General features: G+C 48.4%; 2 protein-coding genes across 2 annotated transcripts; one reads left to right on the top strand and one right to left on the bottom strand.

Annotated features, from left to right (window-relative positions):
- The first annotated feature begins 7,128 nt into the window (after nucleotides 1-7,128).
- LOC144671708 (galactose-3-O-sulfotransferase 2-like) lies at nucleotides 7,129-19,314 on the top strand. The gene is made up of 4 exons (XM_078533722.1): nucleotides 7,129-7,164; nucleotides 11,527-11,597; nucleotides 15,793-16,051; nucleotides 18,526-19,314. Exons 1-4 carry the CDS (start codon nucleotides 7,129-7,131, stop codon nucleotides 19,312-19,314), a joined length of 1,155 nt encoding a protein of 384 aa, XP_078389848.1.
- Nucleotides 19,315-29,136: 9,822 nt separating this feature from the next.
- Nucleotides 29,137-65,160, bottom strand: LOC144671757 (retinal guanylyl cyclase 1-like). Its single transcript, XM_078533774.1, has 14 exons — nucleotides 65,030-65,160; nucleotides 62,853-62,933; nucleotides 59,366-59,542; nucleotides 53,414-53,570; nucleotides 51,436-51,585; nucleotides 46,834-46,982; nucleotides 45,295-45,458; nucleotides 43,395-43,587; nucleotides 40,607-40,781; nucleotides 38,183-38,281; nucleotides 36,800-36,894; nucleotides 35,365-35,450; nucleotides 31,477-31,558; nucleotides 29,137-29,293 (listed from the first exon to the last, which is right to left on the bottom strand). The coding sequence occupies exons 1-13, from the start codon at nucleotides 65,087-65,089 to the stop codon at nucleotides 31,477-31,479; spliced, it is 1,668 nt and encodes a 555-aa protein (XP_078389900.1). The 5' UTR covers nucleotides 65,090-65,160; the 3' UTR covers nucleotides 29,137-29,293.
- Nucleotides 65,161-71,218: the final 6,058 nt, after the last annotated feature.

The raw sequence follows: 71,218 nt of genomic DNA, 5'->3' as shown, positions 1-71,218 counted from the left end.
TTTATTGTCCATCCCTAGTTGCCCCTTGAGAAGGCGGTGGTGGTGAGCTGCTGCCTTCTTGAACCGCTGCAGTCCCTATGGAGTAGGTACACCCACAGTGCTGTTAGGGAGGGAGTTCCAGGATTTTGACCCAGCGACAGTGAAGGAACGGCCGATATATTTCCAAGTCAGGGCGGTGAGTGGCTCGGAGGGGAACTTGCAGGTGGTGGTGTTCCCCATGTGTCTGCTGCCCTTGTCCTTCTAGATGGTAGCACGATCAGGGCAGCAGACGCATGGGAACCACAACCACCACCACATTCAATGTTAACATTTCCTGTTGTTTATTTGCGCTTTTGAGTTTTACCTGTGTAGCTGTTTTAATCTGTACGATAAAGCTGGGCCAAGAAACATATCCCATAGGACCGTGGAAATTTTATGGATTGGAGGCGAATGATGAACGAGGGAAGAGAAACAGGATGAACTCAAAGGATAAATGAATCTTACTTCAGGGTGTAAGGGATTAATTTTGTTACCCATTGTGTTCAGCAAGAATAGACGTCATGATTTCCAGAGAGGCGACATATCTGCCGGTGATGTACGTGTAAGGCTTACTCCTCACCAAAGCTGCTCGGAGACAAGCCACGGGCGATGATGAGCAGCGAGGCTGGGGGCCTGCAAGTTGCTCCCTTAAAGCAAGTGAGCTCACCTCGCTTGGTAAAGGGGACTGGGGCAGGCATCGCCAGCTTTGGCTCACTCTCCCCCGGCCCCACCTCCCAGGCAGAAGACCAGTCGCACTCCTGAGCCCCAATGTGACCACCAACCCGACGCTCCCAGCATGTAGGATACCTTAGCAGGGCGGCAAACCGGCACAGGACCTCGTCTTACGGCTTTAGCGCTGCGTCTGAAGCGCTTTTGAGGTGCGGGAAACGTGGCAGCCAATTTGCGCACAGCAAGCTCCCACAAACAGCAACCTGATCATGGCCAGGTTGACTTTTTCAGCAACGTTAGTTGAGGGATGAATATTGGCCCGGGACCCTCACCCCCCCATCCCCCTGGGAGAGCTCTCCCCACTCTCCTTCAGAATAGTGGCCCGGGGGGAATCTTTTACGGTCCACCCGAGAGGGCGAAGGTGACCTCGATTTGACGTCTCGCCTGAAAAATGGCACCCCTGGCAGTGTAGCACTCCCCTCGGTGCTGCACCGGGGCCGTCAACCAGATCCTGTGCGCAAGCCTTCGGTTAGGGGCTGACATACAAAAATAGGAGCAGAAGGAGGCCATTCGGCCCCTCGAGCCTGCTCTGCCATTCAATAAGATCAGGGCTGATTTGCTTGTGCTGCGAATTCCACGTTCCCATCCATCCCAGATGGCCTTCGGTTCCCTTGCCTAACGAGAGTCTATCTACCCCCTCGCCTTAAAAGTATTCAGTGACCCCCCGCCTTCGGAGGCAGAGAGTTCCAAAGTCGCAAAACCCCCTGAGGGAAAAAAAATTCTCCTCACCTCTGTCCTAAGTGTGGACCTCCCAACTCAGGGACGAGAGAGAGGGTGCTTCCCAGTGAGCCAAAGCTGACAGGTAGATGTGACAATATGCTCTTTTTCCCCACCTTTTTAACCTTGATGAAATAGTGGCTGTGTTGGCTGCCTGATACAAGGGACGTCTTTCCTCGGGTTTCTGCCCAGAAAGAGAATCGGTCTCCACCGACGACGGTTAAAGAACCCATGGTGCCTTTCGGAGCGGAGCAGGTTAAATTCTCACCGGAGCAAAAACAAGGCAGATACTTGAAATCTGAAACTTAGAATTAAACACTGAAAACACTGAGGTCAAATCAGTCAGAGAAACTAGTCATGTCTTGTGTGGTGGCCGAGTTGGTCCTATAGATAGAGTTATTCAGCATCACTTCTTAGGTGGAAATTTTAAGTTTATTTACAAAGTCCTCAGCAGCAACTACATACGTGCTTTCAACTCAAACTCTATTTCTATCTCTACACAACCAGCTACTAACAACCAACTACTAACAACCAACAACCAGCTACTAACTGCTAACTACTAACAACCAACAACCAACAACCAGCTACTAACAACCAACAACCAGCTACCAACTACTAACAACCAACAACCAACAACCAGCTACTAACAACCAACAACCAGCTACCAGCTACTAACAACCAACAACCAGCTACCAACTACTAACAACCAACAACCAGCTACCAACTACTAACAACCAACAACTAACTATTAACAACCCGCTACCAACAACCAGCTACCAACAACCAACTATTAACAACCAACAACCAGCTACCAATACTAGCTACTGATTACTGAAGTAGCCCACGCTGCTCTCTTATTGGGTATTAAAGATCATGTGATCTTCCATAACAAGCACTATTCTTAAGGGGATATACACACTAAATAAATCCATAATTACCACACGTCTCTTACCAAACCCTCTACCATCTAGAAGGACAAGGGCAGCAGATAGATAGGAACACCACCACCTGGAAGTTCCCCTCCAAGTCACTCCCCATCCTGACTTGGAAATATATCGGCCGTTCCTTCACTGTCACTGGGTCAAAATCCTGGAACTCCCTCCCTAACAGCGCTGTGGGTGTACCTACACCACACGGACTGCAGCGGCTCAAGAAGGCAGCTCACCACCACCTTCTCAGGGGGCAATTAGAGATGGGCTAAATGTAAAGGAGAAATATTATTAAGCACATTCTGAACGTTATCTCCTTAACAGGTACAAGCTTCATTAAATTCACTGTTCAAATCAGATGAAGTAAGTGAGTAAGGACGTGAAGCACCCATCACTTATTTATCACTGTTTACTCAGATAACAAAGGAACATTCAACCCCTCGAGCCTGTCCCATCCCCATTCAATGAGGTCAAGGCTGGTCTGCAAGCTAACTCCGGATACTTCCCTCTGCCCCATATTCCTTAATACCTCTGGATTTAAAAAAATGGTCAATCTCCGATTTAAAAAATGAACAATTGATCCAGCATCAATTGGAGTTCCGAACTTCTCCCACCCTTTGCGTGTAGAGATGTTTCCTCATTTCACTCCTGTAAGGTCCAACTTTAATTTATACACTCCGTCCTCCTCACCCTTAGCTCCCCAACCAACAGAAACAGCTTCTTTCCATCGACTCTACCTGTTCCCTTTAATAGGTTGAAAAATTTGATCACATCCTTAACCTTCGAAATTCCAGGGAATACAGCCAAGTTTGTGACCCTCTCTTTGTAATTTAACCCTTTGGGGTCCAGGTGTCATTTTGGTCAGTCCACAATGCAACTCCCTTCCTTGGTCAATGTAACTTCCTAAGTTGTGGTGCCCAGGACTGAACACAGTAATTCCAGATGTGGTATAACCATGGCTTAAGTTGAAACAAGATTGCACAGGAGACACCGACACAGAAACAGGCCATTCAGCCCAACCAGTCCACGCTGGCTGTTTTTGCTCCTCTCGAGCCTCCTCCCATCTTTCCTCATCCAAATCTATCAATGTAACCCTTGATTCCCTTCTCCCTCATTCGCTTGTCTACCTTCCCCTTAAATGCACCTGCACTATTCACCCCAGCCACTGCCTGTGGGAGCGAGTTCCACATTCTCACCACTCTCCGGGTAAAAGAGGTTTCTCCTGAATCCCCAATTGGATTTCTCGGTGATTATCTTATATTGACGGCCTCGAATTCTGCTCTTCCCCCACAAGAGGGAACATTCTCCCTGTATCCACTCGTTCAAAACCTCAAGACTTCTGCTCCCTTGTATTCTGGTCCTCCACAAATAAAGGCAAGGCCCTGGGGCGCCATGGGTAGTGTCCCTACCTTTAAGCCAGAGGTTGCAGGCCCAAGCCCCACCTGAGGGTTTGGTGAAATGAGGAGAGTGTGGTCACCACATGCCAGAACCAGTTGACTATCAAAGCAGAAAATGCTGGATAAACTCAGCAGGTCTGGCAGTATCTGTGGAGAGAGAAACAGAGTTAGCGTTGTGTCTGGTATGGCTGCTCTTTGGAGCAATAAGCCACAAAGCCTTCCAACATACATGGTAGGTGGTAAGAGTGGGTGAGATTGTGATGGACAGGAAATTGGAGTCTCTTACATCACTCCCCCTAGCTCCAAACTATAATGCGTGTGTAAAAGTGCAAGTTCCCACAGCAACTCGGACTCCCTGAGTGAACTATAACAAATAAAGGGCCAGCGTTCTATTTGCTGGAGGTGCTTGTGTTATTTTAATGATCTGTATACCTGGACCACCCTCTCCCCTTCCCCCCCCCCCCCAACAAAACCCCTCGAGTCTAGGTGGGCCGTCACTGTTTTTAGCCTCTCACTATTTAGAAAGTCACCTGTTCTGTCTTTTTTAACATCCAAAGTGGGTGACCTTACGTTTGCCAACACCGAGTTTGAACGGTGACGGTGTCCAGATTCGATTCATCAAAAAACAGTGAAACTTCTAACTCTGTACCAGGTCGCCCACAAAAGCTATCGAAAAGACTGAATTGAGTAGAGAACTCATTGACCCTTTTGGGACACCTCGAACGGTCAGAAAGGAACAACGCCCATTTAATAATTGCATTTAAATCGAGCCATTGCTTTGAGTGATGGTGTCGGGTAAGGTTTAGCGCAACTGAGAAAGGACTTGCATTTCCCTAGCGCCTGTCGTAGCCTCAGGACGTCCCAGAGCACTTCATAGCCAATGAAGCGCTTCCTGAGTGTAGTCACTGTTGTAACGTCGGGAACGCGGCAGCCAATTTGCGCACAGCAAGCTCCCATAAACGGTAATGTGAGAATGAGCAGGTGGTCTGGGTTTTTTTTTGTGTGTGCGATGTTGCTTGAGGGTTAAATATTGGCCAGGACGCCGGGACCCCCTCCGCCGCTCTTCTCCAAAATAGTGCCGTGGGATCTTTCACACCCGCCCGAGAGGGCAGACGGGGTTTGGACCAGGTGCACGATCCTGGATGGGACGGTAAAGACGGATTGGTACGCAGTTCTCCATCAAGATTCACTGCCCAAATTGTGCTGCATCAAACGACAACAACTTTCATTTATGTAGCGTCTTTAACAAAGCAAAACGTCCCAAGGTGCTTCACAGGAGCCTAATCAGACAAAATTTGACACGGAGCTACTTAAGGAGATATTGGGGACAAGTGACCAAAAGCCTGGCCAAATAGGTAGGTTTTAAGGAGCATCTCTTAAAGGAGGAGAGAGAGAGGCGGAGAGGTTTAGGGAGGGAATTCCAGAGTTTGGGCCCAGGCAGCTGAAGGCATGGCCGCCAACGATGGAGCGATTGAAACCTGGGATGCGCACGCGGCCAGAGAAGGAAGAGCTCAGGGATCTCAGAGGGTGGTGCGGACTAGAGGAGGTTGCAGAGATAGGGTAGGGGTGACGACTATGGAGGGATTTGGAAGCAGGGGTGTGAATCTTAAAACGGAGGCGTTGCTTAACTGGGGAGCCAGCATAGGCCGACATTCTGGGGGTGGGGGCGCTGTGACGCAAATTAAGAGACGCGGGCGGAATGGGTTTTGATGACCAAGAGATAATGGAGGGTGGATAGTGGGAGGCCAGCCAGGGGAACATTGGTATTGTCTAGTCTTGAGGGAACAGAAACGTGGACAAGAGTTTCGGCGGCAGGGGTAGGGACGGGTGACGCTACGGTGATGGGAACGGACGATGGAGAAGATGTGAGGTCGGAAGCTCAGTTGAGGAGGTTGCTGGAAATCTGATGCAGCTCAGGTAGGGGCCAGGGTGCAGTCAGTGGCTGGGGATGAGAGGCACTCGGCTAATAAAATAGCTGGCAAGGTCCCTTGTCTTCGGAACAATTGGTAAGTCAAGGGTTGTGCTTCTGAACCCTTGCTACGTTTCTACTGCTATTTATGATCACAGGTTGAAATACAGCAGAATGATGTTCACAACCTGCGAGAGTGGGAAGGAAATTCTGAAGGGGAGGCTTCACATGGCCCTTAGAAGAAGGCCATTCAGCCCATTGTGCCTGTGCCAGCTCTTTGAAAGCTCTATCCAATTAGTCCCACTCCCTCACCCACCCCCCCGCACATTTTCCCTCCCCAAGTATCAATCCAACTCCCCTTTTGAAAGCTCCCATTGAATCTGCTTCCGCCGCCCTTTCGGGCAGCGCCTTCCAGATCACAACAACTCGCTGCATTTGCTTTAATTATCTATTTATTCTGTCACGGGATGTGGGTGTCGCTGGCAGGGCCAGCGTTTGTTGCCCGCCCCTAACTGCCCTCGAACAGTGTGTGCTTGCCAGACCATTTCAGGGGGCAGTTATTGCCGTGGGTCAGGAGTCGCGTGTAGGCCGATTGCCTTCCCTAAAGGGCATAAGTGAACCAGATGGGGATTTTTTTTTTTAGAGAAACAACCTGCTTTGCAATTCCAGATTGCTTATTCACAATGTCACCACCAGGAGGGGCTGTTCATGCCCCACCCAACAAATAACTGAACAAAGAAAATGCAAGGTTTCCCATGGTAATTTTAACCCCTCTGTAAACCTGATCTTGGATGTCATATTACTGGGATGTTGAGGGCCAAGTCTGAATTGTGAAAAGTCTGAAAATAGGATCGCACGGGAACATTGGGAAGGAAGATGCGATGAAGCGCTTTGGGACGTTCTAATAATATCGAGGGATATGGGGGTAGTGCGGGACAGTGGCATTGAGTTGGACAGTCAGCCACGATTTAGATGGATAAGCGGGTCAGGCTCGAGGGGGGGTGGGTGAGGGGCCATTCCTGCTCCTATGTTACCGTGTTTTCCCTTTGGGACAAAAAAATTCTTTAGTAGCCAGGGCCAGAAGTAGAGGAAGACAATAACTGAGGGGGAAAGGGTGCTCTTGGAGGGGGGGGGGGTCTCACGTTGAGCTCTCCCTGGTACAGGCTCCACGTTGACATTCCTAAGCCCACAAGACAGGGGGCGGTAGCGGCCGGGTGAAAACGACGCTTTAGCCGCCGGCCGGGATGGCGGGTTTTCACGCCGCGTCATTCCCCGAATCTGCCTCGTTATTTAAGCATTCCCGGGGAAACACGCCGCTCCCATGGCGGGCGGGTAAACGTTCGCCTGCCCGCCAGGCGCCATATTTGAATTCCAGCCGCGCGTAGACGTCTCGGCGATTCCAGACCACCCACCGCTGCACACGGAAGACATGGCCCTGAACTGGAAGAAGACGGCAGGCCCCCAGGTTCAGCGACGCGCCCCCTGGAATGCCTTTTGGATGCCGTGGAGTCCCGCTGGGATGTCCTTTACCACCCCGCCCCCGCCCCCCCCGCTCTAGCCACAGGATGGGCAGCAACATGACCAACCAGGCTTGGGAGGTGGTGGTCAACGCCAACGCCCTTCAGAAGAGAACAGCCACCCAGTGCCGCAAGAGGATGAATGATCTCCTCCGTTCCACCAGGGTAAGTCACTCAACTCATCACTCTCAACTCACACACTCACAAACCCATCGCACACCCACAGGGCCCTCACTCACCGTCATTGTCCTCATCCCTGTCCATGGGACCACTCACCACCCACACAGGCCGGGCATACTTATCATCTGGCCCTGCAGGTGTCCTGTTTACACCTTCTCCATATGTATCCATGCAGGACAAACTGGCTCACAACAAAAGGGAGAGGTCACAGACCGGTGGCAAAATGCCCGAAATCAAGCTCCTCACGCACTTTGGAAACAGAGCCATCCAGCTGGCCGGCGAGGATCTGGAGCGTTCCTGTGCTGACGGTGAGGTCAGTGCTGCTCTACCAAGTGAGGATCCAGTAGTGCAACATCCATCAGACAACCGTGCTGTGAGTGATGTGTCCTCGTTCACAGGCCACTGCCATACTCTCCTTATCTCTCCTCTCTTCCGCAGGCACATCTAGGAAACAGCCGACAGAGTCCATGACCCAGGGACTCCAATCAAGCCCCGAAGAAACCTCTGGAGTGGAATCTGGAGGCACCCTCCCTGAAGTCCCATCACAGTGTTCACCCACACCCTCCACCAGCGCAGAGACACACACCTCGGTGGGACCTGGCTTTGGAGTAGCTCCTGGTGAGCACAATCTGCTGAGCACATCGCACTTTCCAATCCACAGCAGACAGAGGCAGGGACTTCCCAGGTCCCCGGCATTGGGAGGGTTGCTGGAGGCCAGAACGTTGCTGAGTCCAAGCCAGATGAGGAGCCTCTGGACTCTGTCATGTCTCCGTTGCTGGACCTGCAAAGGCAAGCTGGGGAACATCAGGAAGGGATGTCCGCTGCACTCCTCAGATTGCAAGGCACGATGGAGGAGTCTCCGTCTTCAGGCTGAGGTGATAGCGTCGGCATTGCCAACGCACCAAGGTCAACACTGGCAGGATGGTAGCCGCCATGGAGACCTTGGTCCAGGACATCCCTCCTGCACTGCTGCGCGGGCTGAACTCCATCACTGATGCCATTGTTGGCCTCCAACAGTGTGTACGTGAGAGGGGTGCCGGGCAGCTCGATCTCACTCCAGCCACCCCTGCTCCACATGGAGTCAGCCTGGGGCCCTTGGGCACCCACAGGGAGGAGGATCAGCAGGTACACACTCCGAGCCCATCCACCCAGGGGTCTCCGGGAGTGTCCGGCCCATCGACCGCCTGTTCCTGTGACCTCCGCAGCTCCAGCTCCACAGGCCGAGGAGGGACTCACTGCCACACAGCAGGACCCCGAAAGCAGGCCGGGGCCCTCCAAGTCTCAGCCCTCCAGAGGACTCCCGCCAAAGGTCATCACAGACAGGGCTTCACAGTCAGCAGGCTGTCCCCACCTCCACTGTGGATGTCCGGGGAGCACCAAGACGTAGCGGCAGGGTTAGGAAGGTTAAGGGGAATTAGTTACACAGCCTGGGCACGGGTGTTAATCACTTGTACATAATGTTCACTATTGTCAATAAACTCCCAAGAATGTCTCCCTGCCTATGGCTCCTTGTTCTGATGAGCAGTGTTCTTGTCACCCAGTTGTGAAACCTTTCTGCACAAGATAAAGGCAGGTGTCTCAGTCCAGGGCCTCTTCCCTGTGTCTATGCAGCCTTCAGACCAAAGTGATGGTCCGGCCTCACACTCCCTGGACATATTACTGATGCCTGCACCTCGGCGGTGCTGGTCATTGCTGCCAGAATGTAGTGGGCAGGCGCTACAGAGTTTCTCCCATCCTCTCGATATGCTCTCAGTGCCTGTAAAGTGAGGCTGGACCCATCTCTTCAGCATCTGCGACCACTGAGGCTGTTCTCCAGCTCCTGAAGGGCTCAGGTGCTGAAGGCGGACAAAGCATCAGTTGATTTTTTTTCCAATAATTTATATAGATTTTTCTTTTCCCACCTATTTCCATTATTTTTAAATGTATTTCCATCCATTGTTTTATCTCTACCTTTTAGCCTATTTCGATCCCTTCACCCCACCCCACCCCACCCCCACTAGGGCTATCTGTACCTCGTCCTGCTTTCTACCCTTAATTAGCACACTTCTTAGATAATATCACCACCTTCAACACCTCTTTGTCCTTTTGTCTGTGACATCTTTTGGTTATCTCCACCTATCCCTCTATCCAGCTCTACTTGTCCCACCCCCCCTTAAACCAGCTTATATTTCACCTCTCTTCTATTTTTCCTTAGTTCTGTTGAAGGGTCATTCGGACTCGAAACGTTAACTGTGTTCCTCTCCGCAGATGCTGCTAGACCTGCTGAGTTTTTCCAGGTGTTTTTGTTTTTGTTTTGGATTCCCAGCATTCGCAGTTTTTTGCTTTTATCCGCACATATCAATGTGGCTGCGCCTGGACTGTCCACGCTGGAGAGGAATGGTCACTTTATACAGGTTTCACTAAGGTGTGGCCGCTTCCCTCGCCCACCCTTACCCTCCACCCCGAATCCTTGTGCGCTATATTCAACAGCCAGGCAGCCCTTGCTCCCACCCCCTCCCCCCCAAGGCTTTTTTCTTTAAATATACTTTATTCATAAAATATCTGGACGAACGTTACAAAACATTTCAAAATCACCATCACAAAAAGTACAATCGGATTCAACTTTTACACATGGATCACGAGGTGTTCAATACAATCAATGAATATTACAGTCATTTCAATATGGTCATTACAGACAGTCAGACAGTGCAATGGGATTGGAGTTATCAACATACATCATGATGCACTCTGAGATGCTTCAGTACAATTATTATAAAATTAGTATTCAATGCAGACATTCATTGTGAGTCGTACAGCCCGAGGGGTCTATACAGTTCCCAGCCTCTCGGTGCATTGTGCCTGAAAGGTCTTAGACAGCGACCTTTCCCCATTGGGCCTTTGCAGTGGCTGCCCCAAGCTTTAGTGCATCCCTCAGCACCTAGTCCTGGACTTTGGAATTTGCCAGTCTGCAACACCCAGTCGGGGACAACTCTTTGCGCTGGAAGACCAACAAGTTTCGGGCAGACCAAAGAGCGTCTGTCACCGAGTTGATGATCCTCCAGCTGCAGTTGATGTTTGTCTCGGTGTGTGTCCCTGAGAACAGCCCGTAGAGCTCAGAGTCCTGTTGTCACAGAACTGCTCGGGATGAAGCTCGACAGAAACCGCTGCATCTCTCTCTCCAGGCCTCCTTTGCAAAGGTACAATCCACAAGGAGGTGAACAAGGGTCTCGTCTCCCACCCCCTCCAAGTCGCCTCAACCGCAAGGCTGCCCTTAAACCGACCCCCCACCCCCCCACCCCGACGCTTGAACCCCAACAGGCGACCCTGGCGAGCGCTGCACAATGTCACTGTGCGCTCACCTCCGAGTCCCCCTCAAACTGCCGGCCGCCAAGCGCGCGCCTTTGATGTGCTGTTGTGAAACACGTCGGCGTGCTCCCCCACCGACCGTGGACGGACACCCCAGCGGTGTGGGGAGGGGACGATTCCGGCGGGCTAGCCTGGTAACAATATGCAGACGCATTACAGTGAGGCCCTGGAGAATGTGACAGGGAGTGGCAGAGGTTCTAACTGTCAGGACTGTTTGACTGGGGATGGGGCAGGGTGGCGGAGGGGGAGTGGTGCACTGGGGGCAGTGGGGGGGATGGGGGTGTGTGGCGGGTTTAGTGGGGTGGGGTGGGGGGGGGATCTGATGTCCAGCTAGGAATGAAGTGGAAGACCGAGGTGGCCAATGGTCTGATTCAGCCTCAGTAATGGGCAAGGAGAGGGATGGAGTCACTTGACTGGGCAACACTGGTCGTAGGGAGTGATGCAGTCAGTTCTCCCCATTCGCATTCGGCTGACACAGATTCAAAGGCTTTTCGAAATGAATGACCTGCTTAAGTAACTGGCCACTCCCTCAGATGGGGTGAATCATGTTGCACTTGAGTTGGCATCAAATCAAAAACCTTTTATGATCAGCATCGATTCTAAGGTCTTTCCTGCCAAAGGAATTGCTCCCTCCACGTTTCTCTCCATAAAGCGGCCTTTGTTCTCCGCACAGAGGGAGGATACTAGCTCCAAACTTGATAAATCAGTTGCTATCCTCCGGAACTTGTCAAAGGCTTGTGCACTCTCTAAGCCTCGTGGAGGCGTTTGTTGTCCATAATTGACAGAACCGAAGTGAAGGACCAAGAGCTTTGTCGGAGGTGGTTAAACTCAAGAACGGGAGGAGGCAAGAGACAAGGTGAGTCCAACAAGTGTTTCGACAATGACTTGTTTGTGACTTGAGGGGCCGTGGAGAGGAACAGGTGAGGTCAGTTGATTTAGGAAATAACCTGTCATCGTCTATATCTCCGCGAGCACAATGCTACTCAGGCAATTGTTATTTTGCGCAGCTACGGGATATAATTATTTATTTAAATTATTGAATCTTACAGCAAAGGAGGAGGACATTCGGCACATTCTGCCCGTGCTGCCTCTTTTGAAGGAGTTATCCAATCAACCCCCCTCTCCTGCTCTTTCTCGATGACTCTGCACGTCTTTTCTTTTCCCCGCCTCTCAGCTCTATTTCCATTTCCTCTTTTCAACGTTGAATCTGTGTCACTTGCCCTTTCAGGCAGCGCATTCCAAATCATAACAACTCACTGCATGGAAGAAACACTACCCCCACCCAGCCACCCCCTCCCAACCACCACCCCCCTTCTCCCCCCACCCCCAACTCAGTCCTTTAGCCGATTATCTTCAATTTGTGTCCTCTGGTTACCGACCCTCCTGTCGCTGGAAACAGTTTAATCAGAGTCGGCTTGCCAACCAATCAGCACCCTTTCTCCTGCAGTATAATTGTTGTGACCCTTTGAAATTTGGCATTCTTGCATTTGTCCCGATGAGTGAAGGCCAAAAAGTTTCAACAACATGACACTCTTAGCAATATTCTCCCCTGATTACTGTTATGGCACAGCCGATGGTAAATGTGGAGTTGTTCAAATCCCAAAGGGAAACTTGAAACAACTGCCACAACTTGTTTAGCAATTTGTATAAATTTCGAGATGCATGTCTTAAATTCAGTAGTAATAAGACCACCAAGTCTTATAGCTTTTCACAAAACTAGATTAAACATTTATTAACAAGAAAGATGATTTTTAAGCACACACATATGCCTACAAATTACTACTATAATAACTCCTAAATCCCCCAATTGATTTAACTCCCAATTACACTTTCGTTAAGGCAACAGTAAGACACATAGATTTTAAGAGACCCAGGCAAAGAAACATGATACCCTGAACCAGCTGGATTCAAGGTGAGTTTTCTTAACTTCAGTTCTTGGTAAACAGCATCTTGAGGCGTAGATGCTGAAGGCTTTTCATACTTGTTAGATCTTAAAAATGCCTACCCTTACACACAGCCTTCACTCCTTTATACATATTTTCCCCTTTGAATGCAAATTCCCATTGTTTCACTATGTCTTTGGACTTTTCCCTACTAATAATACAAATCTCTCCTAGTACTAAATTTTACCAGTAATCTTTCGGAAAAATAAACACACTGTTTCTAAACTTCACGTGGCCAAGTGACACATTTCACCCCTCCTTTGAAAACAATCTAGTCTTGTTTATTTAAAAATGCAAATTTTACACTTGATATTCTAAAGTTCCCCCATGTTTACCATGTTTGCATCAGAGCCTTCAGACCAGCTGCCTTTAATCCAATTAATCTCTCCCTCACAATCTCTCTCTCTCTCACACACAGACGTGCACACACACGCAGTTATGTCACAGCAGCTGGTAAAGGCTGAGTTGTTAAATCCCAGAGGGAATTGAACAACTGTCATAACTTATATTTTCAATTGGTACGTTTGAGATGCAGCTCTGAATTCAGGAATAAGACCACCAAGCCTCAAGAGGTATTTTTATATAAACTAAATTAAACATTTATTAATTTTACAAGAAATTAAACACATGCACATGTCTACAAATTACTACCATAATAACTTTTAAACAAATCCCCAAATTAATCACTCCCAGGTAAATCTTCACCAAGGCAACAATAACCCATAGACTGTAAACAGGCACCAGGCAAAGCACATTTGACCTTACGGATTCAAAAAGAGGTCCCTTGCAATTTGATTCCTTTGCAGAAACAGTTGTGGGGCTTACAGGCTGCTTAGATCTTAAATGCCTCTGGTCTGCCCATACAAAACTACTTGAATGCAAATTCTCATTGTATCACTAGGTCTTTGATCTCCACCTCTTCTAACAATAAAACCCCTTTCATGGCACCAATTTTATTAGTAATATAAACACATTGCTCGGTGTCTCCTAGTTAGGTGTAAGATTTTACTCCCTTCTTTTGAATGGTTTATTCAACAAATGCAAATGTACTCCTTACCTTCTAGGCTTTTGTTTATCTAAGTAACATCTCAAACTACTGTACATCAAAGTACCCAGACTACCTGGCTTTAATCCAGTTAAGACACACGCAGATACAATGATAGACACACACATAGACACAGACACTACTACAATTCCAATTTAAAAATAATTTCCAATAACATTATACACATTAATACCTCTTCATCACACACACACACACACACACACACACACACATCCCACTATTACTCTATTTTACAATAAATTCCAATAACATTTTGGAAATTATTATATCTTCCTGACATTGCTCAATCCAAATACCACGCGGGCTGTGGCCATCTCCGCTCAGCCCTCGCCTCACCACTTAATGTGTGGCTCGGCATGCGGTGCACAGCAAGATCCCATGATTGCGCTGCCTCCTTGTGGCGTTGGAAGGCAAATGTTAGCTCAGACGGCAGGAGGCATAACTCACCAGCACCTCCCGTCAGTCCCACCCTTGGGCCACACAGGTTAAAAGGTGCCGTTCTTGATCATCGCAACGCCGAGTGTCATGGTCAAGGCTGGAGACACTTAAGGCTCAGTTTGTCTTCCTTTAATCTAGGGGAAATCAGGATGTTCTGCCAGTCGGAGACACGGACCTCACAGCTATCACTGCTCTTCATAGTTATAATCAGTTTCAGCTTCACTATTCGAACAGTTTACTATTTTGCAAATCAAAGGTATGTTGAAATGGCCGCTATAAACCTGTTTTACAGCGCACTGTCCGAGATAATGTCAACGTGGAAATAATAACTTCTTCTTCTGCCTAACCTCTGTCATCAATATTGGAAAACACTCAACTACGCAGAATTAAGGCGCAGAACAGGCCACTCAACCCAACAGGCCCAAGGTTTCTTTTATTCATTCAGGAGATGTGGGACTTGCTGGCAAGTCTAGCTGTAATAACGGGTGGAGGCCATTCAGCCCCTCAGACCTGTTCTGCCATTCAGGGAGATCACGGCTGATCTGCGGCCTAAGTCCACATGCCCAGCTTTGCCCCACGTCCCTCGATGCCCTTGGTTAAGAGAAATCTATCAATCTCAGATTTGAATTAAAAATTGATCCAGCAACAATTGCCGTTTGTGGAGGAGAGTTCTGGGCTTTTACCACCTTTTGTGTGGAGAAATGTTTCCTTATTTCAACCCTGAAAAGTCTGTCTCTGATTTTTAAACTCTGCCCCCTAATCTTAGACTCCGCAGGCAGAGTGAGTAGTTTCTATCAACCCTATTTGTTCCCTTTAATACCTTGAAAACTTTGATCAAACTGCTCTTTAATCTTCGAAATTCCAAGGAATGCAAACTCTAGTTTGTTTATTCTGTCCTCGTACCTTAACCCTCAGAGTCCAATTATCCTGTTGACAAAGCTATGTTGCATTTCCTCTTATCAGCCAACCCTAATTGTCCCTTGAGAAGATAGTGGTGAGCCACATTCTTGAATCTTTGGCAGCACCTTCCTAACTCGTGACCTCTACCACCTAGAAGGACAAGGGCAATAGACACACGGGAAGTTCCCCTCCAAGTCACTCACCATCCTGACTTGGAAATATATCGGCCGTTCCTTCACTGTCGCTGGGTCAAAATCCTCAAACTCCCTCCCTAACGGCGCTGTGGGTGTAGCTACACCACAGGGGCTGCAGCGGTTCAAGAAGGCGGCTCAACACCACCTTCCCAAGGGCAACTAAGCACGGGCAGCAGAGGTTGGCCCAGCCAGCAAAGCCCACATCCCATGAAATAATTAAAAGAAGATGGGAGGTGGACCAGGCGATCATTGATATAGTCGAGTCTAGAGGTAATAAGGGTACGGTTGAGGGTTTCAGCAGTTGAGCTGAGGCTGAGGTGAAGACTTCTCCTTTAAGCTGCTCCTTAAAACCCACCTCTTGGACCAGGCTCGCCCGAATGCCCCCTCCTGGGCGACACTCCCGCGAAGCGCCTCGGAACGTCTCGCTGCACCGAAGGCGCTATATAAACGCAAGTTGTTGTTGCATGCAATAACCTTCCTGTGACTCAATCTTTGGCTGTCGGACGGCAGGGATGGAGGCTCGCCGGAGCCTAGCTGCACTCCCAGGAAGCACGTGGCGTTCCTGAAGACGCACAAGACCGCGAGCAGCACCATCCTTAACATCCTGTATCGATACGGGGAGCTCTGGAACCTCAAGTTTGCCTTGCCGTTTGTGGACCATTTGGGCTACCCTAAACGATTCAGGGCTGAGTTCGTCAAGGGCTTTGCTAAGAGCCGTGTCAAAGAGTATGACATCATCTGCAATCACATGAGATTCTATTTACCTGAGGTAATTAGATATTAGCGTATTGCTGAAAAAAAGATACATTGTCAAAGCTTTTCATCTTGCACTCATCAGGACAGAATACCAAATCGCATTGGAGTACTGGACTCCCAAGTGACTCGATTTTAATGTATCGTCAATAAATAATTAAAAGCTTGTCATACAGTCCCGGGCGTTGCACTTCAGGAAGGATATATTTGTCCTCGGTGGGATTGTAGCACAGATTCACCGGAGTGACGCCTAAAAGAATTCAATTACGAGGCCAAGTTGCACAAACTAGTGCTCGGCTGAGTTTCAAAGGTCAAGGATTTGTTCTCATTGAAGTGATTAAGATGATTGAAGGGTTCGGATAGAGAGAAATTATTTCCTCTGGTGGGGGCAGTGTGGGGGGAGTCCAGAACATGAGGGGAGGGTGGGGGGCCGGAACCTTTAAATTCGAGCCAGGCCCGCACACGGGTGATATCCAGGAATCACTCCTTCACACAGAAGGGAGCGGGAATCTGGAACTCTCTCCCCCCCAAAAAAAAGCTTTGGTCGCTGGGAGACAATTTAATTCTTCAAAACTGTTGGTCGATAGGTTTTTGTCGGGTAAGGGAATTAAGGGTTATAGAACCTCGGCGGGTAGATGGAGTTAATGTAGGGATCAGCAGCGATCTAAATGAATGGTAGAACAGGATTGTGGGGCTGAATGGCCTCCTCCTGTTCCACTGCCCTTCTACTTGCCACTAACTGCACTTGCCCTTAAAATCTTTGACCTGTAAAGTTCCTGGAGTGCACTTCCTGAGAGTGTGGTGGAGGCAGATTCACTCAAGGCTTTAAAAGCAGAATTGGGAATTTATCTCAAGAAACAAGATTTACAGGGCTATGGGGAAAAGGCAGGAGAGTGGGACTAGCTGCGTTGCTCTTGCAGAGAGTCAGCATGAATATGACGGCATGAATGGCCTCCTTCTGCACTGTAACTGTTCTATGATTCTAGATAGCCAGCGGGCTAGTGCATTCAGCTGCTGAAACATGTAGGCAGGAGGGTCCTAGGGTTAGGGTTAGGGTTGTCAAGGAGAGAATGCTCCTGATCTCGGTAGAAGCTGGCTCAATTCACTTAGCCTCACATTCCCTGGGATAAATAGCTTCGGGATTCCCATTCGATCCCGCAAACTCTGTTAGCATCAGATGAGACTGGGAACAGGTATTCACATATGACCCTGCATGGAGGACCCAGCTGGCTGGACATGTTCAGAAAGTAAAACAGATAACCAGTAAAATTCGCAACCCTTTAACATAAAAAAAAACAGGCTGCCTGTGTCAGCGAGAGTTGAAAAAATACTATTCTAGCAGTTACAAAAGCTATTTGTTAACATTTCCCCAGGGCTATCATTATATCATTATGAATGCTTGGCTGATTTCCATAGGCTTTAATTATCTAAGCAGGGCATCCTACATTCACAGTTTGATTGACAGTTCAAAGGGTTAGCTATCTTTGATGTGGGGCTATAAATAAAATGTGTTTGTTTTTATAAGAGATGAAGCACTTGAGGAGATTTGAATGGGCTTTCATGAATGGGAGTGATTTTTTTGATATAATGAAGACTATAATAAGTATTTAGATCTTTGTTTTATTTATCTCAACACAGCTCCTGTTGTCTGCCTATGCTGGACACTGGATGAGTTGGCAAGGAAGGTGTAAGGATCAAGCCTGGTGGGTGGGAGGGCTTGAGTTGGCACTAAGTTGACATGGGAACTATAAGGGGTCACGGGGATGGGTAAAGCACATGATCTGGCAAGAAGAACAATGAGGGACCATTGGTGGTGGCATGGGGATTGGATGGGAGGGTGATGTGCTGAGGGGTGAGGGCTAGGGGACTTAAAATTTAACAAAACAACTGGGACAAAATTCCAGAGAACTGAGACTGGCCTTTTAACCACATGTAACCAGCCTGCCTTGATATTCGTTAAGCACCACCCCCACCGACCCACCCCACAACCACTTCGCCCAACCCCACACACACACACACCCCTGTCACTGCCACTGATCTGCTCTCTCGGGGGCGGGGGGGGTGGGGGCAGTGGGCCCAAAACCAACCCACCTCCGCACTCCCCGGAGCGAAAGCTGGGCCCTGATGGGGGCACATTCTGCTGAGGTGGGTTTGCCAAGTCGGGAAATTTCCCGACCCCCCCGCTACCCACCCCGGTAGCGAAAATCTGGCCCGATGGATTATTTCAAAAGGGGAACTGGATGGGCACTTGTGGGTAAAAACAAAAAACCTAGCAGGGCTACAGAGCTAGAGCGGGGGGGAGGGGAGGGGAGGGGGCGGGGTGCAGTGGGAATAATTGGATCGCTCTCTTCCGGAGGGGGGGGGGGGGGTGCTGGCATGGCTGCGACGGGCCGAATGGCCTCCTTTTGGACCGTAACAATTCTGTGACGCGCCAGCCTCGATGGGCTGTCATTCTTTGCCGAAAGTAAGCGTATTTCTGACTCCCTACAGGTGATGAAGGTGATGCCGATTGGTTCGTTCTATTTCTCCATCGTCAGAGATCCCGTCCAATTGGCTGAGTCCGCGTTTGCGTACTATCACAACGAGTCGCCGGCCTTCAAGAGAGCAGCGAGTCTGGTTGAGTTCGTGCGGCACGCCGACACCTATTACAACAGCTCAGAGCCGAACAGTCACTACGCTCGGAATCTCATGTGGTTCGACTTCGGCCATGACAACAACATGGCCGACACCCCCGTCTACGTCCGCGCCGTCCTCGGCGTGCTGGAGAGGACTTTTGACCTCATCCTGGTGGCCGAGTACTTTGACGAGTCGCTGGTCCTGCTCAAGGAGGCCCTCTGCTGGGAGATAAAGGACGTGGCGCACTTCAAGCTCAACGCCCGCTCCAGTGACTCCGTCAGCCCGCTCAACGCCACCACGGCCGAGATGGTCAAGGCCTGGAACGGACTGGACTGGAAGCTCTACCGTCATTTCAACGCATCCTTCTGGCAGCGAGTCGCCAACTACGGCCATGAGAGGATGCAGCAGGACGTCGCTCGCCTGCGGGCGCTGCGCCAACGCCTGAGCGCCGTCTGCCTCCAGGGCGGCGCTCCCGTGGCAAGCGAGCAGGTCGAGGTGGCGAAGCTCAGGCCCAGAAACTTTGGGAAGGCTAAAATCCTGGGCTACACCCTCAAGGCCGGCCTGAGTGGCCACACGCTGGTGCTTTGCCAGCGGATGGTGGTCCCGGAACAGTATCACCTGGACCACCTGCAGAAGATGCAGTCTCTGCCACCGCTGGCCTGAGAGACATGCCGGGCAATGAGCAATATGGCGCCGGAAATGGTGGTCTCGTCGAGAACAAGGGGACTTTGTTGGGGGGCGGGTAAGGGAGCGGAGGGGGAGCATTTTGACGTAAATAGGGACGGCAGCTGTCATGTGATTGCGCGGTAAAATTTAGTGAGCATTTAGAAAGGACCCCGGGGCAGGCTCCTTAAAGGCAAGCTGCGCCCGAAGAGTTTGATTGGCGCATTTCGGGAAACTGTCGATCGGATGGCCGAGGGAAAGGTGATGGATGATGCTTGGTCACAAATATGCCTCAGAAAGCATTGCACGTGCCTTTCCCCTCTGTGAACTCACTGGTTTCTCCCGCCAACAGTTCCAAACGTGCCCGAATAGCAACTTTTCAGATGCAGATATGGAACCCGACCCACAGGGGAGTAGCTGTAGACGCAATTAAGGGGAAGCTGGATAAACCCATGAGAGAGAAAGGAAGAGAAATTTACACTGATGGGTTGAGATGAAGCAGGGGTGGGAGAGGGCTGGTGGGGGACATAAATGGGCCAGTTGGGCTGAATGGTCCATTTCTGTGCTGTAAACTCACTCTAATTTTTCCACGGGCAGTTGAAGGAGAGGGGGGGACAACGATAGGTCAGTGGTGGACTCCAGGGGTGATGGTATATGAAGGGGAAAATTGGCCATTGCTGGAGATTCTCTGGTTACATCAGATAGGTAAGAGTGGAACCTTGTGTACAGCCCTACTGAGCTGGACAATGGGAACGAGACACCTACCTTCACCTAAAAGAGTATTTAAAACTAAGGGTTACAAGAGTAGTGAAAATTTCATTGCCTGCCAAGTGCTTTGGGATGTCATGAGGGTATTGAAAGCTGCTATAGAAAATCACATTCTTTTTAATATTATATTCCATTTGTTACAGCACTGTATTTGCCTTCTACTGCTGCTCTGGTAAATCATTTGATTTTTAAATAAATTTGAATCGCCATTTTAACCTGCACCAAGGTGGTTTTAATGTGTGACCATTTCACAGAAACTGTATGCGAATTCTAATTTTGCAAGATTTCTATTTTTATATTTATCGAACTTTAGCAACAGGTGGAGGGGGTAGATCTGGATTTATGGCAATAGTTTAAAAACAAGAGATAGGGTATTGTAGCCCTTTCAATCTCCCCCAGGTTGTTACATTCAATGACTTATGTGGTGAAGGTATAAATCGGGATGCCCTGACTCTACCATCAATATAATCTTTAGATCTTATAAACTTGCCCATTTCTCTCCTGGAGGAGGGCGCTAGCTATTTTTAAAGCCATATATATATGTGCGTTCTAAATGTTTGAATCAGTTATATTCCACCATCTTAAACATATTGTCACTTCATTGTTCACTCGTGGGATGTGGGCGTCGCTGGCTGGGCCCAGCATTTGTTGCCCACCCCTAATTGCCCCTTGAGAAGGTGGTGGTGAGCCGCCTTCTTGAGCCGCTGCAGTCCACGTGGTGTAGGTACACCCACAGCGCTGTTAGGGAGGGAGTTCCAGGAGTTTGACCCAACGACAGTGAAGGAACAGCGATACAGTTTCAAGCACGTGGCTTGGAGGAGAACTTGCGTGTGCCTGTTACCCTGGTCTTTCTAGGTGGTAGAGGCCGTGGGTTGAGAAGGCGCAGTTGAAGGAGACGTGGTGAACGTTGCAGTGCATCTTATAGATGGTACATGCTGCAGCCACTGTGCATCGGTGGTGGAGGGAGTGGATGTTTAAGGTGGTGGATGGGGGTGCCAATCGAGCAGGGTTGCTTTGCCCTGGATGGCATCCAGCTTCTTGAGTGTTGTTGGAGCCATACTCACAAAGCAAGTGGGGAGTATTCCATCACACCCCTGACTTGAGCCTTGTAGATGACCGACAGGCTTTGGGGGGGGAGTCAGGAGGTGAGTTACTCTCCGCAGAATTCCCAGCCTCTGACTTGCTCTTGGAGCCATAGTCTATGCAAACAAATACAGGGGCAGTTTCGAGTAGAAATTCTTCATATACTTCACGATACTAACTGCGAGCAAAACAAGCATTTGTGTGCCAAACAGGACATGTTACATATTTCTTATAATGAGTCCAATCTGCAGTATTTGGGCAGAGTCCAAATGAATATGTGAGGCCTGGATAAGGTATCAACCACATCTCTGTTTATTGATCTGCTAACAATTACTAATTGTACCTTGGTACAATAGCTTCTTCAGATTAATAGGCTGCTCCCTTCAGAAACATAGAGCTAAACTCACTAATTGTTCTGTGCCTTCCACTACAATTAGGGCTTTGTCCACAATTCTGGCCAACCACAGCACTCAGAGGATATTACAGCACCCAAACAGAGCTCAACACAGGTTCACTGGGGGCTGAGGGGCTACGGGCTACATATACTAAAGCTGGAAACTGGAAAAAAATAATATCAAAAGACAATCTATTGGAGGTTGGAAGAGAGAGACAGAGAGGAGAGAGGCAGATGTAGAGGGAAAGAGAGAGGAACAGAGAAAGAGAGACAGGGGAGAGTGGGAGATATAGAGAGAGAGAGAGAGAGAGAGGAACAGAGAAAGAGAGACAGGGAGAGAGTGAGATATAGAGAGTAAGAGAGAGGGAGAAAAACAGAGTAAGAGAAACAGAGGTGAGAGAGACAGAGAGGAGAGAGATAGATATGTAGAGAGAGAAAGAGGGGAACGAGAGGAACAGAGAAAGAGAGGCAGAGAGGAGAGAGATAGATATAGAGGGAAAGGGAGAGTGAGAGAAACAGAGAGAGAGAGAGCGAGAGAGACAGAGAGGAGAGAGATAGAGGGAAAGGGAGAGTGAGAGAAACAGAGAGAGACAGAGAGGAGAGAGATAGTGGGAAAGGGTAAGTGAGAGAAACAGGGAGGAGAGAGATAGAGGGAAAGGGAGAGTGAGAGAAACAGAGAAAGAGAGACAGAGAGGAGAGAGATAGATATAGAGAGAAAGGGACTGTGAGAGAAGCAGAAAAAGGGAGCGAGAACTAGAGAGAGAAAGTGAGTGAGAGACGGAGGGAGAGAAACCCTTGCTTCCACACGTGCATCTTCACAACCTCAGGGTGTCTCAAAGTGCTTTCCTTCTGAGGTGTAGCCATCGTTGTAAGGTCGAAAGTCTTGCGGTCAACCTGCGCACAGCAAGCTCCCACCAATGGCTCTGAGGACTGCTGCAGGCGATTACAGTGAAAGATTGGCAATGAACAGCCGCATGAAGGATTAACACAAGATAGGAAGGGAGGGAGGCCCTTCCGTTTTTACTGCAGCCTCAACATCTCCATTTAATTGTTGTTGATCGTATGTGTTCTCCTCGGATGAAGGTAACATTGGCAATGGTGCCCGGTGTCCACACTGGGTGCTCTATGTAACAGGGGTGGCCAAACTTGCTGAGTCTTTGTGCCGCATACAATAATCTTCAGGCACTCGAGAGCCACGTGACATGGGCAACTTTCACAGATACGTTTTTATTACTGTTGCAAACACTTTTGTGAGGAAATATATTTAACCAAACGTGTGAGCGCATCTGAATCAGGGTACCTGTGTCCCAGTGGGCAGATCCTTACGTTCCTACGCACGTGCAGGTGAACAGATGAAATAGGAGGTGTAGGCCACTCGGCCCCTCGAGCCTGCTCCCCCATTCAATGCTATCACAGCTGCCATGCTCTGCCTAGCTTGGAACTGTTCCCTCCCTTTCCGGACAGAGGCTGCAGGCCGGAGGGTCAGCAGCGAGAGGGCGGCTCCAAGAATGGCGCCGATTGGGTCGACACCCAGTCCTACGTCAGTCCAACGGGAAACCACGAAGGGAATCTCACGATGGGCCTGGGGGCTGGAGACCAAGGCTTGGTCCTGTCTCGGTAAAGCCTGGCGATCGTGTCCGGCTCTGCTCCGGCAAAGTTAAACAAAACACAGAAACTCGGGCATGGGAATTCTATCTGTCCAGCTCCGGCCTATTCCGTCCTATTTCTCTCCATTTGGGTTAAGAATCGCCCTGGCCTGTACATCCATCTTGCAGGTGGGTTGCCAACCCTCCAGGATTGGCCTGGAGTCTCCAGGAATCCAAGATCAATCCCCAGGTCACCGCTGTGTGCAAATCCCAGAGGAAAAATCATCAGGACATCAAAAAGAGATTTTTTTTAAGAAAATCATTTTCTTTTAATATTTCTTTGTAGCAGGTATAAAAAATATTTAAAAGCAAAATGCTCTGGATGCTGGAAATCTGAAATTAAAACAAAAAGCATTGGGCAAACTCACTCAGCAGGTCTGGCAGCAACTGTAGAGGGAGGGACAGAGTTAATGTTTCGAGTCCAAATGACTCTTCTTCCGAGCTGAAGGTATTTGGAAGGTGATGGGCTTCAAGCTGCTGAAAAGGTGGGGAGGGGTGGGGAGGGGCGGGTGGTGTGGAGCAGGTGGAGCAAAAGAGAAGGTCAGGGAGAGGTTGGAGGTCAGGAGAGATTAAATGACAAAGGCAAAGGGAGTGGTAACGAGAGCGTTAAAGACTAAAGCAGGTGTCAACAGCGGCGTAAAGGTTAGTCCTGTCTGAAAGCAAGAACAGCAGAACGAGGGTCAGCGCTGTCCGAAATCAAAACATGAGACAAGATGCGGACTGGCCCTTTGGGGTGGGGGGGGTTGGGGATGGGGGTGGAAAAAATCAAAACGGAGGGCATAGGAATAAATAAAAATATCTAAAATGGGGGGAAAAGGTGTGCGTCTGACAGTCAAGCATCATCCAATTGGGGAATGAGTCAATATTTATATATATTTTCCTCCCTATATTCTGATCATGGCAGATGTGTTAATTAATTTCCTTCCACAACTGATTAAATTTTATAAACCCTACCACTCCCAATAAGCTCAACTACTGCTGTTGTAAAAACCTCATAGCTCATAAAACCTTACAGCCAGCAATAAATTGTACCAGGGCAAAGCGAGCATGGTACTCACCGACCAAACACTTGCCTGGTTCCCTGTGACATCGCGTGGTCGGTCCGCAGGCTGAGTCCCACTACCACCACCGTCAGCAGCAAGCCTCCAGGTCCCTCTTCTCCGTCTCCACTCCCCCCCCACCACCTCCCCCCTCCCCTCCCTCCCCCGCACCCCCTGCACACTGCGAAACCTCTCTGTGCCCGCTCTCCATCCTCGGGCCCTCGTTTCCCACCCTCGCACCCCTACACCCTTCCTCGCCAGCCCCCCCACCGGGATCGCTAGGGCTGACCTCACCGCCGGTAACGTGTGGGAGCTGGTCGCCCTATTTTCCAGGGGCCTTTTGAATTCATCAATAATTAACGATTTACACGAGCACAGAAGTGGGTTGCCGTGGCGACGCCCGGGCGAATCAACGAGCTCTGTTGCCATAACCTCCTAAACCACCAGCAAGGTATGTTTTCGATTCGACTGTTTCCTTTTACCATTTTTGACTTACAATCTCCTTTGAAAAGAAAAGCCAGGGAAATCTAATCACTGGACCTAAAAATACAACCATCGATCGAGCGGTGACTGTTACGGGCAGGAGAGGGTTCGATTTAAGTAGCTCTGCTTTCTCCTCTCACCACCCGTCAGTAAACAGAAAGATGCTTTTGATTTTCAGTTTCCTCCTTTGCAAGTGGTGGCGTATTTTTCCCCCCCAACCCCTCATTTCTGGAGTGATCCAACCCTCTGTTAATAACCCCACAGCAAAGGTGACGTATACTAAGAGGGGTAAGTTTATTTCACACACGTGCGCAAAACGCGGGAAAGAGATTTTGCAACATCCGCCCCCCTTTTTGCACTCATACAATAAAAGAGGGATGAGGGATAGAAAGGGGTACAGGGCAAGACCACGGTTAAAAATAGGAGTTATGGTTGCACCCAAGACCCGAGCCCAGAGTCCAGAGCCAAAAGCCCAGTGGTGTATTCTTCCAGAGGTTAGCAGGCTGTTAGTATTGCAGGGTGACCTGACTTTCCAGAAGTGAAGACTTCCATTGCGGGTGAAGGTAGAGATGAATTAGCCTTATAGGCACAGATACAGGAGTTCCAATGTTCCAGTACATGAGGCCCAGGCACTTCTTCTGGACACAGCTCTTTCCGCTGCTGCTTGTTAGATGGTAAAATGGTCGGTTGCCTTGGGTTCAGTTCCGCATGGCAACGTTAAGGGGTTCTAGCAGCTTGGGAGAGGTCACGTGACATACCTCCCAATTCTTCTCCTGGCGTTGGGCGAAAGATGTATTTTCCCAGGTAAGGAATCTTGAGGCGTTTAATAGAAGAGTCAGGGTCCCCTTTGTCCGTAGGTAAAAGCAAAATACTGCGGATGCTGGAAATCTGAAACAAAAACAGAAAATGCTAGTGAAACTCGGCAAGTCTGGTAGCATCTGTGGAGAGAGAGACAGAGTTAACATTTCGAGTCCATATGACCCTTCTTCTGCTCTGAAGAAGGGTCTTATGGACTCGAAATGTTAACTCTGTTTCTCTCTCTACAGATGTTGCTAGACCCACTGAGTTTTTCCAGCATTTTCTATTTTGGTTCCCTTTTGTCCTTTGCCAACATACCATCTCTGTTGGCCAGAACTCTGCGCCTTAGAAACGCAAAGGGGGTTGGTGCATTTCTTTGGAACGTGATTGCCGGCTGTCACAGAGGGCATTAGGACCTCTTTGAGGATAACAAGGTCCCTGCTGGTTTCTGAAGGTTAGAAATTCCTCTGGTATGAGTCATGGCCAGTCAGGGTAAAGCCTTGCCCATTTTTAAAATAAAAGTAATTTTATGAAGTAGCCTGGGTTGACTTAGATATATATAGATATATTCCTGTCTTGTGCCTGGACGCATCTCCCCCCTTGGAGAAAAATGAAATGAATTCCATTTCTTTTGGTCTTAGGGAAGGAAGTGCAGAAGGATACAGACATTCTCTCATTCATACTGGCACACCAGACACACAATTAGCAGGGGAAATGGCAGTTCCCTGCTGCATGGGGACGTCTATTCAGTGCTAGAGGTCTGACTTTCTGACTTCCCTCTCTTGGGGGGGCGGGGGGGGGGTGGTCAGGCATTCGCAACCTCCTGATTAAGTATTCCTCAAGAAGAGTCTGGGGGTTTTTACAGGGTGGTTGGCACTCAGGAGGGCGAGTGATGGTCAACCTGCTCTGGGCAATCCACAGGGGAATGCTGGACGCCTCGCTCTGTGGGTGCCAGGCCCTGGGATCATGGGGCTCAGCTGCTGTGGTGCAGCTTAGCTCCTGCCTGTCCACTTCGGTAACCTGTGGGCTCAGGTGTTCAGACCCAGAGACTGGGTTTAGGCAGAAGGTCAGGAGAGACGGGGAGTGGTTTAAAGGGACCTCGACCTCTTTCGGGGATTCCAGTTCTGGTTCCAGTACAACTGGAGAGCTCCAGGTTCCAGTGCTAGGTGCTTTCGGTTGGCACAGCAGCAGGTGGGCAGTTGTTCCCCCGAAATTGGGCCTGCCTTCATGGGCCAGGCTGACAGGAAGATGGCCTTCTAGCAGGGGCTTCTCCCACGTCCATGCCAGCCAAGGCTACAGGGCTGTGGTCTGGCGGGGAGTTATGGGTCATTTTAAAGGGGGAGGTTAACTCTGTCTGTCCCTCTTGCAATTCTGGATGGTGGTGGGTGAGCATGGGGTCCAATCTGGTTGGGGGTCCCCTCTGTTGGTCAGTGGTGTGATGGGTTCAGTGTCCTTTGGGACACTACTGCCCTCTGGTGGATGGCTAGGTCTTGCTGTGCCTCCAACTGGCTTATCAACTGGGTGAGGCATAACCCTCAGTCTTTCTGGGCCGATTTGGGAACTTTTCTGCTCCACATTTAAATTCGCCATAAAGTGGTGACTTGGAGGGGAGGCACTCTCCTAACATGCTCCACGTCCTCTGGAACACCACTGCCCTCGAGTGGAGGTGCAGCTCCAGCTACCCTCTCTGGTGGCTTTTCGACTTGGGGAGGCATCTCCCTCCCTATCTGCTTATTGGTTTGGGAACTCCCTTTGTCCCTGTTTAATGTCGGAAAGAATGTTTCTGCCAGCCATACTACAGAGGCAAGTCCTTAACCTTTGGCTTTCCGGGCTTAATAACCTGTCTTCTTTCAGGCTCTTCGGCTACGTGGGGCATCTCCCTCACTATTTATTTCCCTGCTTTAGGACTTCTCCGGTCAGTATTTAATTTGGGTAATCAATTTCAGATTCTAGGGGCCATCTCTGGACCCCACTTAATTCCACTGGCCTGTCGTGGCGGGGTGGGGGGGAGAAAGAAGAGGGCTAGTCAACTTGAATCCCCTGTCAAAATGGCCTCTCGTTCGTCTCCACAGCAAAAAAAAAAACAAACATGCAGATTACGTGAAACATTTGCGGCAAAAATTGGACACAGACTTTCTTGATGAATTGCTTCGCCCCCTCCAAAACTTTTATTAATGTTTGCGATGCTGGGGGGTACAAATCCCTTACAATAGCACTCGGAGGGCATTGGACACAACCGCAATGGAAATCACAGGACCAGATTTTGGCCTTCCTGCCTTGGGAATGTTTTCTTCTTCTTTCTTTTTTTTTTGGCCACGCTAAAGGCGCTGTGTAAACGCAAGTTGTTGTTGTAACCGTGCAAGCGGTTTGCGTAGTGGTTGTCCAGCAGTAAATTTATTTCGTCTTCGTTCAGCGGTGCTGATGTTCTGCCAGCGGAGGGCACGGGTGAGTACTTTGCAAAGCTCGCTCCAGCAGGCAGTCCCCGCTGAGAAATCGGAAGCACTCTCAAACATGCAGAGGGGTTTTTTTTGGGAAGCGCGTCAGCCACGCCCCAATTGGGTAGCCCTTGCTCCCTCCCCCTCTCCCTCGCCTCTGAGCCCTTAAGGTTGTGGGTTCAAGTCCCACTCCAGAGACTTGAACACAAAACCCAGGCTGAGGCTCACAGTGCAGCACCCGCGCGAGTGCTGCACTGTTGGAGGTGCCCTCTCTCAGGCCCGGGTCCCCTTTATTTCTCTCAGGTGGGCAGAGAAAAAGGAAAAAACAACAAACCCACGGCCACTACCTTCTAGGAAAAGTTGTGGGGAGATCCCGCAACCCCCCCAACCCCACCCCACCCCACCCGTGTCCCCGGGCCGGTGTTTATTTACCAAAACGGGTTATTTGGTCGTGATCGCATTGGCTGCTTGTGGGAGCTTGCTGTGCGCGCATTGGCTGCCGGGTTTCCTGCGCTGCAACAGTGACCACACTGCGAAAGGGCCTCATTGGGCTGTGTGGCGCTGTTGGGGCATCCTGGGGTAGTGAGGTCACTAATGCCAAGCCCCAGCAGGTCTATTTGAGGGAGGCCGATGGGGAACATTGGCTAGCAGCAGCCATTTCGGGGAACGTGACTTGAGTCCCTGGGTTCGGCCCTTGTCCTGTGTTCTCCGTGCAGCAGGTAGGGGATACAGGCCAGAGCGCACCAGACTCTCTCTAACCCAGTGAAGGGAATATTCACGACAATCTCTCGTGGGTCTGGCAGTTTCGCCAATCACCGTTTACAGTTTCGAGCCTCCCCTCGTCGGCTCTGGCCCAGTGCATCCTGCTCTCTCTCTCTCTCTCGCCTCTTGAGACACATTTGCAGGTTCGAGACCCGCTCCAGAAAGTTGAGCACCGAGGGAGCGACACACTGTCTTTGGCGCCATCTTTCAAATGAACTGTCTGCCCTCTCTCAGGTGGACATAAACAAGCCCACGGGGCGGGGGGTGGGGTGGTGGGGGTGAGGAGTTCTCTCTGGTGTCCTGGGGCCGATATTTATCCCTCCACGATCATTTTTTATTTTAAAAAAAATCAGACGATCTCGTCGTTCGCACATTGCTGTTTGTGGCAGGAGCTTGCTGTGCGCAAATTGGCTGCCACAATTCCAACATTGCAACAGTGGCTACACTTCATTGGTTGTGAAGCACTTTGGGAGATCCTGAGGTCTTGAAAGGCGCTATAGAAATGCAAGACTGTCGTTTCGCCCTTTCGCGTTGACACTTCATTGATTCCTTCATCGGGTTGGATATAAACTGCAAAAAAGGAAGCAGGAAAAGTCAAACCTTACACTTCAATCATGGATCAAGTCTTACCGACAACAACTAAACTCTCGAGTTTAAAATAATTTCTCTCTCTCACTCTCCTGAGGGGCCAACATGTGCAGGGGATGGGTCCCTCTGCCCTACGGTATAATAAGACCATAAGACATAGGAGCAGAAATTAGGCCATTCGGCCCATCGATTCTGCTCCGCCATTCAATCATGGCTGATAAGTTTCTCAACCCCATTCTCTCTCCTTCTCCCCATAACCTTTGATCCCCTTATCAATCAAGAACCTATCTATCTCGGTCTTAAATACACTCAATGACCTGGCCTCCATAGCCTTCTGTGGCAATGAATTCCATAGATTCACCACTCTCTGGCTAAAGAAGTTTCTCCTCATCTCTGTTCTAAAAGGTCTTCCCTTTACTCTGAGGCTGTGCCCTCGGGTCCTAGTCTCTCCTACTAATGGAAACATCTTCCCCACGTCCACTCTATCCAGGCCTTTCAGTATTCTGTAAGTTTCAGTCAGATCCCTCCTCATCCTTCTAAACTCCATCGAGTATAGACCCAGAGTCCTCAAACGTTCCTCATATGTTGAGCCTTTCATCCCTGGGATCGTTCTCGTGAACCTCCTCTGGACACTCTCCAGGGCCAGCACATCCTTCCTGAGATACGGGGCCCAAAATTGCTCACAATATTCTAAATGTGGTCTGACTAGAGCCTTATAAAGCCTCAGCAGCACATCCCCGCTTTTATATTCTGGTCCTCTCAAAATAAATGCCAACATTGCATTTGCCTTCCTAACTACCGACTCAACGTGCAAGTTAACCTTAAGAGAATCCTGGACTAGGACTCCCAAGTCCCTTTGCACTCCAGATTTCTGAATTCTCTCCCCATTTAGAAAATTGTCCATGCCTAGCAAATAGCCTAGCCAATAGCAAAGTGGCCACACTTTACATGAGAGTTGAGTCAGTGCTCCCTGTCAGAACGCACGAGGTTGACAGGGTTGAGGCGGCATCATAAGAAAACACAATCTGCCCTGCACTAAGGCCTCTGTAAAATCAATCGGATTTTTGATTTCAGGCTTTGCTGAAAAGAGACGCACGCTGTCGAAGCTTTTCGTCTTGCACTCATCAGGACAAAAGCAAGAATGCCAAATTTCAAAACAGTCACAACAATTTATACCGCAGGAGGAAATCGCTATTCCCTTTGAAAGTTGGCATTCTTGCCTTTGTCCTGACGAGTGCAAAACATGAAATTTCGGGGACACGACTCTCTTTTCAGCAATATTCAAGTTCTGCGCACTCAAGCGACAGTTTGTTACTAGACTAGTAACCCGGAGGTCTGGTCTGACGTTCTAGAGATGCGAGTTTGAATCCCACCATGGAAGCTGTGTGCATTTAAATTTGTGAAACAAACCCGGAATTGAAATACCAGTCTCATTAACAACGATCATTACACCGCCAGATTGGCATTAAAAACCCGTCTGGTTCACAAGTGTCCTTCAGGGAAGGAAATCTGCCATCCTTCCACTGTCTGACCTACATGTGACTCCAGACCCACAGCAATGTGGTTGACTGTTAACTGCCCCTCTGAAATGGCCTAGCAAACCGCTACAGAGAAAGGAGCTACCGTTCAGTGTAACAAAACCAGAAAATGCTGGAAAAACTCAGCAGGTCTGGCAGCATCTGTGGAGAGAGAAACAGGAGTAATGTTTCGAATCCATATGACTCTTCTTCAGAGCTCAGAGGGTTGTGCGACTTTGGAACGCTCGGCCTCAGAAGGCGGTGGAGGGCGGGGTCACTGAATATTTTTAAGGCGGAGTTAGATTCTTGTTAGGCAAGGGAATCGAAGGTTATGCGGGGGTGGGGGGTAGGTGGGGATGTGGAATTTGAAACACAAACAGATCAGCTCATGATCTTATTGAATGGCGGAGCAGGCTCGAGGGGCCGAATTGCCTACTCCTGCTCCTATTTTGTATGTTCCTATTGTTTGCGATCCTGAGTAGATGTCGAATTGAGGGACAGCAGATTATGACGATTCATAAGGAAGAGAGGGGAAAACAGATGCATTAAGATAACGGAGGGAAATCAGTAAACGTAAAGTATGGGATGAGGAGCGAGATGGTCACACACTCACAAGGATCAAAGCTAATAAGATTCATGAATCTATACCTATTTCATATTCCGGGCCTTCATCAGCTTCTGTCGTCTGTCCGGTGGAACCTCCTCCAAACTAATGCCGTGGTTACTGGCTCTGATGATGATGATGAGAGAGGGAAATGAAATCACATTGCTTAAACGTAGAACCGACATACTCTAAAAAGACTACAGAGGAACTGGAGAAAGTACAAAAAGAAAGATTTACCAAGGATGATACCAGAACTGAGAGATTACAACCATCAGGCAGGATTGAACAAACTGGGCTCTATCTCCTCTCTAGAAACAAGACGGCTGAGGGGTGGCCAAGAGGGGTCTTTGAAATGGTGAAAGGGTTTGGTGGGGTTGACATAGAGATGTTTCCACTTGCAACCCAGAAGGAAAAAACTGTTTGGACCAGTATTCTTAGTCCCCAGTTTTTACTGATGTTCCATTTTAAGGTATACAAGACCAGTTCGGACCAGTACTCTTATTTCCCAGTTTTTACTGATGTTCCATTTTAAGATATACAAGACCAGTTCGGACCAGTACTCTTATTTCCCAGTTTTTACTGATGTTCCATTTTAAGGTATACAAGACCAGTTCGGACCAGTACTCTTATTCCCCAGTTTTTACTGATGTTCCATTTTAAGGTATAAAAGACCAGTTCGGACCAGTACTCTTATTTCCCGGTGTTTACTGCTTTGTTCTCAGGGCGGATGGGGGGTGATGGGGGAGGGGGCAGGGGAGTCCCCATAGGGCTAATAAATATGAGAGAGTCACGGATAAATCCAAAAGGGATTTCAGCAAAAATGTCTTCACCCAGAGAGTAGTGAGAAGAGCGAAGGGTGAGTTGTTTGAAGATTATAAGATCCTGAACAGTTTTGACAAGGTGCCCGTGGAAAGGATGTTTCCTCTTGTGGATGAGCCCAGAACCAGGGGGGCACCGCTTTGAAGTTAGGGGTCACCCTTACAGGACAGAGACGAGGAGAAATCTTTTCTCTCAGAGGGTGGTCCGCCTTTGGAACTCTCTGCCTCAGGAGGTGGTGGAGGCGGAGTCACTGAATATTTTTTAAGGGTGGAGGTAAGTTGATTCCCTTGCCTAACAAGAGTCGAAGGTTATCGGGGGTAGATGGGAATGTGGAACTCAAAACGCAAACAGCTCTGCCCTGATCTTATTGAATGGCGGAGCAGGCTCGAGGGGCCGAATGGCCTACTTCTGCTCCTAATTTGTATGTTCGTGTGAATGTGTAGCTCACTACCATAGGGAGTGGTGGAGGTGAATGGTACAGATATATTTAAGGGGAAGCTGGATAAACACATGAGGGAGAAAGGAGTAGATGGCTAAGCTGATGGAGTGGTGAAGCAGGGAATGAGCAGCCGCTCGATTGGCACTCCGTCCACAAACATTTACTCCCTCCACCACGTACGCACAGTAGCAGCAGTGTGTGTACCATCTACAAGATGCACTGCAGCAACTCACCAAGGCTCCTTCAACAGCACCTTCCAAACCTACGACCTCTACCATCTAGAAGGGCGAGGGCAGCAGAACATCACCACCTGGAAGTTCCCCTCCGAGCCACTCACCATCCTGACTTGGAAATATATCGGCCGTCCCTTCACTGTCGCTGGGTCAAAATCCTGGAACCCCCTCCCTAACAGCACGGTGGGTGTACCTACACCACAGGGACTGCAGCGGTTCAAGAAGGCAGCTCACCACCACCTTCTCAAGGGGCAATTAGGGATGGGCAATAGATGCTGGCCCAGCCAGCGAAGCCCACATCCCCGTGAATGAAGAAAAAAGAAACATAAACACCAGCATAAGCTGCTGGGCCGAAGGGTCTGTTTCTCTGCTGTATGTTCTACATATCAGCCACACAGAGGGTCAAAGCTGCTGAGGAGATTGTGAATCTCTGTGGCGTCCAGGTCTGAATTCATAGCACAAATATGGACAGGGAGCCTCAGTAGGATATTACCGAGGCGCCGAGGGAGGGCCGCCCCGTCCGAGGCGCCGAGGGAGGGCCGCCCCGTCCGAGGCGCCGAGGGAGGGCCGCCCCGTCCGAGGCGCCGAGGGAGGGCCGCCCCGTCCGAGGCGCCGAGGGAGGGCCGCCCCGTCCGAGGCGCCGAGGGAGGGCCGCCCCGTCCGAGGCGCCGAGGGAGGGCCGCCCCGTCCGAGGCGCCGAGGGAGGGCCGCCCCGTCCGAGGCGCCGAGGGAGGGCCGCCCCGTCCGAGGCGCCGAGGGAGGGCCGCCCCGTCCGAGGCGCCGAGGGAGGGCCGCCCCGTCCGAGGCGCCGAGGGAGGGCCGCCCCGTCCGAGGCGCCGAGGGAGGGCCGCCCCGTCCGAGGCGCCGAGGGAGGGCCGCCCCGTCCGAGGCGCCGAGGGAGGGCCGCCCCGTCCGAGGCGCCGAGGGAGGGCCGCCCCGTCCGAGGCGCCGAGGGAGGGCCGCCCCGTCCGAGGCGCCGAGGGAGGGCCGCCTCGTCCGAGGCGCCGAGGGAGGGCCGCCTCGTCCGAGGCGCCGATGGAGGGCCGCCCCGTCCGAGGCGCCGAGGGAGGGCCGCCCCGTCCGAGGCGCCGAGGGATGGCCGTTCTCTCCAAGGCACTGAGGGAGGGCCACTTTGTCTGAGGCGCTGAGGGAGGGCCACTTTGTCTGAGGCGCTGAGGGAGGGCCGCTCTGTCCGAGGCGCCGAGGGAGGGCCGTTCTCTCCAAGGCACTGAGGGAGGGCCACTTTGTCTGAGGCGCTGAGGGAGGGCTGCTCTGTCCGAGGTGCCAAGGGACGGCCGTTCTCTCCAAGGCGCTGAGGGAGGGCCACTTTGTCTGAGGCGCTGAGGGAGGGCTGCTCTGTCTGAGGCGCCGAGGGAGGGCCGCTCTCTCCAAGGCTCCGTCTTTTGGATGAGATATTATCCGGTAAACGATTCTATGTCACGGTTTAGCAGAGCAGGGCAGTTCTCCTCAGTGTCCTGGCCAACTCCTGTCTCTCAACCAACATCACTGAGACAAACAGATGCTCTGGTCACTACCACTGGTGGATAAGGTGGAGTTGGCGTCATAGGCCTGTCTCCAGTGGGCCTGAGGGACTATGGGGGCTACTCCTGCTCCTATCGCTCATGTTTTAACTCTAATTTGGAATCTGCCACTCCACTGTTTCCAGGCTCATAGTGACCGGACAGGAGGAGGCCATTCAGCCTCTCGAGCCTGCTCCACCATCCAACTTGATTAAGGCTGGTCTGTATTCCAATTCCAACTACCTCTAAAACACCGGCACGGTCTCCGGATCAGGGGGCAATCATTAGAACTGAGATGAGGAGAAATTTCTCCACTCAAAGGGTTGTGAATCTTTGGAATTCTTTACCCCAGAGGGTTTTGGATGATCCATTGTTGAATCCATCGTGGGGATAGGCAGGTTTTTGGTCTCTCAAGGAATTAAGGGATTTGGGGAGAGGGCGGGAAAATGGAGTTGAAGCCCAAGATCGGCCACGATTGTATTGAACGGCAGAGCAGGCTCGATGGGCCGAGTGGTCTTACTGCTCCTCCTATTTCTTATGTTCTTGCCTACCTCCATATCTCTCAATCCCCTTACCCAACCAAAATCTACCAATCTCAATCTTGAAAGCTCCAAACTGTCTCCCAGGTGTTTTTTATTTGGGGATGGGTGGCGGAGGAGGGTGAGAGGGAGTTCCAGATTTCCACTCTCCCTCACGTGAAGGAGCTCCCTGACATCACCCCGGAACGGCCTCACTCTCATTTTAAAGTTCTACCCCCATGTTTTGGGCCCATCGCCCCTCCCTCCCGGCTCCCGCCAGCCAGAGTTTCTCTCTATCGACCTCTATCGAATCCATCGATCGTCTGAAACATCTTGATTAGACGAAGCCTCGATTCCTACAGGGTGAACACGTTGGCCATTGCGATCGAGGGGAGACACGTACCCAGGTAAGAGGTCTGGTGGAGTTGGTAATGGCTTTATGAACCCCTCTCTTCCAACTAGCCAAAAGGTATCCTCGATGCCTTTACCCTTAAGGAAACAAGCATGGTTAACGTTAAACATAAGGGTATTCCACGTATTTTATTCAATCATTTTCTTCAACACAGATCGCTGAAGCATCAAATGATCAGTCATTGTACAACTCCCTTCCCCCGCTTCATTCACACATATCCTAGACCAGTATACACAGAAAGAGGCCATTTGGCCCATCGAGTTTGCACTGGCTCTTTCAAAGAGTAATCCAGTTAGTCCCACTCTCCCGCTCTTTCCCCATATCCCAGCTATTCCTTCCCCTTCAAGTTTTGTTTTTTATCCAATTCTCTTTTGAAAGCCCTGATTGAACCTGCCCCCCACCACGCTCTCGGGCAGTGCATTCCCGATCCTAACCACGCGCTGCGCGAAGAAGATTTCTCCTCAGGTCGCCTCGGTTCCTTCGGGAAATCACCTTAAACCAGCGTCCTCTGGTTGTTGAGCCTTCGGCCCTTGGGAACAGCTGCCCTTTGTTTACTCAATCTGAACCCTTTGTGATTCCGAACACCTCTGAAACTTCGTAGAAGTCTTACAACAGCTTACCTATTTGCCCGTTTAGCTACGTAATTGCAATGTTTCACAGCATTGCCCTCTTCTAAGAGGTGAGCCCCACAGGTCCTGGGGGTAGGGATTACTCTCAGGCTAAAGAGTGTGAAGAAGAGTTTGTGGAGTTTGGAGAGTCACCTGTTATACACACCACTTCCTACTCAGTCCCACTTACTTCAGCAGAAGTTAATATCGGGAGTGTGGTATCATGGGAAGCTAAAGCGATTACTCCTGTTTTACAGCCCTGGTCAAGTCCACTCTCATCCCCATGTGTATTCCACAGTGAGCTTTGCCAGGCTAGGGATGCAGTTTTACTTTGATAAAGGTGAATAAATCTGCATCTCTAATTAATCCCAGTACTCTGTAGATCTCCTCAGGGCTCACCTTAGCCTCCTCTGCTCTAAGGAGAACAACCCCAGCTTCTCAAGTCTCTCCACAAACCTGTAACTTTATACATAGAATAACAGATACCAGGAGTGAGTTACAGGCTGGAATCTGATCGAGGGGTTCGGGTGGTTTTGTATATAGAATAACAGATACCTGAGAGTGAGTTACAGACTGGAACCATTCTAGTAAATCCCTTCTGCACCCTCTCCGAAGCCTTCACATGATTCCTAACGTGCGACACCCAGAATTAAACGTATTATTCTAACTGGGGCTGAACTAACGTTTTATACAGGTTTCGCTTACCTTCCCTGCTCTCAAAAGCCCAGGGCCACATATGCTTTATTAACCCTATCCTGCCCACCTTCAACGATTTATTCACAGACACCCTCAGTCTGTGATTCTATCAGCTCTTGTACCTTCAATTCAGTCTTTCCTCTCAGGTCTATTTTGTAGCCCATGTTGAGGCTCTTCAGAATGCTGACTGTACTTTCATTCAAGTGGATTCTATAGGCTGCAAGCAGAGATATTATCAATTATATTTTTTAAAAACTGGACAATTATTCAGAGTGTAGCAAATAGCAGAGATGGAGTCAGAGGTCAGAATCTACTTAAGGGGCTCAGGGGACTTTATACATAGAATAACAGACACCAGGAGTGAGTTACAGGCTGGAATCTGATCGAGGGGTTTGGGTGGTTTGTATATAGAACAACAGATACCAGGAGTGAGTTACAGACTGGAATCTAATCGAGGGGTTCGGGTGGTTTGTATATAGATAACAGATGCCTGGGAGTGAGTTACAGACTGGAATCTAATCGAGAGGTTCAGAGTGGTTTATATATAGAATAACAGATACCTGGGAGTGAGTTACAGACTGGAATCCAATCGAGGGGTTTGGGTGGTTTATATATAGAATAACAGATACCTGGGAGTGAGTTACAGACTGGAATCTAATCGAGGGGCTCGGGATGTTTATATATAGAATAACAGATACCTGAGAGTGAGTTACAGACTGGAATCTAATCGAGGGGTTCGGGGTGGTTTATTTATAGAATAACAGATACCTGGGAGTGAGTTACAGACTGGAATCTAATTGAGAGGCTCAGGATGTTTATATATAGAATAACAGATACCTGGGAGTGAGATACAGACTGGAATCTAATTGAGGGGCTCGGGATGTTTATATATAAAATAACAGATACCTGGGAGTGAGTTACAGACTGGAATCCAATCGAGGGGTTTGAGTGGTTTATATATAGAATAACAGATACCTGGGAGTGAGTTACAGACTGGAATCCAATCGAGGGGTTTGAGTGGTTTATTTATAGGATAACAGTTATCCAGGAGTGAGTTACAGACTGGAATCTAATCGAGGGGTTCAGGATGGTTTATTTATAGAATAAGATATCCAGGAGTGAGTTACAAGCTGGAATCTAATGGAGAGGTTCAGAATGGTTTATATATAGAGTTACAGATGCCTAAGAGTGGGTTACAGACTGGAATCTAATCGAACTGGCTGGGTGGTTTATGTGTAGAATAACAAATACCCAGGAGTGGGTTACAGGTTTGTCAGGTCATTATTACGTTGCTATTTGTGGGAGCTTGCTGTGCACAAATTGGCTGCCACATTTCCCCCATTACATTGGCCGTAGAGCGCATGGGGACACCCCGAGGTTAGTTGTTTGGGAGGCACTGGTTACGGAATGGGTCCTCTGTCATGCACATGGCTGTCCAAAGCAGTTCTGATTGGCCGTCACACTGTCAGCCAATAAACCTTCTCTTTACTGAGCTCACAACTCACGCAAACCAGTGGACTCCATACGTGAAGCGGTGTTGACTGTGTCTCCGAAGAGGCAGTACCGCGGCATGGTCAGTCCTACCACACCTGCCACACACGGACCTGGAGACAGAAACAGGCGTGTAAACATGATTTTAATAGTCCCACTGTTCCTTCACCATTTTAACCACTAGTTGCAACTAAAACTTCTTTCTCGCTCAATGAGAGAAGTGGAACGGTCAACCTCCAGCATCCAAACGTAAATGCTGCACTAACAACATCTTGAATTTATGTAGCGCCTTCAATGTGGTGAAACGTCACAAGTGGCCTCACTGGAGCGCTTATCAAGCAACATTCGACACGGAGCCACATAAGGAGATGTTACAGCAGACAGCCAAATACTTTGTCAAAGTGGTAGCTCTTAAAAGAGGTTTGCATTTATATAGTGCCTTTCACGATCACGGGACGTTCCAAAGCACAGAACTTGAACATTGGTGAAAGGGGAGGCATGTTGTCGAAGCTTCTTGTCTTACACTCATCAGGACAAATGCAAGAATGCCAAATTTCAAACGATCACAACAGTTTATGCTACAGGAGAAAAGGGTGCTGATTGGTTGACAAGTCAACTCTGATTGGCCTATATGTTGCTATGGAGAAAGCAACGCTGAACAATCCTGAGTGCACTATTAGCTACACCAACTGCCAATTTAAGATAATTGGCCAAGTTCATAACGTGGGTCATTTGCACTTGCTAGAAGCAACATACATTCACACACAGTAACTCGTTCTCTGCAAACAAAAGGAATTTGTTCAAGCCTTGCATCTCTTTTGATTTATCTGGGAGCCTGGGGAGCCGATAGGCCCCATTGTTCTCCAAGGCAATGCCTCAGCCAATCAGAATCAACTCGCCAACCAATTACATCCTTTTCTCCTTGTTGTGATTGTTTGAAATTTGGCATTCTTGCATTTGTCCTGATGAGTGTAAGACGAAAAGCTTCAGTAACACGTCTCTCTTTTACAGCCAATGAAGTGCTTTTGAAGTGTAGTCACTGTTGTGATATCAGAGACGCAGCAGCTAACTTGTCCACATTATAATAGTTAAACTCTGGAATTCTTTCCCTAAGCCTCTCCGTCTTGCTTCCCCCCTTTATGCCGTGGCTCAGTTAGGAGCACACTTGCCTCCCAGTCAAGAGGTTGTGCGTTCACATCCAACTCCAGAAACCTGAGTGCAAACATCCAGGCTGACACTCCCAGTGCAGTGCTGAGTGAGTGCCGCACTGTTGGAGGTACAGTCTTTTAGATGAGGCATTAAACCGAGGCCTCATTTGCCCTCTCAGATGAACGTGAAGGATCCCCCTGGCCGCTACTTTGAAGAAGGGCGGGGGGGGTGGGGGCTTCCCTAATGTCCTGTGAATAGTTATCCCTCAAGCAACATCACAAAAAGAGATTATCTGCTCATTATCACATTGCCGCTTGTGGGAGCTTGCTGTGCACCAATTAGACACTGCGCTTCCTATGTTTCAACAGCCGCTACACTTCCAAAGAAAAAAAGGGCTTCATTGGCCGTGAAGTGACTCGGGACATCCTGAGGTTGTGAATGGCACTTTAGGAATGCAAGTCCTTCTTTCTTTTTCATTCCACGACACTGTCTCGCTCCAGACTTTCGTCCAAAATTTCCCTTCCAGCACAGAATCATAAGAATTAAAGAACAGGAGGAGGCCATTCAGCCACTCGATGCTGCTCCGCCATTCAATAAGATCATGGCTGATCTCACTGTGGCTTTCACCCCACTTTCCTGTCTGCCCCCCCCACCATAACCCTTGACTCCCTTGCAGATCAAAAATCTGTCTAATTCAGCCTTGAATCTATTCAGTGACCCGGCCTCCACTGCTCACTGGGGAAGAGAATTCCAAAGACTAACCACCCACTGAGAGAAGAAATTCCTCCTCATCTCCGACTTAAATGGGGAGACCCCTTATTTTGGAACTGTGCCCCCCTGGTTCTCGATTCCTTTACCAGGCGAAACATTCTTTTAGAATCTACTGTCGGGTTCCCTCAGAATCTCATGTCTCAATAAGACCACCTCTCATTCTTCTGAACTCCAATGGGTACAGGCCCAACCTGCTCAACCTTTCCTCATAAGACAAACCCCCCTCATCCCAGAAATCAGCCGAGTGAGCCTTCTCTGAACTTTCCCCAAGGCAAGTATATCCCTCCTCAAACGAGGAGGCCAAAACTGTGCACAGTGCTCCAGGTGCGATCTCACCAACTCCCTGTGCAGTTGTAGCAAGACTTCCCTACTTTCATACTGCATCCCCCTCTGCAATAAAGGCCAGCGCTCCATTCCCCTTCCTTATTACTGGCTGCACCTGCTTTCAGGCTTCTTGAGATCCCCCTGTTCCGCAACCTTACCCTGAAGGCAACCCTCTAAAGGCCGCTGAGACATACCTGAGTGCAGTCCGATTCGGATCCTCACTGGGACGTCGGGCATGTGCCTCATTTTGAACGTTCCAATGCTGCTGAGGATGTCCAGGGACATGTTGGAGATCTCCGCTGCGTGCCGGGTCCCATTCCGGTTCGGGAGGCCGGAAGCCACCATGTAAGCGTCTCCGATCGTTTCCACCTAGGAGCACGGAACCCGAGAGTGATGATGATGATGGATGAGATGGAGGAGGAGGTGATGGAGGAGGAGATGATGGAGGAGGAGGTGATGGAGGAGGAGGTGATGGAGGAGGAGGTGATGGAGGAGGAGGTGATGGAGGAGGAGGAGGAGGAGCAGGAGGAGGAGGAGATGATGGAGGAGGAGGAGGGAGGAGGAGGAGGCCTTCGGGCCCATCGTGCCTCTTTGGCAGGGTTATCCAGTTAACCCCGCTTCCCCTTGTTCTGCGCCCCACTGCCCTGACAAACCAAAGCTTCGCTTCAAGTATTTATCAACCCCCTTTGGAAAGTTCCTATCGAACATGCGTCCACTGCCCTTTCAGGCAGCACATTCCAGATCACAGCAACTCACTGCGTAAAAAGGCAACTCTTCATCTCCCCCTCTGGTTCTTTTGCCAATTCTCTTACCTCTGTGTCCCCCTGGTTACCGACCCTCCTACCAGTGGAAACAGCTTCTCCTCATTTACTCTACCGAAACCCTTCCTGATTTTAATTACATTTTTTGATTACATTTCCCCCTTAACCTTCTCTGCTCTCAGGAGAGCAACTCCAGCTTCTCCTGTCTCTCCACATTAACCGTAGTCCCTTTACCCCTGGTAGCAATGGGAACTTACATCAATTTGTCAACCAAAGGTGTCCGTCCTTTGTCTCACTCCATAGAGTGAACAGCAAGGGGAGCTTCCGGTGTGAGAAAACGAGTGATCTCTATCTACAATTCCTTCCCTAATTATAATGAGCTGAATTCACTTTACACTCCAGCGAATTACTGTTCATCACTGGGACATAGCGGTAGGAGCACTAAGGAGGCTACACATTCCTTGGATAATCCTTTTTTTTCCCATTATGCGTTCGTGGGATGTGAGCGTCGCTGGCAAGGCCAGCACTTATCATCCGTCGCTAACTACCCTTGAACCGAAAGGCTTGCCAGTTAAGTACCAACCACATTGCTGTGGGTCTGGAGTCACATGTATGCCAGACCAGGTAAGGACAGCAGATTTCCATCCCTGAGGGCATTAGTGTGACGGCAATCCCACAGTTTCATGATCAACGTTAACGACACTAGCATTTTGTTCCCGATTTATTAATTATTTGGGTTTTAATTCCACCAGCTGCTTGTTGGAACTTGAACCCTTGGCGCCAAAGCATTAGCCCGGGCCTCTGGGTTACCAGTCCAGTAGCGCTACCACAATGCTACAGGAGTTTAAATGTGGGTAGAAGAGGAAAGGGGATCGAGGGGGTACATAAACACAAATCACCTCTTTACCCAGAGAGCAGTGACAACGTGGAACCGGCTACCACTGGAAGTGATTGAGGCGAATAGCACGGATTCCTTTAAAGGGGAAGCTGGGTAAACACACGGGGGGGAATTTTTAGCTCATCGGGCGGGCGGGCGCCCGACCCAACCGAGCCTAAACTGACGCATGATGACAACAGGCAAGCGTCACCGACATCATGGCACACTCGCGCAACATTTCGGTCGGTGGGTGTGCTCCAGAGTTGGCAGTTCGCCCGCCCGACTATGAAAAGGCCTATTAGGGCCATTAAAAAGGTCATTGAAAGAAATTTTTCGCTGCCCCCACCCACCCTTTCGGTGGGCGGGGCAGGCGAAAAGGCCAAGCAGCCTTTGCATTTTTTCTATTTTAGGAAACCTCATCCACGGGCAGGATGAGGTTTCCGACAGCAAATAAAAATCAATTAAAAATGTTTAAATTTGATTAATCATGTGACAGGGGCATTATTATAACATTTTAGAAACCTTTATTTTTGTTATTTTGAGAAATGCTCATCTGCCTGAGGCAGCTCTTGTGCCTCAGGGAGATATCCAAATGCGCACCCCCGAGGCAAAGTTCGCACTTGCCCTCCTGCCCACCACCCACACAGGCAGCTCTGAGCGCTGCAACTCCCGTTTCAAGCTGGGCGGGCCTTAAATTGGCCTGTCAACGTGAAGTCACAGTCCAGCCCCGATCACAGGCGGCTTCCCGACTGCCTCTGTCCACCCGACGAGGGTAAAAAATCCTCCCCGTGAGAGAGGAAGGAAGAGGAGGACGGGGTGAAAGGGGGAGATGGAGAAGGGGTGGGAGGAGGCTCATGTTGCGAGTAAACATTGGCATCGACCCATTGCACCGAATGGTCTGCTGAACGCCTTGTAATTGTATAAAATCTGAATATAGTTTACATAACTAGTGTCTGAAAGGTGGATGTCCATTCACCGAATCAGCCAGCAGAAGATATTCTGTGAATCACAACTGTTTTATTGCGAAACTATAGCTCAATACAAATACCAGTTTCCACTCTTCCCTTCTGAATCCTCTCCCTGTCCACAAGCAAACGCCCCCTCCCCACCCCACCCCCTCAGGGAAAAACCCAGCTCTTCTGTACAGGTTTCAATGAGCATCACTTGCTCTCAATTCACTCTGAAGTTTGTCCTGGTTTTCTCTTAAAGGGAGCTGCATATCTAACGTTGTCAATTCGGACCTGGTACGCCCTCTTCTACACAGCTGTATCGCCCTCCGATTACAGCCCAAACTGGTCAAATGTTATCTGACAAAACCACCTATCGTCACTGTGGGCCGATTACCTTGTACACGTCGTGCGAACCAATGATGGCGTCGAACAAGGTGTAGAGGTCGTTGAGCAGGTCGACCACCTCGATGGGGTCGCTCATGGCTGAAATGGTGGTGAAGCCAACAATGTCGCTGAAGTAGATGGTCACCTGCTCGAAATGCTCAGGCTCCACGGGGACCCCGGTCTTCAGTGCCTGAGCGACCGAGCTGGTGATCAGAAAAGGGACAAGGCTTTGCTTAATAATCGCACCTCGTCTTTCAGGGAGAAACAATGAGATGCATAATCTTTTTTATTCACTCTTTGGGGTGCGGACATCACTGGGATGGCCCACCATTTATTACCCGCCACGTGTAAGTGGGGACATTACTCTCTGTGCCTGTCATTATTCTAAGAGTAGGGGGTCCAACCCAGATTAATTGCTCTACAGTCCAGAAGGCGCTGTCGCAGGAGCCTTGGTGAGTCGCTGGAGTGTACCTTGTGGATGGGGCACACCACTGCCACTGTGCGTTGGTGGCGGAGGGGGGTCAATGTGGAAGGTGGCGGATGGGGTGCCAATCAAGTAGGGCTGCTTAGTCTTGGATGGAGTCGAGCTTCTCGAACGTTGCGGGAGCTGCACTCATCCAGAGCAGAGGAGAGTATTCCATCACACTCCTGACTCGTGCCTCGTAGGCTGTGGACAGGCTTTGGGGAGTCAGGAAATCAATCACTCACTGCAGAATTCCCAGCATTAATTTGGGCGTTAGTGACTGTTAGAGAGTATATACATTGGCATTATGTCATTTTTCGTTAAACAACTGTAAACAAGGCAGAACAGCCTAATGTAAGAAATATGGGTCAAATAAGATATAAGAATATGGGCAAATAAATCGCCTTTCTGAAATCCCTTCTATTAAATGCTAAAACTTGTAGAAATCCTACATTTTATCTAATCTTTTTTCCCTGACCATTTAACCCCCTTGTTCCTAACTCTGCCAAGTTCCAGAGTGGGAGGGTGAGGTGGGGTGGAACAAACCCTCCAGTATCTCGCTCAACCAGTCCAGAGTGTGAGCGTTTGTGTCCTGTTTAACCCGATTAAGTTTTTGCCCACTCACTCAACTTGGCCATTGGAGTATGACAGAATCGCTACAGGAGTTCATTTGGCCCTTTTGTGAAAGATAAACATAATAGCCTTGCCCTATTTACCTTGTTAGTTGTAAACATTCTACCATCTGTTTGAAACCCAAACAACTCCTTCACTTATCTAAAATTTGCAAATTTCATTCACACCTTATCTGTGGAACCCTCATCCTCTCTGGTCCATCTCTATTTCAAAAGTCTGCTTTACACCTAACCCCTTTGATCATTTCAACCTTGCTGTCTATCTGACTCTGATTCAATTAAATCAGTCACACAGACAGAACTATTCACACTCACACCCATAAGCCTACATTAATATTATGAAAGATATTATAGCTTCATGACAATTTATATAGCACTTTTCATGACCTCAGGACATTCCAAGGCACTTTACAGCTAATTAATTATTGTGTAGTCGCTGTTGTAATGTAGGAAACACAGCAGCCAATTTGCACACAGCAAGCTCCCACAAACAGCAATGTGATAATCTATAATCTATTTTAGTGATGTTGATTGAGGGATAAGTATTGGCCCAGGGCACCAGGAGAATTTCCTTTCCCTGCTATCCTTCGAAATAGTGGCCGTAGGTTCTTTTATGACTACCTTAGACGCAGACTGGACCTCATCTTGAAGTCTCATCTGAAAGATGGCACCTCTGGCAGTGCAGCACTCCCTCAGTACTGCACTGGAAGGGGACGTCACCCCAGCTAAACTCACCAGCCCACCCTGAGCCTAATTAAGATGTCGGCTCTATTCATGGGAGGAGCCCGACGGAAGGGTTTGCATTTGGCACTCACTGTGGCAACATCTGCGTCAGGAGCTGGTCAGTTTTCTGCTTCTCAATCTCCAGCTCCTCTGTCCTCTCGTTGATCATGTCCTCTAGGTTGCTGGAGTACTGCTCCAGCATCCGTAGCATCGAGTCGATAACATTGGTCTTCTTCCCCTTGTTAATGTTTTTAAACTGCCGGCAGAAGCGAGAAACAAAAGGAAGGTCAGCTTTTGAATATTGCAGAAGAGAGGGGCATGTTGCCAAAGTCTTTGGTCTTGTACTCGTCAGGACAAATACAGGAATGGCAAATTTCAAAGGATCGCAAGTTGTTGTAAAACTCATGCGTTTTAAGGTCAATAAAACCATTTTCTTTTTTTTTCATTTGTTTACTGAACAGCATTTATTGTCCATCCTTAATGGCACAAGAAGGTGGTGGTGAGCTGCATTCTTGAACGGCTGCAGTCCGTGTGATGTAGGTACACCATCAGTGCCGTTTCTCTGAAGCGGTTTGGTATAACTGAGTGGGCCATTTCAGAGGGCAGTTAAGAGTCAACCACATTGCTGCAGGGTCTGGAGTCAATGGTGGGCCAGACCAGGTCAGGGTGGCAGATTTCCTCCCCCGATAGTTTCACGATCATTATGAATAATGAGTATTTTATTCCAGAAATTCAATTTAAAATCCAGTTTCTATGGTGGGATTGAGCTCAGGTTTTCTGAAGCTTTTTTCCTTTATTATTTCTTGGGATGTGGGCGTCGCTGGCAAGGCCAGCATTTCTCGCTCAACCCTAATTGCCCTTGAACTGAACGCTTAGCTAGGTCATTTCGGAGGGGCAGTTAAGAGTCAACCACATTGCTGTGGGTCTGGAGTCACAAGTAGGCCAGACCGGGAAAGGATGGGGAAAGGACATTAGTGAACCAGGTTTTTATGACAATCAATGATAGTTTCACGGTCACCATCACTGAAAGCTAGTCCTTAACAATGGGCAAGTTTTCAATTTCAGATTTATTAACTGAATTTAAATTCCGTGGTGGGGCCAGAGAGGATGAGGGTTCCACAGATAAGGTGTGAATGAAATTTGCAAATTTTAGATAAGTGGGATTTGAACCCATATACCCCAGAGTATTAGCCTGAGTCTCTGGATTACAGGTCCAGCAACATCACCACTAAGCCACCATCTCCTCTGGCAGCTGGGTTACTGATCCACTAACTTTAGCACAATGCTTCCATCCCATAAATTCAAAAAGTGATCCTCACCTCCGAATACGATTAGTAGTTGAAATAAACACCGCGCATTTGCGTTTAAGTCACTTGGTAATAAAGAACTTAAATGTTACTGAAAAGAGAGACATGTTGTCGAAGCTTTTCGTCTTGCACTCATCAGGACAAATGCAAGAACGCCAAATTTCAAACGAGCACAACAATTTATCCTACAGGGGGGGAAAAGGGTGTTAAAATTTTGCATTCTTACATTGTCGATGTTGGCACCCCAAAGACCAAGAAGCAACGCGATAGGGAAAAGAGCCCCCCCGTGCAGGGGTTAGGGGGTGGGGGGGGAGGAGTGCTGACCTGGTCAAAGATTTGATTGAAGTTTGGTCGCCTCTCCGGCTGCTCGCTCCAGCATTGTTTCATGATCTGGATGCATTCCAGAGGGGCCAATTCCACCGAGACGGATGGCCGGCACAGAGGCGGAGGCTTCTGCACTTTCTTAATGATATCTGCAACGGAATTTGAAAGAATAGTGGAAAACCACCCCAAGTGACGGCAAAACCTTTTATTCAGGGGGCGCAAGGCCTTTGACTTCCATCGGCAAGACCGGACACTGCGGGACTGTTCCTACCGATGATTGGGCAGTGCTCAATAACTGATTAGCCCCATTAAAAAATCTTAATAACGGTCCCTAACCATGGAAAAGCACCTTACAGTAGATGTGGGTGAGACAGCAGAAAATTGGTGAGTAGTTTTAGAGGAGGGGTCCTGCGGCCAGTGACTCCAGACCCACGTACGAACACACGCAATAGGAGCAGAAGTAGGCCAGTCGACGCCTCGAGCCCGCTCTGCCACTCACTGAGGTCACACCTGATCTGTTTGTGTTTTGAGCTCCACCATCCCTATCCCTGCTTAACCTTTGATTGCCTTGCCTAACAAAAGAATCTATCTACCTCGGCCTTAAAATATTCAGTGACACCCCCCTACCTCCACCGTCTTCTGAGGCAGGGAGTTCCAAAGTCGCACAACCCTCTGAGAGAAAAAAATCCTCCTCAGCTCTGTCCTCAAGGGGCGACCCCTAATTTTAAAACAGTGCCCATTAGTTCTGGACTCACCCCAAGACACAACATCCATTCCACGTCTCCCTTCACATCTCATTTGCGGCTCCCAACCTTTCACGCACTTTCATGAAAAAAATCTAACAAAAATTAAGTCAAGAGAAGTTGGAGTTGTGTTTTTATCATGGGGGATGAAATAAAAACTAATCGTTATGCTGCGCTTTACGTTTTCAAGTGATTATTTTAACAAAAAACACTGTGCTCCGAATAAACCTGTTTGCGTGGTACAGCTACATCATGTTTACAGATAATGCGTTTGGTTCGAAGAACACATTTTATGGTTGCGACCAATATTGTTTCTAATGGAACAACCGATAAATCATTCTGAATGTGCCATTATAAGCGTTTTTTTTTTAATCACGAGGGTCAACAGCTGAAAAGTGGGTCTTAATTGTGGGCATCTTGAGTGAAAGTTTGCTTTAAAGACGACTTCACTGACAAAATTATAGATTTAAAATAAGCTTAAAAGTGCGATAATTCAGAGTTAGGACTATTTGAATTTTGCTTTAATTTCTTTTGTTACAGAACTGGAGTATTGCTGAAAAAAGACACATGTTGTCAAAGCTTTTCTTATCAGGGCAATTCAGGACCATTTGAGTCCACTTGCCAAACCATCAGCCCTCTCTTCTCATGCAGTATAAACTGTTGTTCCATTTATAATTTAGTATCCTTGCGAATTGTCCTGTGTGCAAGACAAAAAGCTTCAACAACGTCTTTTTCAGCAATGTCTATTTTATTTTATTTAATATGCAAATTATGCATTCGCGTAACATTCGCGCCACACAAGTGTCAGGCAATGACTATCTCCAATAAGAGAGAATCTAACCATCACTCCTTGATATTAAATGGCATTACCATCGCTGAATCCCCCACTACCAACATCCTGGGGGTTCCTGTTGACCAGAAACTGAACTGGACTAGTCATGTAAATACTGTGGCTACAAGAGCAGGTCAGAGGCTAGGAATCCTGTGGCCTCACCTCCTGACTCCCCAAAGCCTGTCCACCATCTGCAAGGCACAAGTCAGGAGTGTGAAGCAATACTCTCCACTTACCTGGATGAGTGCAGCTCCCACAGCGCTCAAGAAGCTTGACACCATCCAGGACAAAGTAGCCCACTTGATTGGCACCACATCCACAAACATTCACTCCCTCCACCATCGACGAACAGTGGCAGCAGTGTGTGTACCATCTACAAGATGCACTGCAGGAACTCACCAAGGCTCGTTAGGCAGCACCTTCCAATCCCACAACTGCTACCACCTAGAAGGGCAAGGGCAGCAGATAGATGGGAACACCACCACCTGGAAGTTCCCCTCCAAGCCGCTCACCATGCTGAGTTGGAAATATATCGGCCGTTCCTTCACTGTCGCTGGGTCAAAATCCTGGAACTCCCTCCCTAAAAGCACGGTGGGTGTACCTACACCACAGGGGCTACAGCAGTTTGTTATGGCACAGCCGATGGCAAAAGCTGAGCTGCTCAAATCCCAGTGGGAAACTTGAAACTTGTTTTGCACTTTGTATAAATTTCGAGATGTGTGCCTTGAATTCAGTAGTAATAAGACCACCGAGTCTTATAGGTTTCTTACAAAACTAAATTAAACCGCTATTAATAGAAGAAATGATTTTAACCACATGCATAGATCTACAAATTACTATTATGATAACTTCTAAATCCCCTAGTTAATCTAACTCCCAGTTACACTTTCATTAAGGCAACTGTAAGACACATAGATTTTAAAAGACCCAGGCAAAGAAACACAACACCCTGAACAATCCAATTCAAAATGAGTTTTCTTAACTTCAGCTCTTTGTAGACTACAGCTTGAGGCTTAAATGCTGGAGGCTTTTCACACTTGTTTTAGATCTTAGAATGCTTTCCCTTACACACAGCCTTCTCTCTTGTATACATATTTTCCCCTTTGAATACAAATCCCCATTGTTTCACTATGTCTTTGGACTTTCCCTCTCTATTAATAAAAATCTCTCATAGTGCCAATTTTACCTGTAATCTCTAGGGAAAAATAAACACACAGTTTATTAACTTCTCCTGGCAAGGTGAAACATTTCACCCTTCCTTTGAATTCAAGTTAGTCTGATTTATCTCACAATGCAAATGTCCCCTTTACACATATGTTTACCTACTTAACATTTCAAACTTTGTTTATCTTCTAATACATCAAAGTCTTCAGACCAGTTTCCCTTAATTCAATTAAGTCAAACACACACACACATGCAAACATTATTAATCTACTTTACAATAAATCCCAATAATATTGTGAAAGTTATTATGTCTTCCTGACAGGTCCAAGAAGGCAGCAGCTCACCACCACCTTCTCAAGGCCAATAAGGGATGGGCAATAAATGTTGACCTAGCCACATCCTGTAAATGAATTCTTAAAAATTCTACCAGAGACACTTGGCAATTGGTCAAGTGTTTGGATTCGAAACGCCAAGTTTTCATTTTGCAGCGCGCAATGGTTTTTATTTTAGGCATTTATTTTTACAAGGCTCTTCAGGTAAGAAAGATGCCAAACCCTAAATCAGAGGGAGTGCAACAAAGGTTCACTAGACTGTTTCCTGGGATGAGGAGATTGTCCTGCGAGGAGAGATTGAGTAGACTAGGCCTATATTCCCTGGAGTTTAGAAGAATGAGGGGTGATCTCATCGAAAAATATAAAATAACTTATTATCACATGCGAATTATATATTCTACCAGACATGTTTGGCAACTGGCCAAGTACTTGGTTCAGATACACCGAGCTTTCATCACAATAGTTTCTACTTTTGACAAATTTTTTAAAGGCTCCTGCCACCCCTGTTCTATTCATCCCACAACTAGCATCACTAAAAAAAAGATCTAGTCATGATCACATTGCCGTTCATGGGATCTTGCTGTGCACAAATTGGGCGCACGACATGGGGGCATAAATTTAATCTGGAGGGAAGCAAGTCCAGAGCCGGTGTTAGGAAGATCTTCACACAGATAGTGAGTAACAGGCAGTCTGACCCCAGGACACACTCCAGAAACTCCCCTTCTCTTCTTCCAATTGATGACCATGGGGTCTTTTCTGCCCACCTGAGGGGGGCTGGTGGTTTAGTGTCTCACTCCAGCGATGACATCTCCAGCAGTGCAGCACTCCCTCAGCACAGCACGGGGAGTGTCAGCTTTGCCCTCACGTCTGCGGAGTGGGACTTGAACGCACAACCTCCTGCTGCAGAGGTGTAGAGAGAAACAGGGCTACCACCTGAGCACGGGCTATGAACAGCAAAGCTGGATCTCGATCCCTCCTCCTCTCTGCTCACTCTGCCAGGAGAGCAGTTTCTATTCACTCTGCGTGCTGAACTATCTTAACCTTGGCGTTCAAATAGGGAAGGTGCAGTCTGATGCAGATTTGTTAAGATGTGAAGGAATGAAGGGGCAAATTGCCTTCCTCGTCTGTATCTATCCTGCTATCATACAGTCACTACAGCACCGAAAGGAGCCATTTGGCCCATCCATCTCAATCCATGCCAGCTCTCTGTGGAGCCTTTCAGTCAGCCCCATTTCCCCCGCTCTCCCCCTCCTGTATCCCCTGCGAGTTTATATCCCTCGAGCGCCCATCCAATTTCCTTTTGAAATCATTCATCATCTCCACTTCCACCCCCCCATCGTGGGCAGCGAGTTCCAGGTCATTACCACTCGTTGCATTTTAAGAAAAAGTTCATCCTCACAGTCCTCCCTCATACCTCTTGCCCAAATCCTTAAATCTCGTCCCCCTAGTACTTGTCCCATCAGCTAATGTGTTTTTTTCCCCCAGATTAAGGACACAAGTCTACATTGTCAACACGTTAACCTGGGCGTACCATTAGGAGGTAGTTCCAACATGGAGAATGGGGGTGCTCGCACTATCAGCTCCTGCATGATGATGGAGAAGCTGTAGACGTCTCCACGAAAAGTCCCCTTCCGCTCCAGGTGCGAGTCTCGGAGAAGTTCTGGTGCCGTCCAAAGCTGATCTAATGGCACACAAAGCAGGAATTAGAGCAGAGTGGTAAATTCCCATTGGAAAAAAACCTTCATTTGCCAATGCAGAGTTCTCTGAGCAATCGTGTTTACACAGGTCGGTTAATTTTTAACATGGTGCCCGTGTGTGAATAGGCCACAGGGGAGTGTAACAAGAGCGTGCCAAACCCGTCAATGCAAAGCTGCCAATCTGAATTCCTGCTCTTAAAAAAGCGCAGAGGAAAACGTCAGTGACATAGTGCTTAACACACGTGCACCCAACTCCTGCTGTTGGCCGTGGCTCAGCGGGTAGCACTCTTGCCTCTGAGCCCAGAAGGTTGCAGGTTCAAGTCCCACTCCAGAGGCTTGAGCACACAATCCAGACCAACACTCCCAGTGAGGGTCCCAACTTTTGGATGAGATGATAAACTCTGTCTACCCTCTCAGGTGAACTTAAAAGTTCCCATGGCCACCATTTTGAAGAAGAACGGCGGGTGGGGGAGGGGTTCCCCCACCCCCACCCCCCACCCACCCAGTGTCATGGTCAATATTGTTCTCTCAATCCACATCACTGTAACAGATTATCTGGTCAGTATCTCACTGCTGTTTGTGGGAGCTTGCTGTGTGTAAATTGACTCCAGCGTTTCCTCCATTGACTACACTTCAAAAAGTACTTCATTGGCTGTACAGAGCTTGGTGGTGTCTGAGAGGGCAGACAACCCCACCCCCAGCAAACCCCCCTGCCGGCCCCCGTGACCTTCCCAAGAATGAAACAAACCCAGATTTTTTTTCACTTGGGGAACTATGTTCAAAAGTTCCGAGGAGGATACGAAGAGTGCAAAGGGATACGGATAGGTTAAGTGAGTGGGCAAAAATTTGGCAGATGGAGTACAATGTAGGAAAATGTGAGGTTATCCACTTTGGCAGGAAGAATAGAAAAACATTATTTAAATGGAGAGAGAGACTGCAGAGCGCTGCAGTACAGAGGGATCCAGGTGTCTTGGTACACAAATCACAAAATGTCAGCATGCAGATACAGCAAGTGATTAGGAGGGCCAACAGGATGTTGGCCTTTATTGTAAGGGGGATGGAATATCAAAGTAGGGAAATCCTGCTACGACGGTAAAGGGAATTGGCGAGACCACACCTGGAGTAATGTGTACAGTTTTGATCTCCTTTCCCCAGGATGGACATACTTGCATCGGAGGCAGTTCAGAGAAGGTTCACTCGGCCAATTCCTGGGATGAAGAATTTGTCTTATGAGGAAAGGTTGAGCAGGTCAGTCCCATGCTCACTGGAGTTCAGAAAAATGAGAGGCGATCTTATTGAAACATAAAAGATTCTGAGGGGGCTCGACAGGGTAGGAGCTTCCCCTTGGGGGCAATCTCAAACCAGGTGGGCACAGTTTAAAAATAAGGGATCTCCCATTTAAGATGGAGATGTGGAAGAGTTTCTTCTCTCAGAGGGTCATTAGTCTGTAGAATTCTCTTCCCCAGTGAGCAGTAGGGGCCGGGTCATTGAATACATTCAAGGTTGAGTTAGATGGATACAAGGAGTCGAGGGTTATGTGCAACAGGCAGGAACATGAAGTTAAGGCCTCAATCAGATCAGCCCTGATCTTATTGAATGGCGGAGGAGGCCCGAGGGGCTGAATGGCCTACTCCTGCTCCTACTACTTATGCTATGTTCTTAAAACCCGCCCTGGTTAATTTGGAAAAAGTTACCTTTCTGCGACCAAGGCCACCAGGAAAATACTGTAGCAAATTTGGTTCTTGGCCAACATTAAGTTGACGAGCCAAGGTATCACACAGTGAACAGGGTCAATAGCAGCTTGCGTTTTACCTTTTGAGTTTGGCTCCATCCGTGTAACCTTTTGAACCTCCAGTAATTCATTATAACCATAATCCGTCACCTTTAGCACAAATCTTCCATCCACCACACAGTTCCTGGATTTCAAACGCCCGTGAACCAGGTTGCGAAGGTGCAGGAACTTCATGCCCTGTGAAACGGAGCAGATTAGCATGAATCCCAAAGCATTCCGACTAGCTGTTTCAAATCTTACGCCCCCCCCCCGCCCCCACCGTCAAGCTGCTACGGAGGTGATCGGCATGCATCGCCTTACCACACAACTGCAGAGAGCCTAGGGCTCGCATAGATCAGGCAACCTGCGACTCCCGGCCCATATCCAAGTTCTTAAAACTCCCAACTTGCGGCTCCCAAATATCTCCAGTTGGATTGTATCAATATGCAAAAAAAAGCCCAAAAAATGGAAAAGAAAGACTTGCATTTATATAGCACCTTCCATGACCACTGAGGTCTCAAAGTACTCCACAGCCAAATGAAGTACTTTTTTTTTTTGAAGTGGAGTATCTGTTCTACTGCAGGAAACGTGGCAGGTAATTTATGCTCAGAAAACTCCAAACAAACAGCAATGTGATAATGGCCAGATTATCCGTTTCTTCCTGACGTTGACTGAGGGATAAATGCCGGCCAGGACACTGGGGAGAGCTTCCCTTGCTCTTCTTTGAAACAGAGGGCAGGGGACCTTTCGCGTCCACCTGAGCTGGCTAGGCGGAGCCCTCAGCTTGATGGCTCATCTGAAAGGCGGTGCCGCCGACAGTGCTGCCCTCCCTCGGCACTGCACTGAAGGGTCAGCCGTGATTTTTTTTTGTGCTCAGGCCCTGGAATGGGATTTGAACCTGGAGTCTTGTGATTAAGAGGGGAGGAGTGTGCTACAAACAGAGTCACAGATAAGTCAGGAAAAATAAGAGCCATATTTTTATGGTGGAGGGGGTTGGTAAAAACGAAATCGTTATGCTTACATTTTCAAATGACTATTTTAAAATAAGCACAATGCTCCAAATGAACCTGTCCGAGTGTGGTTGCTACATCATGTTTATAGACAAAACCTTTGACTCAAGGAATAGGTGTGATGGCTGAGACCATTACTGTTTTTCATGTAACTGAACCGAGAGGGCGTTCTGACCGTTACTTTTATTCATTCACGGGGATGTGGGCGTCGCTGGCTGGGCCCAGCATTTACTGCCCGTCCCTAATTGCCCCTTGAGAAGGTGGCGGTGAGCTGCTCCCTTCTTGAACCGCTGCAGTCCCTGTGGTGTAGGTACACCCACCGTGCTGTTAGGGAGGGAGTTCCAGGATCCTGACCATTATAAGCAAATTTTCTTATCACGGGAATCAATCAATGGCTGGAAGTGAGGCCTTAACTGACAAGACTATAGTTTAAAAAAAACGCCACAATTCAGAGTTAGGTCTATTTTAATTTTGTTTTGATACACAAATTCAATAGATAGGTTTTCTTTGTTTTAATAATTCTAGCAGAGACACTTGGCAATCGGTCAAGCATTTGTTTTAGGATCGCCAAATTTTCATGTTGCAGTTTAATTTTAGGCTAATTTTTGGGTTTTTTTTTAACAAGGTTCTTAAGGTGAGAAAAGATGCCAACCCCTAACCTAGAGGGGGGGTGCAATGAAGGTTCACTTGACTGGCTCCTGTGAGGGAAGGTTGGGTAGAACAGGGCCAGGATTTTTCAGTTCCGCCGCGGGAAATTTGGCGGCCCAGCCGAAGTCCGTGGACTGTTGGCGGGACCAAGCGATCCCGGTGTGGGCGGGGCCAGAAAACCCCGCCCTAGGCCTTTATTCCCCGGAATTTAGAAAACGAGAGTTGATGCGCGTCGAAGGATATAAATTTCTCGAGGGGTTCGACAGGGTAGATGCAGAGAAAATGGGCAGGGCCTTCCGGTCAGCGAGCGGGGGCGGGGCCCGCTCGCCGACGCGTAAAATGGCGCGGGGCGGAACTCCCGACGTCACCCCACGTCATTCCCATTTTCAGGTCGGCAGGGGCGCAGCCAAGTCAGCTGCCCACCCACCGACCTGTCAACGGCCAATTCAGGACATTGAGAAACTAATTAATATCATTAATGGACCTGCTTGTCCAACCTTGAGGTTGGCGGGCAGGCCGGGAGACCTGGCGGGCTTCAGAGAAAGCATCAAACCTCATCCACGGGCGGGATGAGGTTTCATGAGTACTTAAATTTTTAATGAAGCTTTCAATAAAAGTTATGGACATGTCCCAACTCGTGTGGCAGTGTCACATGAGGGGACACGTCAGGGAAATTTTTCTACCTTTTGTACGACAATTTTTAATTCGGAGCCGATCTCCCTGAGGCAGCACTTAGCCTCAGGGAGATCAGCGTGCTCTCTAGCGCACACTCCCGACTGAGGGAATTCCCCCCTCACCGCCTGCACCGGGAGCATATAGCGCTTCCTGGCAGACATCACACTGGGCGGGCTTTAATTGGCCCGCCCATGTAAAATGGCTGCGCGCCCCGACTGGAGGCGCACCTGCTCCCACACTTCCCCCCCCCCCGCCCAACAGGGGGAAAATTTTTCCCAATGTTTCCTTCGGCTGGGGACATGGGGTCACAGTCTCAGAATAAGGGATCAGCCTCTTAGAAGTGAGCTGAGAAGCAATTTCTTCACTGGTGAATCTTTGGAATTCAGGGAGCTGTGAATGTTGTCACTGAGTAAATTCAAGGTGGAGATTTTTAGATTCTGAGGGAAGCGAGGGATGGGGGATAGTGCTGGAAGGTGGAGTTGAGGTAGGCGATCAGCCATGATCTTGCTGAAGGCTACAGCAGCCTCAAAGGGTCCAATGGCCCACTCCTGCTCTTACTTCTTATGTTCCATGGAATTTGCAGAAGAACAGGCCATTCTGCCCAACTGGTCCATGCTGACATTTATCTCCTACATGAACCTTCTTCCTCCCTATTTCATCCGACCCTAGTAACCGATCTTTTCTCTACAAGTGCTGAATAATGAGCCTGAATTAGCCAACTTTCTCAACAGGTATGGGGACACCTGGCCAACAGTAGCCATAACATGACTGAAATCAACATTAGGCTTTGCAGGGGGAAAGGTGAGTCAAGAATTAAGGTATTAAATTTAGACAAAGCAGGTTTTGGCAGGACAAGTTGATAATTGATCAATTTAGCAAAATACCGCAGATGCTGGAAATCCGAAACAAAAACAAAAATTGCCGGAAAAACTCAGCAGGTCCGACAGCATCTGTGGAGAGGAAGACAGAGCTGATGTTTCGAGTCCGTATGGCTCTTCATCAGGCTCTGTCTTCCACTCCACAGATGCTGTCAGGCCTGCTGAGTTTTTCCGGCAATTTTTGCTTTTGTTGCATGAATAATGGGAGCTGTTTGATATGTAATGGAAGGTGGACACCAAAATGGCAAGAAATGTAATTACGCAACAGCTTAAAAGCGAGAGTCCAGGAAGCAACAATTATAAGATCCAAGTTCTAAAGACAGGATAAAGTGATGCAAAATCTACAACTCTGATAATGAGGTGACTGAGAAGACCGAGGCTTACAGAGTTACGCAAGGGGGAATAGAAAAGGTTAATCTGTAAAAATGGTCCTGATTTTAACCAGCCATGATTCAGGCAGGTAGGTAGCAAGTTCGAATCATGTTAAGGCTATTTTAACTCGTTATCTTTGCCATCAATTCACTCTGGCTGGATGATATGTTAACGTATATTTTAACAGCCAACATTCCACTATATCTACTGTAGGTTGATTGCCAAAAATACAATCTTAGAACGGTTCCAGCACAGGAGGCGGCCATTCGGCCTGCTGTGTCCATGATGGCTCTCTGCAAAAGCAACTTAGTTGGTCCCACTTCCCCTGCCCTTTTCCCGCAGCCCTGAAAATTCTCTTCTCTTCAGATAATGAACCAATTCACTTTTGAAATCCACGATTGAATCTGCCTCCACCACACTCTCTAGCAGCGCATTCCAGATCCTAAACAATTTTTAAAAAATAGTTCTGAAAAACAGAGACGTGTTGCCGAAGTTTTTCATCTTGCACTCATCAGAGCAAATGCAAGAATGCCAACTTTCAAACGCTCACAACAATTTATGCCATAGGGGAAAAGGGTGCTGATTCAAGTCAACTCTGATTGGCTGTGGTGTCGCCATGGAGAAAGAAATGGGGAATTATAGCGCCCTAGTAATTCAAAAAAAGGTGCAAGGCTTGAACATATTCCTTTTGTTTGCAGAGTACAGGCCCCTGCGTATGAATGGATGTCGCTTCGAGCAAGTATAAATGAGCCAAGTTACGAGCTCAACACAAAAACAAAAATAAAAATACCTGGAAAAACTCAGCTGGTCTGACAACATCTGCGGAGAGGAACACAGTTAACGTTTCGAGTCCGTATGACTCTTCAACAGGACTAAAGAAAAATAGAAGAGAGGTGAAATATAAGCTGGTTTAAGGAGGGATGGGACAAGTAGAGCTGGATAGAGGGCCAGTGATAGGTGGAGATTGCCAAAAGATGTCATAGACAAAAGGACAAAGTGGTGTTGACGGTGGTGATATTAGCTAAGAAATGTGCTAATAGGTGACATTAAGGGTAGAAAGCAGGACGAGCAAGGTACAGATAGCCCTAGTGGGGGTGGGCTGGGGATCGAAATAGGCTAAAAGGTAGAGATAAAACAATGCATGGAAATACATTTAAAAATAATGGAAATAGGTGGGAAAAGAAAAATCTATGTAAATTATTGGAAAAAAGGGGGATCGGAAAAGGGGTGGGGATGAAGGAGAGAGTTCATGATCTAAAGTTGTTGAACTCAATGTTAAGTCCGGAAGGCTGTAAAGTGCCTAGTCGGAAGATGAGGTGCTGTTCCTCCAGTTTGCATTGAGCTTCACTGGAATATTGAAGCAGGCCAAGGACGGACATGTGGGCATGACAGCAGTGTGGTGTGTTGAAATGACAAGTGACAGGGAGGTCTGGGTCATGCTTGGGGACAGACCAAAGGTGTTCTGCAAAGCGGTCACCCAGTCTGTGTTTGGTCTCTCCAGCGTAGAGGAAACCGCATTGGGAGCAGCGAATGCAAATTGAGGGAAGTGCAAGTGAAATGCTGCTTCACTTGAAAGGAGTGTTTGGACCCTTGGACGGTGAGGAGGGGGGAAGTAAAGGGGCAGGTGTTGCACCTTCTGCGGTTGCAACGGGAAGGTGCCGTGGGAGGGGGTTGAGGTGTAAGGGGTGATGGAGGAGTGGACCAGGGTGTCCCGGAGGGAATGATCCCTGCGGAATGCCACCAGGGGAGGTGAAGGGAAGATGTTTTTGGTGGTGGCATCATGCTGGAGTTGGCGGAAATGGCGGAGGATGATCCTTTGAATGTGGAGGCTAGTGATAAGTGAGGACAAGGGGGACCCTATAATGGTTCTGGGAGGGAGAGGAAGGTGTGAGGGCGGATGCGCAGGAGATGGGCCGGACACGGTTGAGGGCCCTGTCAACCACCGTGGGTGGATAACCTCCGTTAAGGAAGAAGGAAGACATGTCAGAGGAACTGTTTTTGAAAGTGGCATCATCAGAACAGATGCGACGGAGGCGAAGGAAGTTACGATTATCTTCCATTGCTGTTAGTGTAGCTATTAGAGTGCTCAGGATTGTTCAGCAAGTGTTGTCCAATTGCATAATCACATCCAACAGTAGGCGTTTTGTTTTGGCTTTTGCAAGTGCGGACAGGTTAAAGGTTTTCATCATGTCACCTTTGGCCCTTCTCCTATTTACCTTAAATATGTGTCCCCTGGTTCTCAACATTTCCACCAGTAGGAACAGTTTTTCAATCTCGCTCTACTTTTTCCAGACTTCTCGTGATTTTGAACGCATCTCTCAAATTCCCTCTCACCCTAAACATCCCTCTAAAGGGATCTTTCACTCGGCGGAGAGACTCTCGCCGAGCAGACGTTCTAAGGGCCACTTACCTTAATCAGGTCGAGGAGGAGGGAAGATTTGAACATCCAGTCAAGTTTCATGTCCTCTTTTGCGATGAGGTCCTCTAGGCTCCCCCTGGAGCAATGCTCAGCGACAATTGCAAGGATGCCGCAGTCATGGAAAAGCCCCAGGAACGAATTCACATTTTCATGCCTCATTTCCCGGATCTGGAACGATCATTTATGTCTCTTGTTACATAGAATTCACATCACAGGGACAGGCTATTTGACCCAAATGGTGTTTACGCTCCACACAACCCTCCACTTCATCTCACCCCACCAACATATTCCTTTCTCCCTCGTGTGTTTATCCAGCTTCCCCTTAAATGTATCTATACTAGTCACCTCAACCACTCTCTGCGGTAGGGAGTTCCACACTCTCTGGGTAAAGAAGTTTCTCCTGAATTCCCCGGATGGATTTATTAATGACTTATCTTATATTTATGGCCCCTTAGTTTTGGAATCTCTCAGGTGGAAACATCTGCGCAACGTCTACCCAATCGCAATTTTAAAGACTTTGCATCAGGTCCTCTCTTTTCTGAGAGGAAAGAGCACTAGCCTATTCAGATATTCCTGATAAATATAGCTGAAAAGGGAGATGTGCTGCTGAAGCTTTCCGTCTTGCACTCAACAGGACTGACACAAGAATGCAAAATTTCAAAGAATCACAATTAACTTATACGACAGGAGAAAGGGGTGCTGATTGGTTGGCAAGTCGATTCTGATTGGCCAAGGCGTCACCACGGAGAAAGCAACAGGGAGCTATAGGCTCCTGGGTAATTCAAAAAAGGTACAAGGCTTGAACATATTCCCTTTATTTGCAGAGGAACCCATGTATGAACGTATATCACTTCTAGCAAGTGTAAATAAGCCACGTTGCGAGCTTGACTGATTATTTTAAATGGATTGTTAGTGTAGCTATTAGCGTACTCAGGATTGTTCAGCAAGTGCTGTCCAATCACAGAAGCGCAGCTAACAGTGGACATTTGTTTTGGGTTTTGCAAGGGTGGGCTTGTTGAGTATGGTCTGTACTCTGCCTATTCTGAACGACCGAAGGGACGTGCTGTTTGATTCCAACAGCCAATCGCTGGGATGGACGGCCTTTGTGCCTGGCTTCGCAACAGCACCGAAATTCATACGCGGCGTCGCTCAATTGTCGGGTAGGCAGAACGTCTTTTTGGACTGACAGCAGCTTTGGCAACACGTCTCTCTTTTCAGAAATATTCAAGTTTCTGTGTTACCAAGTGACGGTTTAATAGATAATAACCTCTCAGTTCTGGTATCATCTTTGTAAATTTTTTTTCTTTTGCACTGTGTCCTTTTCACAATATAGAGGTGGAATTGGACACAGTATTCCAAATGTGGCCGAACCAAGTTTCTAGACATGATTATCATCACTTTTCTGCTTTTCAAGTCCATCCCTGTGGAAATGAATCCCAGCGCTATCTTTAAGTTTTTTTAAATGGCCTTTATGATCGGTGTTACAACTTTTAGCTATTTAGTGTATCTGTAACCCCCTCCCACGACTCCCCCGCCCAATCAGATTCCTCTGTTCCCTTTACCCTTTTAAATTTCTATTTTCCAAAGAGTGCGAGGCATCCTTATTCTTCCTACCAAAGCGAAACAACAACTTGCACTTATACGGCACCTTTTAACACAACAAAATGTTCCAAGGGGCACTTTAGAGGAGTATTATAAAGCACCGAGCCATATAAGGAGATATTAGGGCAGGTGACCAAAAGCTTGGTCAAAGGGATGGATTTTAAGGAGCTTCTTAAAAAGGAGAAGAGGGGGAGGCGGAGAGGTTTAAGGAGGGAATCCCAGAGCTTAGGGCTCCCAGGCAGCCGAAGGCACGGCCGCCAATGGTGGGGCGGTTAAAATTGGGGGATGTGCAAGAGTCAAAACTGGAGGAGAGCGGAGATGTCCGGGAGTTGTAGAGCTGGAGGAGATTACAGAGATAGGGAGGGTCAAGGCCCATTGGAGCATTTGAAAAGTTGAAAGATGAGAATTTTTAAAATGAGGCGTTGTTTAACATTTGCCAATTACACTCACATTCTCCATTTATTCTGTTGCAGTCTTCACCTGTATTAACCCGCTCACCACAACCTATGTGGTGTTGCCCACAAATCCCGGAAATTGTATTTCCCCGTTCAGTCCATTATCCCATTAAAGTTTGATAAAAATTTCTTTTTCCTTTTTTAAAATGAATAGTTTGTATTTTTGCCCAAAGCCTATGGGGCTGATAAATTAATCCAACATCACCCTGCCCTGAACAGGTTACCAAGGTTCTAGATTCACTCCTTCATTGATGCTTAACTATCTGATCTCAGTCACGAGTCTGTTGTTGAGTGAAGATGGAGGGACGCACACACCGACGGGTTAGAGGTGGAGTAAGGAACAAGGTGCTGATGGAAGGGGAGATACGCGAAGGCAGTAGCAACTGAAAGGTTGAAGATAGGAGTTGGAGGGACAGATGCAATAAAGGGCTGGAGACGGAGTGAGAGAGACTAAGGGATTGGAGATTGAGGAAAAGAGACACTGAGGGATTGGAGATGGAGGGAGATGGACTGAGGGGTTGGAGGTGCAGGGAGAGAGTCACTGAGGGATTAGAGATGGAGGGAGAGAGACACCGAGGGAATGGAGATGGAGGGAGAGAGATGAGGGATTGGAGATGGAGGGAGAGAGACACAGGGATTGGAGATGAAGGGAGAGAGGCACACAGGCATTGGAGATGGAAGGAGAGAGACACTGAGGGATTGGAGATGGAGAGAGAGAGACACTGAGGGAATGGAGATGGAGGGAGAGAGATGAGGGATTGGAGATGGAGGGAGAGAGACACAGGGATTGGAGATGAAGGGAGAGAGACACTGAGGGATTGGAGATGCAGGGAGGGAGACTGAGGGATTGGAGATGGAGGGAGAGAGACACAGGGATTGGAGATGGAGGGAGAGAGACACTGAGGGATTGGAGATGCAGGGAAGGAGATGAGGGATTGGAGATGCAGGGAGGGAGACTGAGGGATTGGAGATGGAGGGAGAGAGACACTGAGGGATTGGAGATGCAGGGAAGGAGATGAGGGATTGGAGATGCAGGGAAGGAGATGAGGGATTGGAGATGTAAGGAGGGAGACTGAGGGATTGGAGATGTAAGGAGGGAGACTGAGGGATTGGAGATGGAGGGAGAGAGACACTGAGGGGTTGGAGATGCAGGGAGGGAGACACTGAGGGATTGGAGATGCAGGGAAGGAGATGAGGGATTGGAGATGGAGGGAGAGAGACTGGGGGATTGGAGATGGAGGGAGGGAGACACTGAGGGATTGAAGACAGCTGCACAAACACACTGATGTTCTCCATTCAGGCAGATAACATTGTTGATGAGCTTGGCCAAAACTGTAGAGAGTAAGTGGAAATTTTCCACTCCTGGTTCTAAAGCACGTTTGATTTACCACAGGAATTGAAGAAAGGTTAGAATAACTCACCCTAGAGAACACAGATTTGGTTGAGGGTTTGATCTCAGTAAAGCTTCCACTCATTATCTTCTTCAGCCAAACCCAGTCCCCCTGTACGAGTGAGATCACAGATTATATCAACCATTAAAGTCAGAAAATAACACAGCCATTCGGCCCATTGTGCCTGCGCCAGCTCTTTGAAGGAGCTATCCGATTAGTCCCACTCACTACAGCCCTGCAAGTATTTCCTTTTCAAATATATCTGATTCTATTTTGCCAATGATGCCATATGTATGATCTTAGACCTGCCATCCATATTCACCCCAAAAAGTGTTTAATGGTCACCTAGCAAAACAGAAAATCATCCCAATTAGCTTGTTCAGTGTCCTTGCCTTCCTACCATTTGACCTCCATCTTAAATCTCTTTATTTGCAATTTGCATAAGCAAACCTCCGACCAATATAACTTACAACCTAAGAGTGTTTTTGGGAATGTCTAGGATAACTCAAAGGTAGCGATATGCCCTTTTGAGGCAAAATTGCTATTGGATTGTGTGTATAACTCAAAACGAGTATTCTTCATGCAAAACCCTTTTTTGTATAACAGGCTAATTTTCTAATCAGATTTATTTACACACATGATTACAAAGGCTAGTAAATAGTATTAGAAGTTGTCAAGCGGCCAACAAATAAATCATCCATAATATCTCTTTGCATTCCATTTAAATTAAAGGTCACCTATTTCTTGGGAGCACAAGCTAGAATTGTTGCAGCCTTCTGCAAAATTATGAAAGTGCTAGTTTAAACCAAGTTGAATGCATTCCTGGGTATCTTTGCTCCCGCATTTGAGACAGAATCAGCTGTCACTCTAAAGCTTTGAGACAGAGCACGGCTTGTGTTACGAAATATCGGAGGTGGTATTACCTTTTAAGCTGTGAGTAAAATCGAATGTAAAAAGCTGTTTTTGTTCCAGCCACATAAGAAATGCAGGAACATGAGAAATAGGAGCTGGAGTAGTCCACTCAGACCTTCGAGTCTGCTCCGCCATTTAATAAGATCATGGATGATCTTCCACCACTTTCTCACTCTAACCCATTTTACTCGATTCTCTTAAGAGTCCAAAGATCTATCGATCTAGGTCTCTAACGCACTCAATGACTGAGCACCCACGGTAGAGAATTCCAAAGATTCTCAAGCGTCTGACTTTAGAAATTTCTCCTCATCTCAGTCCTCGATAGCCAACCCCTTATTCTGAGACTGTAGCCCCCTAGTTCGATTCTCCAGTCAGGATGCCATCGGTCCTGATTGTCAAGCCCTCTCATAATTTTTTACATTTCATTCAATGAGAGATCACCTCATATTCTTTTTAACCCCAGAGAATATAGGCCCATTCTACTCAGTCTCTCCTGATACGACAATCCCAGGAATCAATCTAGTGAACCTTCTTTCTCTAAGGCAACATACGTCCTTCCTTAGTTAAGTTCTCCCCAACTCAGCCGGACTAGAATGGTTGGTGCGGGAATGAAAGAAGTTACGTTTATGTAGCGCCTTTCATGACCTCAGGACGCCCAAAGCACTTCACAGCGAAGGCAGCCCATTTTTTGAAGGGTAGTCACGGTTGTAATGCAAAAAAAAACCCAAATTATTATTTATTTTTCTTACTTATTCACTCTAGGGACGAGACCGTTGCTGGCAAGGGCAGCATTTATTGCCCATCCCGAGTTGCCCTCGAGAAGGCGGTGGTGAGCCGCCCTCTTGAACCGCTGCAGTCCATGAGGTGTCGGTGCGCCCACCGTGCTGTAGTTGTTTGATACAACCGAGTGGCCATTTCAGAGGGCAGCTGGGAATCAACACACATTGCTGCGGGTCTGGAGTCCCACGTAGGCCAGACCGGGTAAAGAGGGCGGATTTCCTCCCCAGACGCGTCTTTACGACAATCCGGTCGTTTCATGATAATTAGAAGTGAGGATAGCATTTTATTCCCGATTTATTAATTAATTGACTTTAAACTACACCCCCCCCCCCGCCACCCCCAAGCTGCTGTGGTGGGATTTGAACCCTCACCTCTGGAGGCTCTGGAATACTGGTCCAGCGACATTACCACTATGCCGTGTAAATTGGAGAATTACTTAAAAAGCTATAGCAAGTAACACCACTTGCTTAAAATTGATGCGCTGCACACCCGAGAGAGAGGGGGGGTGAAGTTACCTCATATATGGCCACGTTACTGGTTTCTGGAGTAGCGGTTGTGAGGCTTTTCCCCGACATAGAGTGTTTGAGGGTCTTTGTGCTTTTCAAGTCTGAGACGCTTCTCCCTAAAACAGACGTTTCATTCTCACCGTTCAGCCTCTGAAAGCGGACATCAGCACAATAACATAAGAATTCCTAAGAACAGGAAAAGGCCTTTGGCCCAGTGGGCCTGCCCTTTATGCTGTACCGACCCCAACCGACCTGCCTTTCTACCGACACGCCGCTTAATCCTTTGGTGGCACGGCGAACTGTGAGGAGGGTGGTGTTAGACTTCAAGGGGACGCAGGCAGCCTTGTGGAGTGGACAGGAGCGTGGCAGACGAAACTTAATGCAGGGGAGTGTGAAGTGATACATTGTGGTAGGAAGAACGAGGGGAGGCAATACAAAATAAAAGGTACAATCCTAAAGTGGGTGCAGGAGCAGAGGGACCTGGGGATATGTGCGCACAAATCATTGAAGGTGGCAGGGCAGGCTGAGGAGGTGGTTATTAAGGCATACGGGACCCTTACATAGAGGCATGGAGCTCAGAAGCAGAGAAGTTACAGTGAACCTTTATAAAACACTGGTTCGGCCTCAGCAGGAGCACTGTGTCCAATTCTGGGCACTGCACTTCAGGAAGGATGTGAAGGCATTGGAGGTGGTGTTCAAAATCACGAGGGGTCTGGACAGTGTAGATAGGGAGAAACTGTTCCCATTGGCGGAAAGGCTGAGAACCAGAGGGCATTGATTTAAGACGAATGGCAAAAGAAGCAGAGGCAGCAAGAGGGGAAACTTTTATACGCAGCGAGTGGTTAGGATCTGGAATGCGCTGCCTGAGAGTGTGGTGGAGGCAGATTCAATTGTGGCTTTCGAAAGGGCATTGGATAATTAGCTGAAGAGAAGATTTGTAAGGCTACTGGGAAAGGGCAGGGAATGAGTTAAGTTGCACCTTCAGAGGGCTGGCAGGGACACGATGGGCCAAACAGCCTCCTTCTTTGCTGTAACCATTCTATGATTGCATGACTCATTGAAATATCCAACAACTTGTTGTTACTTCAAAGAGCTTCCCATGTAATTTATCCCACTCTGTTCCTCTTTGGCTGAACAGGTCTCTGCTAACATTCCTTCAAACGTTCAACTTCCTCTGTTATAAACATGTCCAGAACAATCTGTCTGACCACAACGGACGTAAATTGATTGCAATGTCCATCCTTAACGCTGCCTAGTCCAGCCGCCCATAAAACCTGGTCCAGGATTAGAGTTGGTCATAAGAGCAGATAGGTGCAGGGGTAGACCATCGGGCCCCTCGATCTCAGATGCAAAGGTAATCGCTGTCCGAGCATCTGCAGCTCTCTGGAGTAGAGAATTCCAAAGGTTCACAACCTTCTGGATGAAGAAATTTCTCAACTCAGTCTTAAATAGCCAATCCCTTATACTGAGACTGTGCCCTAGAGTCCCTCACGAGGGGAAGCATCCTCACAGCATCTACCGGTCAAGCCGTCTGATGTTTCAGTGTAGTCACTTCTGGTTCTTCTGAACTCCACAGAGGTATGGGCCTACTCTACTCAACCTCTCCTTAGAGGAAAATCCCCTCCATACCAGTCTGTTGAACCTCTGTTGCACTCCTTCTAAGACAAGAACATTTTTCTCAAGGTACAGAGATCAAACTGCACGCAGTACTCCAGCTGTGGTCTTACCAAAGGCTTGTCCTGTTGCAGTAACCTTTCCTCAGCACAAAGTGACTCCTACTCCCTCCGAAGTTCCAATGGACCCAACAATTCCCTGTTCACGCCTGTGGGTGTTCCTAATTATTTTCGCACTTACAATAGGGCCAATCACCTGTCATAGACCCTCACGGTGTAGATACCCTTGGGACCACAGCTGATGTTATTGCTGAGCAAGCCAAGCCTCAGAATGAAGTCTGTCTCACCGATCATAAACCTCTTTTTTATATTGTGAAAACGAGGAGGGAGAGCTACTGACCTCAAAAGCATAAGACTCCAGTAACACCTTTAGAATTTTAAAAACTAAAGGTTTATTAAAAAGAAACAAAAAATGTAAGCACACAAGATAAAAGTTACACAGTTAAAATAGTCTCTCAGAACAACACCCGAATAAAACAGGCTTGGTCAAAATTAAATTACCTTTCTGGCAACAGCGCCTTATAGATTTTTAAACATAAAAATCCAGTAATATTACCCAAATCAAGGAATTGCTGTCGCTTTTACAAAGGGACACCTCACGACTTCTCAAACACTTCAACACTGATGTGGAATTCCAAAAGGAGGTTCCCTAAAACAAAGCCTTTCCTGGCTTAGTACTGAGTTGCTTTCTTCAGTTTAATCCTTTCACAGCTTTTCAGCACTCCAGCACAAAGAAGCTGTCTTCAGTGGGCATCTTCCCCCACCCCCCACAGCAACTCTCTGCAGTTAAACAACCCTTTCCTTGAATATCTTTTACCCTTTCCATCTCAGGTTCCATTGTCCTCACAAACACCTCTTTGAAACCCAACTTCTCCGAATATAAAAATCTTTCATGTTCTCTATTTCACCTCTATTTCCGCGTCACAACATTTAATATACCTTCCCCTGAGTGCTCAAGGAGCCCTGTAAGATGGAAATTTCCCTGTCACCTCTGAATTCCCTTCTGAAGTTCAACAGCTGAATACCAATTTCCCCACTGAGCTCACATTGCAACTTTCAGATCCAACCTATTAACTCATAACTCAAATCCACCATGACCTCTCATTACAAATGCACAAATCTAACCCTTTTAACCTTTCACCTCTCAGGCCTCACAGACAACCTGTCTCTAGTAACCTTCCCCCTGTTTAATTAACCCTGAACACACACCCCTATAGCTTTCTACACAGGCAACGTAATCACAAAAATATACATCTCTTTTCACAATACCCAGTGCCCTCCTCATTCACCGCCATTGTACAGAATCTGTGGAGAGATTTGTACGCGAGGGTAAGAATTTTAAAATCGAAGGGTTTGCCGGGACCCGGTGCCAATGGAGGTCGACGGGCGCAGGGGGGGTGATGGGCGAATGGGATTTGGCGTGACTGAGGACATGAAGGGGCAGCAGATTTTTGGATGAGTCTGAGGTGCGGGTATACTGAGACCAAGGCTGCAGACCACCCCCCTACCTTGCGGCTGAGCTCTGCGTTGATAAACATGAGGTCATCCAAGCTGAGGACGATCTTGCTGGGTCCTGTCAACAGTTTGGAGTTTATGGAAGTGGTTCCTGTGGAAGGTTAAGAAAAGGTTGCGTGGGTGTCCTGTGTTGGCAAGTTTTGTTTAACCTCATTTCTTTCTCCAGGCTAGCCCTTTGCCCTACTCCTTCGTATCCCAGCCTTGACGGACATGGTATACGGACTGGCAGCATCGGCGGAGAAGAAAAGAGTTGACGTTTCGAGTCCTCATGACCCTTCAACAGATGTTCTGCTGAAGGGTCGTGAGGACTCGAAACGTCAACTCTTTTCTTCTCCGCCGATGCTGCCAGACCTGCTGAGTTTTTCCAGGTAATTCTGTTTTTGTTTTGGATTTCCAGCATCCGCAGTAGTTTTTTGTTTTTATCTCTATGGTATACGGACTATCTGGGTGTGTCTGCCACCATTCCCCTGCCCAAATGCTATCCTCAAACCACGCTGGTGTGATTTACCCTCCCTGGCTGCATGGGACATCCTATAGAAAGCACAAACTTGCATATTTCATGGACATCCCAGCCAACAAAGCTCTCTTTTTCCTTTCAAAGCGTTGTCACTGTTGTAATGTAGGGCAACGAGGCAGCCAGTTGGCGCACAGCAAGCTCCCACAAACGGCAATGAGCCAGTGACTGGATAATCTGATTTTGTGATGCTGCTCGAAGGATATAATGGCGGCCAAAGACATCGGGGAGAAGTCCCATGCTGTTATTGGGGCGGTCGTGGGATCTTTCCTGTCCACCCAAGAGGTCAGGTGGTGGGGGGAGAGGGGGGAGAGCCAGAGAGAAAGAGAAACAGACAAAGAGAGAGAGATAGACAGAGACAGACAGACAGTCAGTCAGTCAGAGAGAGAGACAGAGAGAGAGACAGAGAGAGAGAGAGACAGAGAGAGAGAGAGACAGAGAGAGAGAGAGACAGAGAGAGAGAGAGACAGAGAGAGAGAGAGAGAGAGAGAGAGAGAGAGACAGAGAGAGAGAGAGACAGAGAGAGAGAGAGAGAGAGACAGAGAGAGAGAGAGAGAGACAGAGAGAGAGAGAGACACAGGAGAGAGAGAGAGAGAGAGAGACAGAGAGAGAGACAGAGAGAGAGACAGAGAGAGAGAGAGACAGAGAGAGAGACAGAGAGAGAGACAGAAGAGAGAGAGAGACAGAGGAGAGGAGGAGAGAAGAGAGAGAGACAGAGAGAGACAGAGAGAGACAGAGAGAGACAGAGAGAGACAGAGAGAGAGAGAGAGAGACAGAGAGAGACAGAGAGAGACAGAGAGAGACAGAGAGAGATACAGAGAGAGAGATACAGAGACAGACAAGAGAGAGAGACAGAGACAGAGAGAGAGGAGAGAGAGACAGAGAGAGAGACAGAGAGAGAGAGACAGAGAGAGAGAGACAGAGAGAGAGAGACAGAGAGAGAGAGACAGAGAGAGGGAGAGACAGAGAGAGAGACAGAGAGAGAGACAGAGAGAGAGAAGAGAGAGAGACAGAGGGAGAGACAGAGGGAGAGACAGAGGGAGAGACAGAGGGAGAGACAGAGGGAGAGACAGAGGGAGAGACAGAGGGTGAGACAGAGGGAGAGGACAGAGAGAGAGACAGAGAGAGAGATAGAGAGAGAGACAGGAGATGAGAACAGGAGAGAGAGGGGGCAGAGAGAGAGAGAGACAGAGAGAGAGAGAGACAGAGAGAGAGAGAGAGCAGAGAGATGAGAGAGAGACAGAGAGAGAGAGAGAGAGAGAGAGAGAGAGAGACAGAGAGAGAGAGAGACAGAGAGAGAGAGAGAGAGAGACAGAGAGAGAGAGAGAGAGACAGAGAGAGAGAGAGACACAGAGAGAGAGAGAGAGAGACAGAGAGAGAGAAGAGAGAGACAGAGAGAGAGAGAGACAGAGAGAGAGACAGAGAGAGAGACAGAGAGAGAGACAGAGAGAGAGACAGAGAGAGAGACAGAGAGAGACAGAGAGAGACAGAGAGAGACAGAGAGAGAAGAGAGAGACAGAGAGAGAGAGAGAGAGGACAGAGAGAGACAGAGAGAGACAGAGAGAGATACAGAGAGAGAGATACAGAGACAGACAGAGACAGAGAGAGACAGAGACAGAGAGAGAGACAGAGAGAGAGACAGAGAGAGAGACAGAGAGAGAGAGACAGAGAGAGAGAGAGACAGAGAGAGAGAGACAGAGAGAGGGAGAGACAGAGAGAGAGACAGAGAGAGAGACAGAGAGAGAGACAGAGAGAGAGACAGAGGGAGAGACAGAGGGAGAGACAGAGGGAGAGACAGAGGGAGAGACAGAGGGAGAGACAGAGGGAGAGAAGAACAGAGAGAGAGACAGAGAGAGAAGAGAGACAGAGAGAGACAGAGAGAGACAGAGAGAGAGACAGAGAGAGACAGAGAGAGACAGAGAGAGAGAGAGAGAGGAGAGAGAGAGAGAGACAGAGAGAGACAGAGAGAGAGAGAGAGACAGAGAGAGACAGAGAGAGACAGAGAGAGACAAAGAGAGAGAGAGAGAGAGAGACAGAGAGAGAGAGAGACAGAGAGAGAGAGAGAGACAGAGAGAGAGAGACAGAGAGAGAGAGAAGAGACAGAGAGAGAGAGAGAGACAGAGAGAGAGAGAGAGAGGCTTGGCAATTGTTGCCTGTGCATCTTGTATGTGTTACACCCACTATCACTGTGCGTCAATGATGAAGGGAGCAAATGTTTAAAGTTGGTGGATGGGGTGCCAATCAGGGGGGCTGCTTTGTCTTGGATGGTATGGAGTTTCTTGCATGTAGTTGGAGCTGCACTCATTACGCAAGTGAACAGTATTCCATCACGCTCCTGACTTGTGCCTTGTCGATAGTGGTCAGGCTTTGGGGAATCAGGAGGGACTTAACTTGCCACAGAATTTGCAGCCTCTGACCCGCTCTTGTAGCCACAGTATTTATATGGCTGGTCCATTCAGTTTCTGTTCAAAGGTAGCCCCCAGGATGTTGATTAGT

The sequence above is a fragment of the Cetorhinus maximus genome, chromosome 34 (genome assembly GCF_964194155.1).
Source record: "Cetorhinus maximus chromosome 34, sCetMax3.hap1.1, whole genome shotgun sequence".
Taxonomy (NCBI): domain Eukaryota; kingdom Metazoa; phylum Chordata; class Chondrichthyes; order Lamniformes; family Cetorhinidae; genus Cetorhinus; species Cetorhinus maximus.
Note: the sequence above shows the minus strand (reverse complement) of the source record. Positions and strands in the feature narration are given on the sequence as shown.

Coding starts and splice junctions, on each gene's coding strand:
- LOC144671757 (XM_078533774.1), bottom strand. CDS start 65,089: ATGTCGGGGAAAAGCCTCACAACCGCTACTCCAGAAACCAGTAACGTG. Junction 62,934..65,029: donor GTAACGTGGCCATATATGAG/GTAACTTCACCC, acceptor TCACTCGTACAG/GGGGACTGGGTTTGGCTGAA. Junction 35,451..36,799: donor GAGGAAAGACTGAATTGAAG/GTACAAGAGCTG, acceptor TGTTTCCTTAAG/GGTAAAGGCATCGAGGATAC.
- LOC144671708 (XM_078533722.1), top strand. CDS start 7,129: ATGGCCCTGAACTGGAAGAAGACGGCAGGCCCCCAG. Junction 11,598..15,792: donor GGGAGGAGGCAAGAGACAAG/GTGAGTCCAACA, acceptor GTCGGACGGCAG/GGATGGAGGCTCGCCGGAGC. Junction 16,052..18,525: donor TGAGATTCTATTTACCTGAG/GTAATTAGATAT, acceptor GACTCCCTACAG/GTGATGAAGGTGATGCCGAT.